Source organism: Gastrolobium bilobum, unplaced genomic scaffold (genome assembly GCF_033153095.1).
Source record: "Gastrolobium bilobum isolate Gb01-03AN ecotype WA unplaced genomic scaffold, APGP_CSIRO_Gbil_v1 utg739, whole genome shotgun sequence".
NCBI classification, from domain to species: domain Eukaryota; kingdom Viridiplantae; phylum Streptophyta; class Magnoliopsida; order Fabales; family Fabaceae; genus Gastrolobium; species Gastrolobium bilobum.
In genome coordinates this window covers 1,685-73,773 of record NW_026897966.1, presented here as the reverse complement: position 1 = coordinate 73,773, position 72,089 = coordinate 1,685, and the positions used below count along the sequence as shown (strand labels likewise).

Below are 72,089 nucleotides of genomic sequence, written 5' to 3'. Positions count from 1 at the left end.
GATGAAATATACCTCCAAAAATGTTGGATAAGTGAAAGTCTTACTGTACCTACCAAACAGTAAGGAAATACAAAATCTATCTACCTCTTTTGTTGTGATGATGCATTATTTAAAGAAAATGGCTAGGTAGGGTGTAAAACAACCATTTCATCTAAAAATTTAAGCTGGCAAGTGAAAGTCCCATCAATTTTTTTATATTATATTTTTGTAACACATTCTATTACGCAAGAGCTATTCGGTTTGAAGCATGGTTTTTGTACAAGTCCAAATTTTGATTGTACTTTGTGCTGCATAGGTCTGTATCTATGTTAACTTAATTCCACTAGAAAATAAGGGGCAGTGAGGATTAAACTTGTAATCCCATGATCACGTACCATGTAAAGGAACTATTTCAACCCAATAGCTCAAGTTGTTAAGTGAAAGCCCATCAACAAATTTTTTTTTATTTCTCTAACATACATTATTTGGGCTTGAAATATGGATATTGCACGTGTCATTTTTTTTATTCAACTTAATTCTTCTAAAAAGTGGAGTTGGTAAGAATTGAACTCATGATAACTGGGCCTCCTTGGCTCCTCCACTAGAAAGTGGGAGAGATGAGGATCGAACTCATAACCAGTGGTCATAGATCTCACAGTCTATCATGATAAGCAACTAGTTCACTCATAAGCTTAAGCTGTTAATTGAAGGTTCATTAACGTTAATTGAAGGTTCATTAATGATTTTTTTATATTTCTCTCATATAGGGGTTGATCAATTATGGAAAATAGTTTTCCCATTGTTTTGTATAAATTCTGAAACAGATATTCTTGCTTTGCGGGTAATTTCCTGTTTTGAAATCTTCCCTCGAACTCTTATTAAGGAATGCAACTGTGAATTTGATTTTGGGTAAAAATCACATGGATTGGAACATGAGAGAATTGCACAAATTAAAGGATGACCAACACTTTCCTTACTGTAAGGTTATTGTCTCCTTACTGTAAGGTTCATTGCATCCAAATATTTAAAGAAAATGGCTTTTATCATAAGTAAAAGTTTGATTGTTAGGACATTGGTCTAATTACTGGCATTTAGTCAGAAAAAATAGCATGAAATTCTTGTAGCAAAGAGTGCTTAATAATTAATATATGTATATATATTTTGGTAAATTGACTACTTTATTTATGTCAGCAATTACCAGAACCGTATCCCAAAATACATGATAACCTTTTGAATATCAGTCAAAGCTTCTTTTCGTGCAAGTTGAATGAAAATTGATGGAATGTCATTTTTATCCTTCTCATAGGCTCCTATTCAACTATCTATTGGAAACTCTCTCTCTCTAAAGATAAAGCAGAAAGATGTTTCTTTGAATTTAATATCACGTCACTAAACATATAATCAATCTGCTAATAAGAAACCACACTTTTTGCTCCTTTTTCTTTGGGGTTGCTTTTTTCTAAGCTAACTTGACCAGTCAAACTCAAAAGTGATCAAGTGCATGCAACCATAACAAAACATAAGAACATTTCAATTAGGCTCATGTTATGAAGTTAAGAACCATGTGAGGTTGTTATTAGAAAAATCAGAAACCAACTTCTAGGATCATGTGGTTGTTACTTGATTTTCCTTTTAAATTTGTATAAGCTTATAACTTATTTAAACATTTTGTCCTATGATGTACCATTTGTTGAAGAATAAAAGAAAATTTAAGCTCGGAATCTTATACATAACATCCAAAAAAAAGATGAGGTTCAAATACACAAAACATTGGAAGAAGTTATATTCATGCTATTTTACCACCTTTGTTGTAGTTCCTTCCTCTATTATCAGAAATCTTTATATTACATTGTATATCATGCAACCAAAATGATCAACGGGAAAAATAGGTGGGGTCATAAAAATTTTGTTCCTGTTGCTGAAAATGCATAAATAAACAATGCTTAAATTGAAATAACAGGATAGATTATGATTACGATTGAAGATTTTATGTCCCTTTTTGATTCAGGATAACCAGCCAAATTACTTGATTTAAAAAATCATCTTAGAAGTTGACAAAATAGCAAGCGGCAATTTCCTTGGAATTGAGTATTTAATTTACTTTCGGCATCGATCATTACACTTTGCTGAGCTTTGATTATGTCGTCAATTTTGTCCTTAACGATAAGGCTGCTCTATTTTCCTTCCATATTTATAAGCCATAAATACCTAATTACTACAACGAGCTTAGACCAACAATGATTGGGAACACGAGAAAATATCGTGTTTTTGTTAGAGAATAATATAAATTTTAATACTTTAAAATTTTGAGTTGAAATAGTTTTTTTATACGGTATCGGAGCTTTAGTGACAATAAAGTCACGAGTTCTATACTCACCGCCCTCACTTTCTGGTAGAATTAAATAAATAAGCATAAGGTAAACAAAAAATTAAGCCTGTATAATATCCAGGCTTCAATGCTAAAGGGCTATTATGTAAGGGGATGTGTTAGAGAATAATATAAACCATTAAAAAAATTCTCATTCCACACCTTAAAATTTTGGATTGGAGTGATTCTTTACGGTTTCAACAGTTCCACAATTGTTTAAGTCATTTCCATTCAAAGGATCAGCTTTAGTGCCCAACATAATTGTCTTGCTGCATGTACCCCTCCCTGGATCATTCAAGGGACACCAAATTGAAGAAAGGAACATTTCTCATATTATGAGATGTTATTTTAAAAGACTGATATACTGAAACAAATAAGGACTGACTGCTAACCATTAAAATGTTGAAATCATAATCAGCCTCAGCTAGATCCATAGAATACCAAATTCTCCAACTTGAATCTGTAGAACACATCATGCACTATATATGGATTCATATCCATGTTAGCTGTCATCAGTTAGTGAAATTCATTTAGACCCAAAAAAATAAAATAAAATGAATAATCACGATTTAAGGATGTTCCAACCAGAAACCATTTCTAACAATGCAGTAAATTTCTTTATGCTACTTTTTTTTTTTTCCCTACTATGTAAACATCTCTTTACTATGAGTGCAGATAAATCAGAAACATCCGAGTCAGTTTTTCCAGCACGCTATTGAACACATCCTTAACCATCTAGGGACCAAGCTTGTCACTGAGAAGGATGGGAATTACATGACAAGAAGAAATCTTTGTTTGTGAAATGGGGAACAAGGACTCTTCCACTAAATTCTATTGTAATCTTTGTTAGTGTTTGTTTTTTCATTAGCTGACGTGACCAGTCAAACTTCTTCCAAAATGTATGCAGCTGCAAGTGCTACAAATATTTTGCATTAGGTCCATGTATCTACATGAAATACTGAAATGGTCAATTTGAAAATATATAATTCAAGCAGCATCAGGGATCATGTGGTAAGTAATTGATTTGTCTTATTTAAGCTTACATAAGTTCTGTAATTTATTAATACAATTTAATTTGTCCTATTATCTTATTGAACATGAGTAAAAACTACATACCATGTTGATATGATCTTTCTTTATTCATTTGATTGTGCTCTTGTATCCATTCATTATAAACCAAAGCTGATTAGATAGATAACAATCACAGAAGTGGTTGTTGTGGCAGTGATTCCTCTCAAAAACAGATAATAAAAAATCCCCTTAAACATGAAGGGGATTTTTAGGGGACAAGAAGGGCGACCAAACTAAAATAACTTTAGGTATGTGATCACTGACTCTAATATATGTTCATGATCTAATGATTAAATGTTATGAGGATGATTGGAGAAGATTTTGTGTCCCCTTTGTTTGATTCTCCATTAAGATCATGGATTTGATAACAAACCAAACCCTTTAATCATACATACAACATTAAGAAAATACTAGAAGAGAAAAAAAACACTAAAACCTCAAGTGAACTTAAGTTGTTATTATCAAGCTGCAATAATGCCAATGATCTAGGAGACATCAATTGTCACCTAATCTTCTTCTGTAACTATGAGCATCTATGGCCTTGGAGTTGAGAATGCATGCTAGCTTGTTTTAGCTGCAAAGTCCCTGGTTGCCCCCAGGAACATGTCAAGTTCTCTATTGTCCATTGACATTAATAAGCCTGCACTTCAATACAATGAATTTAGACAAAAAAGTTATATCTCTTCTGTTTCATTGTTCATGTAAGGGGCAAGCCATGTTCACTAGTATCAATCTGTTAACATATAAAGAGACATTCATCCCCAAATTGGTGATGAATATATTTGCACAACAACGTTCAGAAAATGAGAGGCTCAATCTTACGTTAAATGGTAGCTTTAAGCATTTTCCTAGTTGATGCCCCACCATTCATAAATGGATTTTAATTACATCACCATTTGAAGTTACAAGACAGAGAAAACATGTAAATATTATATTAGATTGTGTTCCTTTTTTTTTTTAAAAAAAAGAAAAAAGTCTGCACCATCTTTTTGTAATATCAGTCAATAAATATGCAGAACCAGATTATTCTAGCTATTCTAATTAATTCTACATTATCTGTTTGTTTGTGGAGTCAAATATCACATGCCTCCATGTGAACAAAAGAACTAGTTTCTTCAAATTACACCACAAACCAATCACCCTAATCACATCTGAAAAATGTCAGAAGTTATTTTTGGGTATGTATCATTGATTTGGAGGTCAAAAAAAATGTTTTGACTATGAAACTGCAAATTCTTGTACAATTTTATCAATGTGCAAGTAACCAATAAAGAAATGGTCAAATTGAGCAAGAAGTACTACTTATTCATGTGCAACCATGTGTATGATTATATACATATTCTTACTCAGCTCAGTCTGACACAAAAACAGTCAAGAAAATTATTATTTATGTACAAAATATCAGTTTCAAACGCACTCTCTCAACTTGCTTTCTCTTCGTTTCCTGAAACAAAATGTGAAACCTCGGAATATTTTTCGCCTACTTTCTCTCAACGAAGCATTGATATTAATAAGTTCGTAATTGTTTATGTACAAAATATAAACTAACCAACGTGACCGGTGCGGATCCAGAAAATATTATTTATGTCAGTACATTTAGTTACAAGAATTCGGGGCGGCGCCCCCAAAATTTTTTGTTTAAATAAAATTTTAAATACATTAAAAATATATATATATATATATAAATAAATAAAAAAACTTTAACTTACCATAAAAAATTATTCCAACACCTTTTTTATTTTATCAAGCTGATTTGTTTATGGCATCATAAAATATCCAATAAAATATATGTCATCTCATTCCATTCCACCGTATTCCATTTATTTTCATTCCATCCTTCATTATATATCCAAGCAAAGCCTAATCTAACTAACATCATACTTTATTACTATACTTAAAAAAAAAAAATTCTGAAATTCATGTCCGCACTTGGACATGGGCTACCAAACAGGTCCGCTTCTGACGTGACAAGAGAAGCAGGCACGAGTACATTATCTTAAAAATGACAAATATTATGGTGCAGCAGTACTATCATATATGGGATTGAGTTAAATAAATGTCCTTAATATCATAAAAATCATCTATAATGTAATTATTCTATCATATATAGCATATAGGTCTTGATTCATGAAGCTTTTCTTGTTTGTTCTCTAAACATTCAATAAATGTCATTTAGTGATTTACAAAAATGATATATCATAGTTTTAGAAAACCACTAAATGAATGTTGTCGTAGATTGGCATTGGGTTTTTATTCTTTAATTTTTCTTAGGCTCATAGAGCAATAAAAAATAAACATATAACATAACGGGCTCTAAATAAGTCCGAATGGCAGTCTGTATTTATACAATTAAAATACAGCTCGGCCCAAATGGGGCCTAAATTTTTTACCTCGATTAGGCCTAACTAAGGTTGGGCCCAAAAACTTATTCCACTGTTTATGAAGCAAATACGGAAATTACAAACATGGCCCGGAAAATTACTAAAATATTGCGTTAGTGATTTATTCCTCCTCTAAAACATTTCAAATATATTTCAAAAGAGTTTAATGTTTCTTTTATAAGTTGAAGATAAATTATAAAAAGATTAGATATGCCAATACATGGGCTTTTGTTCCAATAATACATGGGCTTTTCAAACGAACTAAATCATTGATTGTGAAACTTAATATTAAAATATTACTCATTTTGCCCCATTAGTTTTTTTAGACAATATATACGTGACATAATTTAGGTGAATTGTTCAAATGCACCTAATATATTTATGCGAACTGCACCAATATAAATGGCGGGAAAAATATTTTTTCTTCTACGGTAGATAAAATTCTTTCATACAACTCAAAACAATATTATTTTTGGATTTGAAAAAAAAAAATTAAAGGGCATTTTAGTAAAAGTAAAATTTATAAAATATCCTTTAATATTTTTAAATCCCAAAACGAAGTTATTTTAGAGTTTACATGAGATAACTTTATATTCTGTAACAACAGAAGATAAAGAAATAAACTGCGTGGTCAGCACTCATGTATGTGCTAGTTTATTAGACAATAAAAATATAATTAAATAGTTTGTTTTAAATATTTTCTTGCCCTAAAAAAATATACTTTTAATTATTTCATATATATATATATATATATATATATATATATATATATATATATATTTATATATATATTTATCAATTTAATGCAAATAATTTTTTGTACAATAAGCAAAATTCTTTATCTTATAATTGCTTATATATAAGTTAACAGATTCAAATATAAATTATTTTTCACACATCTAATTTTCTTAAAAAAGATTATACACATAATCCATTTTTAACATTTTTTTTCATATCTAATTCAAGCACAGATAATTATAACGTTCCTCTAAACTCAAGAAGATTCTAAACATACATATAAGCTTGTAAGCTGTAATCACTATTGAATTAAAATTAATTAAATTTACGAGACACTATAATTTAAATTCTTCATTTCATTTAAAAAAATTATTTTGAATTTTTAGATAACTACTCACTTATAACGGTTTTGGCACCTTTAGATGTTTTCTCGTTTTAGTGAAAAAAATTTCACATATAATATATATTGCTAATATACCTATAGAAGTGTATTATTATTATTATTTTTATATTAATATACACTTTTCAAGATATATTTTTACCAAAAACCTCTAATTTTCAACGATTACTTGTTCCACCAACTGTGAGCATGTTGGTGACATTATATGGAAAAGCATTTTTCATGTTGCATGAGAATTGAATTCTTATGTTGAAATCTTTCGATTTGCGTGTAATTTTTTTTTCCCAATAAATTGAGGCCTACCACTAGTTGAGTCACAACATGATAATTCAATTCTTATGTAACATGATAAAATCAAACCCCTTATTATATATAATGTAACTAAGTATCTTTCTAAATAGTTATATTTTGTGGGTGAACTCTAAACAGTCTGTGTACATATTATAAAGTATCTTTTTCCTTATTCAAAAAAAAGTATGTTATACTTTTTCCTTGAACTCTCACATGTCTATTCTTCGGTCTTCTTCAACAGTTAAAGAAACCTCCGCAGCTCTTGTATCCTTGGGCCCTCCTCATCTCTCCTTATAATATGGGGTTGAATGGTTAATTGTCATTTTTGCATCGGACTCTCTCCCTCAAATGATCCTAACTGCTTCTCGAATTGTACCGTCAAGCACATGTGACATGGACACCATAATCTGGCTCCAATCTTATTCATGCCAATTGTCTTGTAGATAAAAATGGGTAGGAAATGAAAATCAGTATCACATAAATACCAGGATCAATGGTTAAGTAACTACATTAATAAGTAATTGGTAGTATTTGTTAGGAATTAGCGTGGGTGGTAAAGTCTCCCGTCGGGAAGAGATGGGTTAAGGAATTTGTAAGTTAAATGACTCCGATTTAAATTTTTGGGTTGAGATGTTGTGCCCAAACCCACTTATTGTACACGTTTAACACATTTGATGATAATTCTCTCCTACTATGGATTCTCTCAATTATCTAATATATAGTGGTATCAGATTTAAAGATTAATGACCATCTTATGCCAGCCATATGTAATTGGTAGGGCCAGGTATTTGGATATCGTAGTTTGTATTTGGGTTTGCCCTACGACCTATGTTGTAGAACAAAGACCTCTCCACTCTTGGTTTGTAACGCCACGAATACTTGGAGACGGTGGCAAAGCCAGAAGAAAAAACTAGCCAGTGCCAAAAGATACACCAGGTAGAATTCAGCCAGCGTCAATGTTGTATTATTTTTAAAAATTCAACAAGTACTAAGGTTGTATCATAATTTTTAAAGAAAATCTGTATCATTTTTAAAAATTAACTTGTGCCAAGGCATCAGCTGACATACAAGTTGCTCTGCCACTGCTTGGAGAAACAAACTTTTGCTTGAGGAATGAATGTGTTAAACAAAGAACATATAAGTGAAAGGATTTATAAACTTAATATCTTAAAGTTGAGTTGAAATATATTGTTCGAGTCCATTTATTATAATGAATTTGTCGCTTAGCTCATTTGATATGGAACACCGACCAAAATGACACTGTTCACCAAGTTTTTACCTAAATGCCACGCAAACAGTGTTATTTCCCAATCTGCCACGGGGGCAAGTTCGCTACCCAGTGTAGCGAACTCGGTTTGCTGACGTGTCACATTTCTAGTGGATAACAAGTACCAAATTAAAAAAAAAAATATGAAGGTCGCTACATTGGGTAGCGAACCAAGTTCGCTATCCCGTGTAGCGAACTTGGTGTCCACTAAAAACGTGACACGTCAGCAAACCGAGTTCGCTACACCGGGTAGCGAACTTTCTCCCGTGACAGATTGAGATATAACACTGTTCGCGTGGTATTTAGGTAAAAAACTTGATGAACAGTGACATTTTGGTCACTGTTCCATTTGATACTACCTCTACCTCTCCCTTACAATGGACTTTCAAGGTTATCCAGCTATATTTTATTTATAACTAAGTATACATTTGTTTTATATTTTAGTCATGTAGTTTGTGTTAACCTTATGGATAATATTTCTATTTATAAGAGTGCGGGTGTTCCATTGAGTAATTATGTATTTCATTTTTTCCTCCATGTCAACTTGTTGGTATATTAGGTAATTAAGTTCTTAATTCTTGTTGTAATTGGATTGTTGACAAGATTCCTGGGACCGCAGACTACGCTATTCAGAGGTTATAACCGGAGATTTCTACAATATTTACAGATACACTTACTTTTTTATACATCCCTCCAATCAAAATCAAACACCAATACTGACATATAATAAAGAAAAGTGGGATCTTAAATACATGTGTTAGATTTTGAATGAAAGTAGTATGTATTATTGATGTACTAAAAATAGCTCCTTATAACCTCTCTGGTGGCCCCCTCGATATTTTTTAAAAATAAAATAAAAATATAAACGATTCTTTTGGTTTAATGCCTTCTATATTTGCCACATGAGTAAGATGAAAGAAGAACTGGTAGTCGTTCTGTGTTCTTTTTCAGTTAAAAACTTGTAAAAGCCAGAGGAAATCTCTTGGTTTTTTGGCCAATTCACTTTTTTGACACACTTTTTCTTACATTGTTGATGATTGTTCCCTTCTGAAATCGGCCCCACTTAGTGAGTTAACGTCCAAGATATATGTATACACACATATTCAGATCACTAGCTAGGGAACCGCAGCAGACAAACTAATAAGACATTTTCTTAGATTCAAATCGCAGTGCAATTTACTGCCACTGGGAAGTGGTCAAATCAATTTGATCATTGATCACACTCAACAAAATGGTCAGGACTTAATTATGAATGTTTTCAAATATCAGAATATAAACCACAATCATATATATTGCGTTGCATGGCATCATCATCATCTATGCTTCATGCACGTGATCCGCAGTCACATTCTTACTATATATATATATACTTGCACTGCCTCGTCCTGTTTTTTCTGGTTGGCACTAATAAATTCAAAGCTTCAATGGAGAGGTAAAGAGGTTTTTCTTTGCACTCAATTAATTACTCCTAGGACAGTGGACTGAGAGAGAGAGAAAGGAAAATAATCTAAACGGCCTGGAAATGCATGCATGGTGGGTGGAGGGTCCTTTACCTTAAGGACAAGAGCCCCACACAAGGACGAGGTACAGTTAGTGTCTAACTCAAGTAGTAGTACCACACTACTACTCAGATTCCCCACTAGTAATTAAAATCCAACCTTTCACACTCCCTCGATGGGACCGATTTGATTTCTTTTGGCATGAACACGACTACCTAAAAATTCTTCATTATATAATTCAAACTGATCTAGCAGCCAGCCAGAGCTGACGCAGAGGCTACCCTGCTTTTGCTATTGGCCCATTCTTACAAACACATAAATCACCTGCTCCGACTACAAACTTAGATGTGGATAAATGGGTGTACGTGTACCCCCAATATATATATTCGGGTATTAATATGAGAAAGTTATATTTACATTAAGTTTTGTATTAAATTTTAGTCGTTGATTTTTGTGTATCTGACATTTATAATTTATTAGGTTATATTAATTAATTAATTAATTATTAATTCTCAATAAATTACCACCGTCAGTTACACAGAAATCAATATTTGATATAAATTTTATTATTCTTACATGATGATCCTACTCTCATATATATATATATATATATATATATATATATATATATATATATATATATATATGGGATATGATAAATTTGTATCGGTGTAAGACTAATAAATTTTACTCTTGATTTTATTTGTTGATTTTCGTTCATCAAACGACTGTAATTAATTACATTATCATCATTAATTAATTAATAATTCTCAATGAATTATAACCATTAGATATATAAAATCAACGATTAAGATTGAGTGTAAGATTTATTACTCTTACACCAGTGTAAAAAGATCCTATATCAAATCATAACCGTTAATTTCCGTCAATCAGTAGTTATCATATATATATATATATATATATATATATATATATATATATAGGGATAAGATCCTTTAACACCAGTATCAAACTTTGAAATTTGACACCAAATTATAACTGTTGATTTTCGCCAATCAACGATTATCATTTATTAGGAATTACTAATTAATAAATAAGTTTGATTTCCAATAATTAATAACCGTTGATTGACGGAAATAAACGGTTAGGATTTGATGTCAAATTTGAAAGTTTGACACCGGTGTCAAAGGATCCCGCCCCATATATATATAGAGGAAAGTTATCTTTGCAAACTCTTACAAATTATACTATGTACTACTTACAAAAAAAATAAAATTATACTATGTACTCGGAGTAGTACATTCCAACACAAAATGTACTAAAAAAAAAAAAACTTGTAAATATAACCCTCCCTCTATATATATATATATATATATATATATATATATATATATATATATATATATATATATATATATATATATATATATAGGCAAAATGATTTCTGCAGCTGCTGTACCTACAGCTAGGGGTGTAAATGGGCTGGGCTGGACTGGGCTTTGGCCATCCTGGCCCAAGCCTACGTCAAAAAAAATTCAGCGTATCTGGCCTACTGGCCTATTAAAGGCTTTATTTGTAGGCCAAGCCCGGCCCATTTTCAAAAATAAGAAAGCCTGACATGGCCTACAGGCCTTGTAGGCCTCCCACTATCTATACTAAGCAAAAAAAAAAAAAATTGTATAGAACAAAAAAAGTTTCATTCATGCATGCACTAGTACTTCTCATAAGAAAAAAATGACAAACAAGAAAGATTCAACATAATACCCCAGCTCTAGAATGTATATCATAGAGGAATAGAGTCAAAGAAATGGGAAAAATAAGAAAAATACAATTACTGGATGCTGAAATAAAGTCTACAAGAGAATGTCATTCATCTAAAAATCTTTAAACCACCATCAAGACAAGGGAAAAAAGAGTATTATTGAAAGATCTTCATCAGTAACATCATAATCCAGCAAGATGCCCATTGCTCCATGGTATTAAGTTGCAATAACATGTAAAATTTGGAGACATTAGACAAGTTTTCCTTTCATAAAATAAAATATTAGTATTTGGTACATTGTGTCTTTGTCACATAAAATAAATATTATTTTATTATTTTATTTTAATAAATTAAATAGGCCAGCCTACAAGGCTGTAGGCCGGGCTTGACAAAATTGGCCTATGGCCTATTTATTAAAAAAGCTTTTTTATAAGCCTAAGTCTACTCTACTTTTCTGAAAGGCCGGGCCTGGGCTAGGCTCAATGTAGGCCGGGCCGTAGGCTGGGCTGGGCCAGCCTGGCCCATTTACACCTCTACCTATAGCAAGCAAGGATCCGCGTCCGAATCCTAGGATACGGCAACGGATCCTGAGTTTTTTTTTTTTTAAAGTCGTCTGAGTTTTTTTTTTTTAAAAGTCGTGGGGCCCACTTTTCTGTGTCAGCTGTAAATAACACTATCTACGGTTACTGCAGAAATGTTAAGCCCATATATATATATATATATATATATATATATATATATATATATATATATATATATATATATATATCAAGTTAGATCATAAAAATTTAACAAAAGAACGGTATGAGTTACACTCTTTGAATCGCTTTGTTTACATAATTATAGCCAAGATAGCTAGCAGTTGTGTGTTTCTTCTTCTTCTTCTGTCTGCCGTTTGTTAGTTGCCTTTTTCTCTTAGCATTAATTCATTCATAGGCATGATGCATATATACTCTATTATTCCATATATAAAAGAGCAGATTACTTAATGTTATATATATAAAATATATAAGAGGCAGAATATTCTTATATCGGTGTAAAAATAAAAAATCTTATACTCAATCTTGATTATTGAACTACTCATATCCAATATTCAATAACTCACATATTTAAAAAATTAGAACAGTTATATAAATGGGATCAACGATAAAAATTATTAGTATAACTTATATACTGATATAAAATAATCTTTACCCATATAATAAATAAAGGATTTTTTTGCAATGAAGTTAGAGATGGCGTGTACAGGTATACATACAGGTAAATGGGAAGCTTATATAAGGGAATACGATGAGTAGGGGCCGACATTGAAGTTTTCCACTTGGAGTAAATTACAGATGCAATGCAAGTTAGGATATGATTTATTGTGTTTAGAGTGCAGACATCTCTGCATATGGTTCTGTTCAGCGAGATTTCTGGGCTACGTTTGATTCATCATTTCACATATATAGTTGTCTAGCCTAAGTGCTACGCCCAATGAAGTAGCTAGACTAGGGCTCACTCGCTGGTTCTTTTAAAAGCTTATGCTAATTATGTTACACATCACAAATAAAAGTCAAAAAGTTTACTGGTAGTTGAATCATATTACCCTGTTTTCTTTTTCCCCACAAATTCATATTTCGTCCAAGAGTTATGTAAAGGTGAGATAAAATAGTTTTTTTTTCTTTTATTTAATCCAAAGCTTACGAAATATATTATGTGGATAATTATATTCTGTCGCTCTAATATGTTTTCTCTCTTACAGTAATACTATTTACTTAATAGATAAGCTCTAGCCTGAATTGTATATATGTTTCTCTATATAAAAATGTATGAGTTTTGTTTAGGGGAATTTCACATATAATCCGTCTATTTTTGTCAATCATATATGATCTCATTCGTTGTGTCTGGAGCCCGGCACTTTACAGTCTGGCTTTTGTGTCAAATAGGTCGGCTTGCGAGAGCGTTAGTGGATAAATAATAAATCAAAAACAAATAGAGAAAGGGAAGAATAAAGAACATCAAAATTTTTAATTGAAGAACAAAAATCACGAGACAAAATTCAAAAAAACTTATATTATGAATATTGAGATTACACAAAGATTCATTCTGGGTCAATAATAAAAGGACATCACCTTTTAAAGGATGGATCTACATACAAGTGTTTCTCTTTGTAAAAAGAATATAAATCATACTCTATATGTTATTCTTCTTCTTTAGCAATAGTACTGGTTTTCTTCCTCATCAGAGAATCCATCTCTGGCTTGTACATTTCTCTTTCTTTTTCTCTGTCTCTTTTACGACAGCTAAACATATAAGCATATCTTATAAAGAAAATATTAGGACATCCATCAAATGGGTAAGTTCCATCATGAACTAGACCCAATATCCTGTAACATTAGTAAGAGGATAGCAAATAATACGTTGAAATTAAATAATTTAGGGGTGAAAGTACTATTAGGTAATTAAGCAGGTTATGAAAGTGTAATTTGTACATCTGTTTATATTTTTTTAATGACACGGAAAGAATCTATGAAATTGCAGTCACTTTGCACAAGCATATATTCTCGTACTTCGATATGTTATTGGCACCTTCTATACCTACACATAAGTTTTATAAAAATAAGACTTTAATTTTGATGCACACATAATATATAAAAGAAAAATAAAATATTGAAGGACCCTTTGGCTTTTTACAGTCACTTGAGTTGTGGCATATGATGATAGAGAAGACGATCTTTCTTATTAGCAATAATTTTCGAAAGCAAAATACAGTTTGACGTGACAGGCCAGTAAAAGGTTGTTTTGAGCAATTAAAGTAGGGTTTTATAATTCTCGGTGAGAATTGAATTTTTTTTACACATTCTTCGATTTTAGTGCTGACATGGATGTTACATATAATTTTTTTGACATATGAGTTTCATATGTTTTTTATTTTTATAACATAAAATTTCAATTCTCATTAAACATGATAATTATAAAATCCATTAAAGTAACGATAAAAAGAAATTACAATTTATTTACATGATTAATTCAAGATTTAATGGCAGACATACTTAGTACATATTTACGCACTCATGCTACAAAATATGGCTAACAATAAATTAACTCATTTGTCACTAAGCGCATTTCCTTATTAACAGTTTACTAGTCGATAAGTCCTTGGTTGTCTGCATTATCGGTGACTAGGTGCATTGTCAGCAACGACATATAATCATCATGAGTAATCAAGAGAGATTCTTGTCGCGATGTGCCTTAGACACAACTAATAACACATATTCATATTAAGACAAGCCTAGATATAAAGATAATTCAACTTTTACACAGTTCCTAATTCTAATTCATTTAACTATGTTACAAATGTTAAATTATATATGCCTATAGCAAAAAAGCATACAAATTACCGATCTATTTCTCAGTAAGCATTACCTTAGTCACTAGTAGCGAACTAATTAGGACTGCTGCAAATGCAAACTAATTATTGGATTAATTAGAAACACCATCTTGGTTGACAATTATCATCCATATTAACCCTTCATAACTTCCTTAATTTTCTATCGAAAACACATTTCATAATTTTTTCATATCTTTCACATACTTTTATTTCAATTATAATTCAAAATTTTAACATATCGACCAATAAAATAAGGAACTACATCGTTAATTATTAAATAAAAAATTATATAGGTCAAACCCAATTGACTTTAATTCAAATTACATCATCAACAAACTTTTCAAATATGCAATTATGCTAATTTTCAAATTATCGTATTCTCGCCAAGCTGTAAGTATTAAATTTTCAAAATCAATTAAATTTGGAAAAAAAATGTTTGTCATTTTAAAGGATGTAACTTTATGTCATTTTAGATCATAACCATTGATTTACAACAATTTATGATTATTATAAATTATTAATTAATTAATAAGTTTGACCCAATAAATTATAATCGTTGATTGAAGCAAATCAACAATTATAATCTAAAATGACACAAAATTATATCATTCAACAAGACAAACATTTTTTTCCAAAAATTTGCTAAGTAAATATTCAAATCAACACGTCGTGCTGGCAACACCATTACTAATAGATACACTATTTGATCTCCTTTATCATGAACCATTTATAACGAGATATGTCACCTATTTTCTCGAACGAACCTAAAATTTCAAAAAATTTATCTATCTCTTTTTTCGTTAACAATAATTGAATCATACCTATTTAATGCATGTGAAAAAAAATATAGACACAAAAAAATTCAAATGACCAGTGAATTTTTAATATGAGAATATCCCGATCAGTGTCGTCTCTTTTAAATCTTCATGTATTCTCTTTTCTTCTTGATGTCCTTATGTAGAAAGAGGTCTATTGGCAGTTGTGCAACGCTGCCCAGCATATATATCTTTCATTGAAAACATTGATGGGTCATTAATTCCAAAGCCTAGGAACCTAAATCGATACCCTCTTTGGGTTTAGGAGTTTTAATAAATTGAAATATCATTTACATTAAAGTATGTATACAAACATGCATCCACAAAATGTAGCAATGAATGGATTTGTCTACAGGAGATTCTAGCCCAGCAGTGCCTTTTATGACTTTATCAATAAATTTTCTGGGTGTGTCATTGGAATCGCCTCTTGTTTTTGCTTATTATTATGAGATTAATATTTGTAAGAGATAAAATTACTTTTCATATTCATTTTTTTCCGAATTTTTTTTTCACACAATCACATATGAGTTTCATATATTTTTATATGTAAGAGATAAAAATTATCTCATACAAGAAATATTAATTCCTATTGTTATATATTATCTTACACACGTCTTAATAAATTGAATAAAAAAATAACAAATGAGATACTAGGTTATTAGGGAGATCGAAAAGGTGATTCAAGAATTCAGAGTCAAAGGAATTGGTGAACCCCTCAAGGAATTGTTTAATATTTAAGTTTACAAAGAAGGCCGCACTTCAAGAAGTGAATCATTAATTTTAGATATAAAACGAGAGAAGCCGAGGTAGGTCGGAACCAAAAAATCTAATTACGTCTCATACTCTCGTCAATTGAAACATAACACATCAGTTGATATAATTTTTAAATAGATGTAAAAAAAATAATTTTAATAATATTATCAAAAATACATAATTGGATTTAAAAATATGTGATATTCATACAAGATCATAAAAAAAATATAAATCACATATATATATATATATTAATAATTTTATTTTCTACGTCATATGATATATTAAATTTTATATAATTTATAATTTTATTTTTAATAAAAATTATACCAAAAATATTCTACCAGGAGATTATTTTAGTGAAGAGAGCGTGGGAGAATAGGATCCACTTCTCCGTGTTCAACGCTTGTCTTTTTCTCTCTTTTCAATCCATATATCCGTACATATGCAGTCACATCAATGTCACATCGCACCCTCAAGGGTTACTTTACTGTTGCATGATTGTGATTGGCTACGAAAAATTGTGCGGCAGGAACATTCTGATTATCTGTCAATTTGACCTAAGGGCACATAACTGCACCCCCTTCGAGTTTGGACTCTTACCGTTGCCCACAGTTTTACCTTCTCATATCATCTAAAACGCAAGTTTTAACCGGCAGTTCTGCGAATCATTCCTTAAAAATGCTAATAATATTCATAATTGAAAACTTACGTGCTCTTTTTAAGGTTTTTTTTTTTTTTTTATCCATCCAATACAAAATCTCAAATATTTTATCGGTTTTATTCAAATTGCGCATACCGTCATGTGCAACTAGCAAGGTATGTTGATTTTTGCACAAACAATGGGTGGAGATGATGCGCCACTTAATATGCACACTTTTATACATACTTAATTCATATTAGATTATAAATAATTTACTAAAAAAAATTAAATAATTGAAGTATTTAAAATTTTGCATTGAATGGGTCAAATACCCTCTTTTTAAGCAGAAAATCCCTCAATTTTACCCTAGCTAGATATTTGGCTTCGGGTTCCACTCTTTTACTAGTAACAGTTCAATCAAGTCATGACTAATATATAGCTTTTTTAATAAAAAACTAATTAAGAAAAAGGAATACATTAGTAGTTTGCTATAAAATATTTTCTAATAATGCATTTTCAGAAAGAGAGCTGCTGTACAACTTGATACGCTGTCCCATAAAATGAGAAAAGGTAGAAGGTTGTGGAACCCAGTTGATTACTCAATACTACTTTCGGTGGGGTATATGCTTTATCCCACACGGCATTTTTCTTGATATAAATGAATACGCATAAGAGAGTTTTCATGAGTTCACGAACTCTTCACACACACGAGTACACAAGCACATTTGGCGTTAACATCCATATTTCAACGAGGAGTTTTCCAATTTGTTTATCTCTATAACGGCAATGAAACCTTTTAACTTCGCTCGGAAAAAACCAAAACGCACTAATAAGTAAGTTTTATTTCTTTTGTAAAAGAGGTTGAAAACTTAGAGCTCGTTTGGTAGACATGATAAGATAATGGTATGATATGACATGAGGCTGATAAGAGTAGGATATAATATGGAGCTGATAACCGTATATCATGTCCTGTGTTTGATGAGCACTTGATTAACAATCTGATAAGACTATGTAGAAGGACAAAGGAGAAAGGAGAAAGAAAAATAAAATATAATACAATAAATACAAATATATTGAGTAGTGTGGAGATATATTGGATAGGGATATATTGGATATATGTTTAAGCTTTTCTCGAGACTACTAAGCTACAATAAAAAATAATAGAATAAACTAAAGTATTCCCAACTTTACTTCGGGAGTTGCATTTCTTATATAATTAAAGGAAAATATTACTCTCTTTTCACATAAGATGATTAAAACAAATTCGATCGGTCGGACCGGTTTTATTGCTCAAACCAGTTTTGAAAAAAATAATTTCAAAGATGCAGTCGCTAGGATTCAAACTCTAGACTCATGAATATGCCTAACAACAATTTACCACTGTGCTAAGTTTGTTTGTTGGTTAATATGCACCATTTAATATATATATATATATACGGAAAACAGTTTCTCCTTTAATATAACTATTTAAAAAATACATCTAGCAGGAATCGAACCCTTGTTGTGAAGATATAAATTATAATATTTACCACTAAGCTACATTTGGTTCTTGGTTCACTTGCATCATTTAAAATATTTATTATATAATTAAGTATAAAATATAAATTTATATATATCCGGTTCATGCGGTTGAAACAGTGACCAACTGACCCGGTACCCCGACTGGGTCGATCACCGGTCCAGGTTTAATAACATTGATTATAATCGCAACTCTTGGAAAGGGTGAGAAACTCAAACTCAAAGTCAAAATCGGATTAGTCGGATCCATTAGGGTTTTGAACAGTGATTGGTATAATTTTTTTTTGAAAAACTATAAAAAAATTAATTGAACTTTACATTAAAAATCATTGTTATATACGTCACAAATTTAGAAATAAACTTGATTTTAATTTTTTAATCATATATATATATTCAAATTTAAAATAAAAATAATTTATTAGGGCAGTATCAATTTATAATAGTGTAAGAATAATAAGTCTTACAACAAATCTTAATATATATTCAAATTTAAAATAAAAATAATTAATTGGGGCAGTATCAATTTATAATAGTATAAGAATAATAAGTCAATTACCCAATGGGTGCAGCTCAGTTGGTAACTTGGCGCTGAGTTAGTGGGGTTGGATATGTGTTTGATTCCCGCTGAATGCATTCTTGGGGAGGGGGCTGAACCTTTAGCCATCACTGTTCCCCCGCACTCCGGTTTAGTCCCATAGCCGGCTCAAAGTGTCGAAGCTCGTGGGGATACCGGAGAGAGCCAACTCGTCTCAAAGAGATAATTAGGGTTGGGTAACTCCAAAAAAAAAAAGAATAATAAGTCAATTACAACAAATCTTAATCGTTGATTTTCGTATATCTAACAGTTGTAATTCTTTGGGTCATAATTATTAATCAATTATTAATATCCAAGAAATTACATCTTCTATATACACAGAAATCAATTATTAATATCCAATAAAATTTATCATTATTACACTGGTGTAAGTTGATCCTATTTCTATTTATTTACTAAATCAATTTAATTTTTAATAATTGTAAATAGTAAATGGTTTTTAATACAAAACTTTTGGAGGTGAAATTGTTATTTCATATTAAAGTTAAAACATCTCATTAGACATGAAAAATTGAGAACCTTTTATGGGAAATTTGACCTAGTATAATACTACTTGAAGTTAGCCAACAAAGGTGGGAACAGTTGGCTAAGGGTTTGGTCCAAACCCCTCAAGGGCGTGGGTTCAAACTCCGCTAGTCGATGTGAGAACTTTGTTGGTGGGTGATATGTAATCCCTCTCAGAAATCCCAAAAGAGGTTGGGAACTACAAGAAAAAATCTTATTAGTGTCAAAATTTTATGAAATTTCGTCACAAATTCTTGCGTCGCAAGTAAATTTCGTCACAAATTCCTGAGTCGCAAATTTAATTGTGACGAAATTTGATTAGTTGTGTCAAAAATTGTCATTTGTGACAAAATTTATGACGAAATTTTTTGCCACAAATAAACTTTTTTCTTGTATTGGATACCAGTGTCTAACCTCACTTAAACTTTTCTGTAATCCAAAAAAAGAAAAAGAAAATACTGCTTGAAGTTGATGGGATCCGAATTTAATAATACTTGAGAAGAAGTGAAAAATGACCCAAAACCCCGAAGTCTTACGCTAAACACCATAAACAGATTGCTTTTATAATTGAAAATTTCTGTTGAACAATGATTTGACCTAATGGATAAATCCACAAGGAAAATAATGAACTCGGAATATTTTAGTAGTAACTACTAACTAGTGCGACATTTCGTTGCGTATTCAAGTACTGGGAATTAACATAAAGGATTCCTTCAAGATATAAACTCCATTATAATATTTATAACGCTTTCTCATATCCAGCCTTTTTTTTTTTCTTAAAAATTTCGGCCGGCTAACTCATTTATTTGGATTGTCTCAATATTTGTTGTTGGTATTCGGGTTTGTAAGCCTTCGAAACTTATATTGTGGAGCTTGGATTTGATAACTGTAGCTAAGTCTAGGAATTCATTTGTGAATAATGAAGTTTTACATTGATTTAGAATGGATTAAGTAAAAATCATATAAATTGAATGTCATCAGGCTTTTGGTTGAGGTATGGATTTGGATTTTCTCGTGTTAAAAAAATGACATGGCCATGTAAGAAATCATAACTATATAAAGGTGGATCAATAGTAATATAGGAAAAGATAAAAAAATATTAAAATACGTAATTACAAAATTATAACTGTTGATTCACCTTAATATAATTGTGATATTTTCACATGATCATATAATTTTTTTTTCATATAAAAGAATCCATTTTTGGTTGAGGTATAGTGCCAAGCCCACTTATTATGATAAATTATTGCTTAATATTAATGGTAATTCTTCCCCTGACTGCCTTGCTCCATGGAGATTTTCCCCCACCAAAGTAGAAAACTCAAGTTTAAATGCCAATTCCTAGCCATACCTTAGTTAGAAAATCTATCTATGACTACATATATCAAAATTAATGAAAAATTATCTTTAGTAAGTAATGCTCTAGCTAGCTCTTCAACCAAAAAAGAAAAGAAAAGTAATGCTCTAGCTTTTTTTAATGTATTTATGGAAAAAATATTCTCTCCCCATATATATAAGATAAAATTATATCTTATAATCCTGAAATGATATCATTTTATGGTTTAGAAAAAAAAGTTATTTTAAAAATTTAACTTTTCTCTTATAACATCAGCTTTTTTAAAATTTCCTTTATTTTTTTTCACAAACCCTAAAACGATTTTGCTCTAAGTATGCATTAGATAACTTTTCCCTACATTTATTCATGATTAAATTTTCGAATATGTCTTTCGATTTACTTCCATCTTTTTAGTTTTGCTACACTGATTATTTTGTTCATTCTATACTTCATTGATGAATAATTTTTCATAAAAAAAATATATGTTAGAAATAATCAAGTGTGAGTAGTGGTAAAATCGAATATTAATTAATATAAGTGAAAAGACGCATAGACCTCCAACATTAAGATTTTGGATTGCGATATGATGTCAGTCCACTTATTACGCTTTGTCATTTGTCTCATTGGTGGAAGAATTCTTTGTAAAGATTTTTGGGCTCCCTCATTCCATTCTTAACAATGGTTTAGAACCAAAGGTTTGGCTGAGTTGAGTATTTGGAGATGATAATGTTTCAAGATTTTCGCAGAAGGCTAATGTGACTCCTCTACTTGAATAAAATAGACTTTAGAGAGGAGCATGATATTAGGTCTCACATTTGAGGAGAGAATGTCAGAAATATTCAAGTGTGAGAGATGGTGAAATCTCATGTCAATTTGAAAAGAACCAAGAAAAGATCATATAAGTGCAAAAGACCTATAGACTTACAGCCTTAAAGTTTTGGGTTGAGATGTGGTGACAGACCACTTATTATAGTTTGTTATTTAACTCATTGGTAGAAAAATGCTTTGGAAAGTTTTTGGGCTCCCCGTACACTTCTTAACAATATTTGCCTTATAACCTATGATACATCGACACTTCAAAAATTCTGATGTGTCGTGTCTGACACTTTTTGGCACTCATCGATACTCCGACATTCTTCGACACTCTAACACGCATTGTAGAGACTCAAAACAAGGTCCAAAATTTGCGGTGTGTTGCATTTTTAGTTCTAACTATTAAATTCGTTGAATTACGATTACCATTTTATTGAGTTTAATATAAATATTTGGGATATCTTGTGTTTCTTTACAAAATTGATGGGTATTATAAGTTTATCTTCATTTTTTTGTTAAATTTTTTAATATTAAATATTTCACTACATAAATTAAAAATATTATTTAATATCAAAACGTATCTTAACATATCAAAATCTAATATTTTTTAAAATTAACATATCGAAATATCGTATCGAGTTGTGTCTCGTATTTCGTGTCAATGTCGATATAATATAACTTATAACTATGCCGGAGACGAGTGAAATTTTTAATGAAAAGATTTTATTGTTGGGAAATTCGTTCCCTCAAACTCCAATGTCAAGCGAGTCCAGGAGAAGCCCGTGGCGGGGAACCACCACCAATGAGCTAAGGCTACACTAACCGTAGCAAGTGGTTCCGACACCATGTTTCAACCCAAAACCTTAAGGCATTGGGTTCATGGGTCCTTTCACTTATATATACTCTTCACTTAGCTCATTACCAACCAATGTGAGACTCATCACACTTGAATATCTCAACAATCTCCCCCTCAAGTGTGAAACCCACCATTGGTATGCTCCCCTTCAACCGAGTACCCGAAGCGCAAAGTAGCCCAACCAGGCTTTGATACCACTGTTGGGAAATTCGTTCCCTCAAACTCCAATGTCAAGCGGGTCCAGGAGAAGCCCGTGGCGGGGAACCACCACCAATGAGCTAAGGCTACACCAACCGTAGCAAGTGGATCCGACACCATGTCTCAACCCAAAACCTTAAGGCATTGGGTTCATGAGTCCTTTCACTTATATATACTTTTCACTTAGCTCATTACCAACCAATGTGGTACTCATCACACTTGAATATCTCAACATTTGTAGCCCTACTAAACATAAAGAAATTCAAAATCTCAAACAAAAGTACAGTAAAATATGATGGTAACATGTTTACATATTAGCTTTGTACAACCCCCGTTTCTCTTCCGATCTGTATTGACATCTTGACATCCGTGCATTATTGCATGCGTTCATTAAAGTTCAAGCGCTGTTAGATATTTATTTTTTCAATATCACTGGAGTCATGTATATATATAGTTTTAATTATTATTTATTTATTTTAATTATTATATTTTAAATATTTATTTTAAGTATTCTTGTTTTTACATATTTTTTCATCTTCACTAACTTAAAGCACAAAAAGTTTATATTATTATGCTTTTTTTATACATAATAAAAGAAATAGAATCATATATTTTATTATAAATATAAATGACTGTAAGTTACTGTTTCTTTCCATTTATAATTCATTAATTATCGTACTTCTTCCATTTTACTTCTTATTTTAAAATATTTTAATTTTACCAAAGCAAAAACTGTGTGCTTGGTGCTTACCATTAGTAACTATGAACATAAAAGTCATGTGAATGGTGCTACTTATAATTATTACCGTGACAAGGGATGTTGTAGTTTTTATTTTGTTTCGGGAACATCCGAGCATGGTTGGTGATGACAGAATACGATGTTACAGATATTGAATAATTTTTTCGTAATATATACTTTTTTATGTAGCATGTAACTATTCGGTGTCTAGTTTAAAAATTATCAAGAAAACAAGATACTAGAAATTATATAACCTTCTATATGATGGGATTCTTTGTATGTCTATCACTTTTGCATATGTCATACGAAAACAAAAGGATGTAATTAATATTATTTTGAGGGGGAGTGCTTTAAAACAAACATTGGCCTCCTCTTGCTACCCAAGTGCTGTGTTCTCAATAAAAGAATATTATGCTACGATTCAATTTAATTAAACGCATAACATTTATCTAGTTTCTTTTTTCAGCAAAATATTTATGCAGTTAATGCAGATAATTTATCTGCATTTACTTCCAAAACGACACCGTTTTGGAATTGAAAGATTAGAAAATTATAATTATAAAGACTATAATAACCCTAAAATGAATTAAAATTACAAAAATACAATGATTTTCGCTCCAAAACGACGTCGTATTGGGCTTACTGCAGATAACTTATATGCAATAACTGCAGAAAAAGCAAACCCTTCTTTTTTACAATGAAAATAACAAAAGTATATTCTAACTCTTGTAAACATACCAGATATACTTACTACCTATTTTTCTTGATAATGTTTTACAACAATTTTTTATTATTATATCAAAATCAAATCGAGATATAGAGAGAACAATTGGATGGCCATAAGCCTAAAGGGGAGAACTATTATATATCATAGCATTTGGCTTTAGAAGCTCAATTAGCCCATATATAACATGTAAATTATAAGATTGTGAACTTAGTTGGCAATTGAATGTCTCAAGGATTTACTTTGGATACGGGTTCAAATTTTGGCCAAAACAAATTCTTGGAATTTTTTGTGGGATAGGAGGAGGGGGCAGAGATTAGTCTCATCATTCCTCGGACTATAGAAGTCTAATGCACACTATGTTTCAACGAGGAACTAGTCTGGTACGAGGAGGATTTGTGGAGATATATACCAAAATAATAATAATTATAAGAGTGTGACAAAGGAAATTGGCCGTAAACAAACACAAGAGTGTGAACTGGATACGAATAACGAACAGCTTAGTAAGCCTAACCCAAATGGATATAATAATGAGAAAAACACAAGACAGTTAAGTGAAGATTGAACATTATATTAGTTGTTGAAGGCTAAGCCATAAGCCATGTGCTAGCCAGAGGAAAGACGGTGCGTGAGTGAATGATGTGAAAAGATACAGAGAGAGAGAGAGAGAGAGAGAGTCATTAAAAACGATTTTATTTAGGCTGTAGCAGATATCTGATAATGAAACTTAGAAGAGTCCAAAAGAGGCAAAATGAGGGATCAATCAAAAAACAAAAGTAAAGAAACCCTAAGGAAGGATGAGAGGGCACGTTCGTTCCCAGTTTCCAACCTTTGAAGTTTTGGCTATGCTAAGGGGTTAAGGGTCAAGATCAAGGTCAGGAGGCCCTGTCAATTCCGGCCCCCACTTTGAAAACGCTTGTAGAGGACGCAACACTTGCTCCATTCTTAAACGCCACCTCATTCCTTTACTGGGTATGTTTTCACTTTCCAAATCTCACAGATACCATCTATTATTCCCTTTCCATCTCTGGAAGAAGGACTTGGTCAGAGAGGTTTTAAGTTTTTGGTAAATTTGGTGCCTAAGATTACGATGTATAACTGTTGTGGGTTTTACACCCTCTCTCTTTCTCTCTCACTCTTGTGTGTGTGTGTTGGTGTGTGTCTCTATCTCACTCTCTCACTGACTGATCTTAAGCACCAACCAATCTCCTCCTTCATTTATTACTTATAAGCAAACACTTTCTCTCTCCCCCATCCCTAGTTGTTCACTCTCTCTATATATACACCTCTTAAACCTTTCTTCATTCTCAGTTATCTATCTACTTTCTCTTCAACCCTCCTTCTTGTTCTGATTTTGGAGTTTCTTGCTTTGCCTCATGATTTCTCTCTTGGCATTCTTGTTAGCCTTTCAACAGTTCTATGCTCTCTATACATTACTATAGATAGTACTTTGATACCCTTTTTTTTTTTTTTTGTGTGTATAGAGACTTATCAATCAATAATACTACTAAGTGGGTCATGTTTTTGTTTTGTTGGCCTACACATACACATGGGAATGGGAATAGGGGATTGAGTGTTTGAGGCCTTATATTACTTGTCCTTGCTTTCTTTGCCCCTATGCTTTACTTTTGCCTCAATGGATTGGATAAGATTTAGGGTTAGGGCTAGGTCTCCTTCTCCTTTATTTCCAACTCCTCTTTTTTGCTTTTTCACCTTCTTTTTGCATGGACCAGTCCTAAACTAAAGAAACCAGTCAGTGTTTGCCGGTGGAGCATCATCAAGATTCACATGCTTTGGGTGAATTAACTTTGTTTGAGGTGGTCCCTTATTGCTCCAAACCAATTAGCCCTTTGATATGGGAATCTTGATGATGCTGCAGCAGCAATAAATGACTAATTATACCAGGGTCTGCTTAAGGATCTCACTACACAATCGTACTATACCAGCTGGGAGCAAAAGAGGTGAACTCAATAACTATGTTAATTTGTTTGCTAAAATAGAGAAAATTAGATCATAATCCAGCTATTAAGCCACCTTTTGAATTACTTTTATCCTCTGTAGTAGCTGATAAATAAACTTCAACATGGTTCATGCGCCTTTTGAAAAATTTTAATCAAGTGCAACTAAACCTGCTTTGAATTTGATAGCATAGCTAATGATGCCATTGGTCTGTCTAGTAATGCATTGTAACCTTTCTTGTGCCATTTTGAGGTTTAATATTCAGTAATGATGGAGTTGAGTGCTTTCACTACCTTTCTGGCATTTGTACCTCTAACCCCTTCTACCCTGCAAAGCTCAGAAGGTATGTCTGTACGTTGGTGGAACTTTGTCTACTAACATACATCAATCAATGCTTTTACTTCGTGGATATTTGGGTTAACAGTATTTCTTTTTTATCCTATTCAGTTACCTCTATCTAAATTTTCATTTTCAGTTTAGTCCTTTGTAAAGCAAATATCTCTTTTCAGTTTTCAGGTCAGTTTGGGCATGACTAGCTTTTTACTTTTACACGGTGTTTTTGGAACATATTTTACATATATAAGTTGCACTTTCATTGGCTTTTTTAATTTTCTCAACGAAAAATGTAGATAATTATAGTTGCTCCTCAGAATATATGATATCATGTTTTAACTGTATGATGCTGTTTTGGTTTCTTCCTAACGTAGCATTTATATCAGCTGATTTGGCTTTTGTTTTATTTTTTTTACTCATGTTAAAACACTTTAGATTTCTTTCTTTGATTTATAGAACAGAATTGTATGTAAGTGTATATATATATGTTACCAAAAAATTGAACGCACAAACTGTTTTGAATAATAACACAGGCTTGACTTCTATGGTTTTGGTCATTGTCTCTGGCACTGTGATTTCACATCACCGACTAATTCGTTGTTGCTTTAAATGATCTAATTACACCTAATTAATTTATCTTTAGATTAGTGGTTCTTTGCTTTGACATTAGCTTCAATTCATAATTTGAAAATTGTAAGCTCTTCTTTTATTTCTAATCACTTTTTCTTGCAGTATGGCTCTCTTTTCAAGCAGAGTTGGCAGATAAGTTTATGTTAGGAATGTGGCTTCTATCTACATTTTAAACTGAGAAATAACTTTCATAATTAACATTTTCCTGTATTATTGTGAAAATTAGAGTTGTATTGAACTTCCCTCTGAAAGGCATGATTTTAAAAAATAGTAATAAAACACATTCTACTTATTTGTTATTTATGTAGGGTTGGTAGTTGCCAATTAGTATGTAATGGACAAAGCTTAAACTCCTTTCAGTTTTATAACTAAGCCTTAAATATAGCTAGAATCTACATACTAAACAAAATTTCATTGGTTAGCTGCAACATGAACACTGGCTATTTATCTTTCTTCTTTAGTTATGTTATCATCAAATTTTACATCTTCCATTTAGCTATAATTTAATGCTTTATGCTTGTGCAGAACTAATAATTTCAACAAATTTGCAGAATGCCAGTATTTTGATATTTTCAGAAAATGAGCAGAACAGTTTATCAAAACCATGCTGCTAATGAAAAGGCATAATAATATGAATGACATGTGGCACATGGGTTATGACATACAAGAGAGAATAACAATGTGTGTTTCATACTGATTCAGATACCATGCTATATCACATAATGGTAGGAGAAAACAAAAAAATAAAAATAAAGAAGAATCGAATCATCTTTTTGTATTCAATTCATCATTTCAGAACATTACTCTTCGGATTAACAATATCATCTTGTAACATATTCCTGGAACATTATACCTTGATGTAATAAGCGCTTAGAAGAAAAAAATAATAATATTTCAAAATTAAATGATGAGAAGCACTATAAAACTAATAAAATTACTATTCAATGTTATTCTTAAACAAGGAGAAATGATCCTCACTTTCCTTTTAGCAAGTTTATTATTCTTTCTGTTCTCTTTTAGTTTTTGATTGATTTATCTATATGCCATTTAAGCTAAAATATCAAGGACAATTGACTTTGATAATTATTTACCGCATCCTGCTTTTCTCATATGCATGCAGCTTCTCGTTGTCAATATCATCATCACTGCTATCTTCATCGCCTTTTTCTTTTTCTTTTTCATCATCAAATAGACCAACAGGCCTATGAACTTCCTCCTCTTTCATATGTTGAAGGCCAAACTCAGATAGATATAGACAGCTACCGACTTGATCAGTCCATTAGGGGGTACAAATGAACTTAAGAATACATACAAGTCAACCGCCTACAACAAAAAACACAAAACACCACACACAAACAACATTTTAACAAAACAAGATCTTGTTCCAAGCACTCAAATTAAATATTTCTCCTATTAAAAAACTTACCACATCAACTGCACATTAGACTTGAAACACGCACCTTAACATACCTCCAGTCCATGTTAACAACAGCAACCCTATGTGTTTCTTTCTCAATCTCCGGTACCTCTTCCTGTCCACATAAAAAATAATAATAATAATAATAATAATAATCCAGTAAAAGACCAATTCATGTTAAAAATAGCATCACACAAATTCAAAATTCACTCTTATCCTCCAAATTCTCATAAAGTTATATTCTTTCAGAGTTTATATCATTCTTTTCCCATACGAAAACCACATATCAAGCGAAAAAAAATACCTGCATTTCAGGTGTTTCTAGCTCAGAAACATCCTTATCTGTATCTCATGCACTTACAATTAACCCATTGCACATGGTCCAACCATTGATTCAGAAAGTCCAGAGTCAACTAGAATTGTGGCCCAATAAATATGGCTCAATTGTTAAAAGAAGCATTAATTTGAAATATAACAAGTTAACATTAAATCCAAGTCCAAATAAAGTAGCAAATATGATTGCGATTTGTTTGGTAAGAAAAAGAAAGAAACACATTTAGCATGATTTGAGATCTAAGGTTTGAGACATATTTTGAAAGATTAAATGTAATTATTTATTTATTTTTAGAAGACAACTATCCTTATATTTATTTTAGAAATTTTTCTTAATTTTAGGATTTTAGATTTTGAATTTTGATCAATTTGTAATTAGTCTATAAAAGGGTGCTTACGTCCCTAATTCTAGGAGTTGAATTTTGTTATTTTGTTAAATGAAATTGAGAACCAGAGGGGTTACTCTTTTGTGAAATCCTAACTAACTGTTAGCCACTTTTCTATAAGCTTTCGGCATCATTTGGTATTAGACCTCTGGTTGTCACATAAATGCCTGAACAGAACAATGGCAGTCGAGCTCAAGCTCGTGGAAAACGGGGTCAAGGCAATGGCGGCAGTAGAAGGCGTGGTAACACCCTTAACGGCGACGACGGACGACCACACATCTACGCCCGAGACGCCGTAAAGGCCTCTACAATGGTAGAACAAAATAGATGAATTCAGGAGCTCGAACAACTGCTTTCCCTAACACAGTTGGACGAGTCAGATGAAGGAAAGGAGTCTGAAAAATCATCTTATGTAGAGGAAAGGAGCGAAAACCCATTCTGGAACCAGGAGCGACAAGGACGAAGTTAACCTGGCGATAAATTCTTTTTTGCTAATATTGGGGGGAAGATTAAGATCCCGGAATTCGAGGGCACCACTCATCCAGATGAGTTTATCGACGGGTGTTAGGGTCTTTGACATCAGAGACTTGACAGAAGGCCAAAAGGTCCCGACTATGATGAATCCGATGAACAGCAAGATGATAAGAATCCAATTTTGGATGCTCCAGTTTATGACGAGTTCCCTATCTATGATAAGTATGATTGGGAGCAAGATGACGAGAATCCAGAGGTGGAAGAAATATCTTGTAGTGATTTCGATGGAAAGTCAGTTATTAGAAATTCTAATATCTCTAACAAATAGGAAGTTCTACCCAAAGATATCTTGCGAAATGATCCTTCATTCAAGAAGTCTTTAGTTTGCAAGCAGTATTATGAATTTGGGGACAACGAACATAACAACCTTATGCTCCATTGAGATAAAGATTTGGCTCTTGGTAGAAGTTTAATTGGAGATCGTCAGAGGCAATCGCACTTGTTGTTACATCAGACAGAATTTTTCTATGATGGATCACATATGCGATCATTGAACCAAACTGCAGGCAATAGTCCTTTTGCAATAGTTTATGGATTTTGTCCACTTAATCCCTCAGAACTCGCAGTATTTCTAGTTCCCAAGCAGTTTAATATGAATGCAGATGAATGTATCAAGCATAGTAAAGAATTGCATTCACAAGTTCTAATCTTAATTAGGGAATTTGGTCATATTATACAAGAATAGTTGTCACCTGGGTTACCACCTGAAGAAGTTGATATCAATGAAGACGAAGCAGATTCGAGAGCGAATCTTTTCCTAGCGGGGGAGGATGATTCGCCCAAGCTGACTGACTTGGATTGGGCTTCATTGTAATTTATTCCATAGTTTAGGGCTTTTCAATAATTGTTAATTATTTTCCTTTTTTCTATTTTGTTAATTGAAATTGAGAAACGGGGGGTTACTCTTTTGTGGAATCCTAACTTTCTGTTTAGCTACTTTTCTATGCGCTTTCGGCATTATTTGGTATCAAAGCACTAGGTTGCCTTCAACCAATGGCTGAACAGAATTGTAGAGATCATCGATGGCAGAGTCGTGAAGATAAAAGACGTGGATTCATTCCTAAAGGAGACAGACAACCGCGTCAGATAGACCCGCATGGCATAAAAAATGATGAGCTCGGAAGGCGGATCCGGGGTTTGAAGCACCAACTTGAACAAGCATTGGATAAGAAAATCCAAATTTTGGAGCGACTATTTGTGCGGGCGCAGAGAAAGAGAATTCAAAATTTTGAGCGACGACTCGTGCGGGTATGTATGAAAATCCAAATTTTGAAGTGAACTCTTGTGGAGGCGCAGAGCATAGAAATCCAATATTTGGAGAGACGACTTGCGTGGACATAGTTAAGCATTCAATTCGAAGAATGAATGGAATTAGAGGACACATCTGATGACGAAGAAGAGGACATCAATCCCTTGGGGATTCTAAACCAGGGACAGAATTTGGAAGTACGACCTGGAAATCAGTTCACTTTTCAAGATATCGAGATGTAAATGAGCATTCCTGACTTTGAAGTCTATAATCACAATCCAGTTTATGATGATTATCTGATCTCTAATTATAATCCTATTTATGTTGATTATCCAATTTACGATAATTATATGATTTATGATGATCTTCCTATTTATGATGATTATTTAGCTTCTGATAATCTAATAGGAAATTAGATGATAGGGTTTTAATCGAGGAAGAATTGTCATTCAGCTTCTACCTAAAGTGATTGAGATATGTGAAGATAAAGAAGATTCGAGGACGTATCTTTTCCTAGTAGGGGAGAATGATGTACTTACAGTTGACCCATTGCACATGACCCAACCATTGATTCAAGAAGCGCAGAGTCAACCAAAATTGTGGCACAATAAATAGGGCCCAATTGTTAAAAGAAGTAGTAATTTGAAATATAACAAATTACAATCAAATCCAAGTTCAAATAAAGTAACAAATATGATTGCGATTTGTTTGGTAAGAAAATGAAAGAAACACATTTGGCATGATTTGAAATCTAAGATTTGGGACGTATTTTGAATGATTAAATGTAATTATTTCTTTATTTTTAGAAGTCAATTATTCTTATATTTATTTTAGAAATTTTTCTTGATTTTAGGATTTTAGATTTTGAATTTTGAATTTTGTTCAATTTGTAAGTAGTTTATAAAAGGGTGCTTAAGACCCTTATTCTAGGAGTTGAATTTTGTTATTTTGTTAAATGAAATTGAGAACCAGAAGTTTACTCTTTTGTGAAATCCTAACTTTCCGTTTAGTCACTTTTCTATGCTCTTTCGACATCAGTATCTGTATCCACAGAAGATTCAAATTCATTGTTCTCTTCTGACTCGGCTCCCTCGTCATTCTTCGATTTCAAAAGATTGAATTTCACCAGTCCCTCTTCTTCTTCTTCGTCCTCTTCACTACTCTACTTGTTTTTCATCTTTTTCATCGATTTTATAGTAATGGCGCAGAGAATCGAGTTGCGAGGTTGGATTTATCTTGGGCTTACCTCTCTTGTCGACGGGAACAAAAAAGGGCAAGAACCTCTTGAGCAGTGTTTTAAAACTTGGAACAGTCATCGACTCGGTTGAGGTACTGGGTCACTGAGACAGTGGTTCAACCGGATTTCAAAACAATATATAATAAATATTAACTTATCCAAAGCATTTGGGCTGGGCAATCCATGCTTATGATTAATGATGGAGATCGAATCAAAAAGGGGCTGATCTATGGTGTCTGCTTGAAGTTGGAAGATTCTAGAAGGGGATAGTGTAATCATACACTTGATGTTCTGATTGGTTGGGAATCTGACTTCTGCATTCCTATTGGTAGGTGCAATAGGTGGAGCAGGTGCACTATTAGCTAGCAGACTGCGTCGCATTTTGGAGAAGTGGAATATCAGGCTCGAGACCCACTCCATGCGTCTTATCTCCAGAAAAAATCTCAAGTGTTGAATTTTCATTTCCACTTCCCCCTTATCTCCTCTGGTTCCTAAGCATCAGTCTATTCTTTTCTCCATTATTTTCTCCATTCGTATGAAATCCTTGGGCAATATTCCCAACACCAAAACGAAGCTCTTCTTGTGCATTGTCTGACCCAGTTCGGTTGGTGCTCCTCGCTGGAAGCACCGCGCATTGTCCTTAGTAGCTTCTGGTTGGAGGTGGAGTCGTTTGACCGCCATGGAAGCTTGCCGTCAAATTGTCGACCCGTTGGGTTTCATTTGACCCGCGAGTCACTGAGACTCAGTCTAGTCAATCGATCGAAACTAGTTCAACTCATGACTGATCTAATGGCCAACTCGAACCAGTACCCTCATCGGGTTACCGAAACCCGGGTCAACCCATCCGGTCCGATTCGGATTTTAAAACTCTGCTTGTGAGTGAGCATGTGGTCAAAGCGAAAGTTAATGGCCACGTTCAAAGAACTGAGGGTCCGTGATGAGTATCAAATATACTATATTTCTAGGATAAAAAATATATATTAAATAAAGAGAAGTATAATTAAGAACATAGTGTAAATTAATTAAATGCAAAAGAATTGAGGTTTTAATGTCTGGATGTGATTCTGACTTCTTTTTATATTGTTTTCTGGTTTAAAGTATTGAATTAAAGCTTTGATGGACCAATGAAGTAGAAAAAGTCAAGAATTAAGTCAAGACTCAAGAAAGACCAAGAAGAAGAGAAGTTCCAAGCCTAGTCCAAATTAAAAGCCCAAGGACGTTCACTTGTAAAAGACACACTTTATGGTTTTCTATTCATTTTTTTGGACAACGGAGCTCATGATGGCTGCGACTTGGGAGAAGGAAAAGCTCCATTCCGGACCTGAGGGGCGTTGGAATGGTCAAAGCTTCACCATGGAGACCAGATTTTATGTTTCCTTTATACTTTCCATTAGTTTCTTTCTTATTTTCTTTGTTTTCTTGAATATGTTAGGCTAGTTTTTTTATGTAGTTAGGGCGAGATGGAACCAATAGATTCCTGAACTCTGTTTTAATCTTGAGTATATACCTTTTTCGGTCCTCAGCAAATTTTACGATGTCCGCTTTAGTCCCTAGCAATTAAAAAGGCTATTCGTGGTCCCTAAGAAATTTAAAGTGAACCCATTTTATTCCTTTTGAGGGACTAATGTGGATCTTTTTTGAATTTGTGAGGGACCACAATTTTAACTAAATGAGTCCATTTTAAATTTCTTAGGGACCACAAATAGCCTTTTTATTTGCTAGGCACTAAAGCGGGCATCGTGAAATTTGCTGAGGACCAAAAAGCGTATTTACTCTTTAATCTTTCTTGTAATTTTATTTAGGTTTCAACTATGCAATTAATATGTTTTCCTATGATATGTTTTAGTTTTATTTATGAATTGATCACTCATGAATGAACATATAGAATCTTGCATGTCAATAGGAATATTGCTTTTTTGATTCTGATTGGTTAATTGCTAGGGTTTTAATATTTTAGGCATAGGCTTACAAATTCTATGACTTATGATTCTTGACCTTAATGTTTGCTCTATAAAAAGGTTCTAAGGGGTTAGGGCTTTGGAATAAAGTAAAGAACTAAAATCACCAAGGGATTGAGATTTAGTTAGTTTAGAAAGAATCATCGATAATTGATCTTAAATGTTGATTGCATGAAAGGTTAGACTTGTTAGAAAACCATTGAGGAAGTCGAATCCTTAGCTACGCTTGTCTTTAATTAATTTCAACCGTTTTTATTTGCGTTCTTCGTTCTTGAATATTGTCTTGGTTCTTAATCTTGAAAATCAAAAATATTAGTTTTAAATTTTTGTTTTTATTTAATCAACATAATATTCTCATAAACTTCCAAGATCGATCCAGCTTTGATTATATAAATAAGTTATTGCTTGATAAATCAATACTCGTGAGAACGACAATCCCACTCTTTTATACTATGTTACTTGTACGACCGGTGCATTTGCTGAAGTCGTAACAATTTTTTGGCGCTGTTATCGAGGATAGATTTTTATCAACATTAATTTTATTTATTAAATCATAGATTGGATCTTTTTTATTTTGTTTTATTTTTATTAGTTTAGTTTTTATTATTATTATTTTAGTTTTGTCTTGTTTCTCTTGTTTTTATTTTGCTTATTTTAATTTTAATCTTTTTTATTATTATTTTCTGTTAGTTTAGTGGCATCCGTTAGTTGGATCCGTTGTGTCTTATTTTCTTTGGTATAGGCAACTGCGAGACACTATTGACACCAGTGCCTTACAGTACAAACTAGAGTTAAGGAGAGTTAAAAAAAGATATAAAATCAAAAAGATTTGGTTCTTTAAGTGATACTGTCAACATCATGGTTGATCAGTTCGAAATTCCACTAGATTTGGAGGAAGAATTGCTCAACATTGAAAATGAAAAACTTTTTGGGGGTGAACATACGGAGGATCCTCATGATCTAATAGATCAATTTCTGAATTTCCGCAATGGCGTAAGGATAGAAGGAGCCATTGAAGACTCCATTAAGATCCATTTGTTCCCCTTCTTTTTGAAAGGTAGAGTTAAGACGTGGTTGAAGTTTCAACCTCGATGAAGCATCTCCACATGGCAGGACCTTAAATTCAAATATTTGAACAACTACTTCCCATCGTCTAAAGCCAAAAAGGCTAAAGAGAAGATTGATTCAGACATTTTCTACATAATTCTTTAAGTCCATTTATTCTCCTTCTTTCCGAAAGATAGAGCTAACACGTGGTTGAAGTCTCAACCTCGACAAAGCATCTCCACATAGGAGGACCTTAAATTCAAATTTTTGAACAAATATTTTGAGCTTAACTTGGCTCATTAGCTTGGTACGAGCTAAATTCTAGGCTTGGCTTGTTTATAAAAAAATTAAAGGCTTGACTTGACTCATTTATAATTATAAAATGTATTTTTTTCCAAACTCACATATGTCCAAGTGTTGAGACTATAAATGCATCAAATTCTGTATTCCTTCGTCAGAGAAAAAACAATCATATAACCCACTCAGTCAATATATATTTTAAGATTGAATAATTAGTTTCACAATTTCTTCTTAAACATTGATCCAGCTCATGAAATAGAGAATATGAGGGAAGAATATTTTAAGAATAGTATGTAATATAGACTAACCTTTAAGATTTTTCAGTAATGACACTTTGTAATATTAAAAAAAAAACAGATACTATGACTTTTATTAAAATAACCAAACAAACTCGACAAACAATTAAATCTCATCTCGTGTCACCATCATTCCCATTCTCAAATTGGAACAAAGATGTTAACAATTAATATTCACTAATAACACCTAACCAAAGAAAAAAAATACCTATTATCACTACTATCAGACCTCGTGCTACTCCAAGAAAACTTAACACTTACCCCAAAGTCCATCAGCACCTTCATATGAGCAATTTGATATATAAAACAGGGTTAATGATTTTGTGACGTAAAAATATATTATTAATTATAATAATAAATCAGGTTAGCTCACGGGCTTTTAAGCCAAGCCTCGTTAAATTAGGCTTGGACTTGTTTGCTAAACAAGCTTTTTTTAAAGCTTAAACCCGTTCTATTTATTAAATAAGTTAGGTCAAACCAAACATAAAGCAAGTCAAGCCGCCATTGATAAGACGCTCGCTTCATTTACTCCCCTAATGGAGATGCATCTCTACATATAGATAACTATTATTGAATTAATTTATTTAAAATTTAAATAAACTAATAAAAAATTTAAAAAAAAAAACTTTTTTAAAAAAATCAAATATTTACTACAGATAACAATGTACCAAATATACCATTAACATGATAAAAATTTGTTATAAATTAAAATGATATAAGCGTGAAAAGTTGAAAAACGATCTCACTTGCTTTCAATAACTACTGTGACTAATTGATTTAATTGTGTGTGTGAATTAGGATTAAGGATAGAGATGATCTCTACTTGAAGATAACTATGGTTGGATTAATTTATTTCAAATTAAAATAAATTGATAAAAAAAATTCAAAACCTTTTTAGAAAAATGATTATTTACTACAAATAAAAATGTACCAAATGAAATATTAATATGATAAAAATTTATTATAAATAAATTATTTTTACCACAGACGCATTGATGGACCCACAGTGGGGCAATTGTCTGCAAGTGCAGACATAAATTTTTTGAGGGAAAAAAAAATTTCACAGGTGTGCTGAAAACAATGTCCTCATGGGTCATCAAATTTTTTAAAAAGACCATGAGGCACCAAAGCAATGGGAGAAATGCTTGTAGGAACTTTGAAGGGAAACATGTCTGTTGTTATTCTATTTCCTACGATCGTTACTAGTACTTACACTGGTTGGGTTGAATGTGAGGTAAATCACCAAATTTTATGTCATTTATTATATTCAAGTTTCATTATCCACCATTTTATGTTATGCTTTCCAAGAAAGTGGTATTTAGAAATGTAAACACACAACCCAAATTTTTCTTGTCTTGAGAATTTTGGACAGAACCATAGACAACTTGATTCTTGCTTACTATAAAGGAAAATAAACATGCTTGCGGATCTTATGGCAGTTTTTGATGTGGTGAGTACATAAATAAATAAAAGACTCTCTTCTTAATTAGTATAGAAAGTGCCTATCCCTTTTACCATGCATTCACTTTCTTTAAAAATAAAATTCGAGCACGCTGCCCCGAATCTACGCCACTAAATGTATAGACATAAATAAAAAAATTTGGTTCTGGAACTGCACAGAGGTTAAGTTATATTTCAAAATTGGAAAAGCAAACAAAAAAAATATCATAAAATTATTTATGGATTTTTTTTTTTTTTTTATAACAATTATTTATGGATTTTACTCTTCTTATTATGTGAAACCTAAGTGTGAAAAGTTGAAAAATGAATTCACTTGCCTTCAATTATTATTGTGAATAAATGATTGATTTACATGTGATTTACGATTAAAGATAAGATGCATCTCTACCTAAAGATAGCTATCATTGAATTGATTTATTTAAAGTTAAAATAAATTTATAAAAGCTTTTTAGAAAACCTTTTTAGTAAAATAATTATTTATTACAAATGACAATGTACTAAATAAACTATTAATATGATAAAATTTTGTTATAAATAAATAGAGTTCAAAATTTATAAGTTATATTTCAAAATTGGAAAAACAACACACACAAAAGTATCACAAAATTCTTTATTTATTTACTTTTCTTATGATCTCAAATGATAAGTGTCAAAAGTTGAAAAAGATTTCACTTGCCTTCAATAATTATTGTAACTAAATGATTTCCATGTGAGCGAAGTAGGATTAAGGTTAAAATGTATCTCTACATAGAGATAACAATCATTGAATTAATTATTTCAAATTAAAATAAATTGACAAAAAAAATTACCAATTATTTTTAGAAAGTTATTATTTACTACAAGTAACATTAATGTACCAATGACTCGCTCCCTAACATTAATGTATCAAATATACTGTTAACATAAATAAAATGTAACACTTAGAGATTAAGCTATATTTAAAAATTGGAAAAACAAACTAAAAAAGTATCCTAAAATTACTTATTTATTTTACTCTTCTTATGATCATGATAAGTGTGGACAGTTGAAAAATAATTTCACATGCATTCAATAACTAGTGTGACTAACTGATTTACATGTGAGAGAATTATGATTAAGGATAGATATACACCTATACTTACAGATAACTATCATTAAATTAATTTATTTCCTATTAAAATAAATTGATAATTATTTTTTTTAAATATTATTAGAAAAATAATTATTTACTACAAATGACAATGTACCAAATATACTATTAATGTTATAAAATGTTATTATAGATAAATAAACTTAGAGGTTGAGTTATATTAAAAATTGGAAAAACCAACCAAAAAACGAATATCGTAAAATTAGATTTATTTTACTCTTCTTATAATCTAAAATGATTAGTGTGAAAAGTTGAAAAATAATTCCACTTGCCTTAAATAACTATTGCGACTAATTGATTTATATGTGAGTGAATTAGGATTCAGGATTGAGATACATCTCTACTTAGAGATAACTATCATTGAATTAATTTATTTTAAATTAAAATAATAGATTAAAACTTTTTTACAAAAACTTTTTAAAAAAATAATTATTTACTACAAATAACAATGTATCAAATATATGTATAAAAAACAATGTATCAAATATACTATTAATATGATAAAAAATTGTTATAAATAAAAAAATTAAAAACATAGAGGTTAATTTATATCCATAATTGGAAAAAGGAAGAAAAAAGTTATCATACGTTACTTATTCTTCTTATGATCTAAAATGAGGAAGTGTGAAGATGAAAAGTAATTCCATTTGCCTTCAATTACTTTTGTGACTAATTAATTTATAGTAATTACATGTGAGTGAATTAGGATTAAGAATAAAAATGCACATAAGTTAACTAATAACTATCATTGAATTAATTTATTTTAAATTAAAATAAATTAATAATTTTTTTTGACAGAATAATTTTAGAAAAATAATTTTTATTCCAACTAACTATTTATCATTAAAAAATATCCTATTAAACAAATAAGAGTAAAGTATCTTTTGAGTCCTCAACAAAAATCATGGAGTCCAATTTAATCTCTTAGGAGAAAAAAATCGACTTGTGATCTCTCTAAAATTCAAAATTGACCCATTTATCATTAATTATTATTTTTTCTCTAACGAATTAAATTTGGCCTCGACCAAATGATAGTAAGTTAACGCATACGAGCTGGGCAGGTAGAGGTTATGTTAAATTAAAATAAATTAATCAAAAAAAATTGACAAAATCTTTTTTGGAAAAAAATTTATTTGCTTTAAATAGTTATTTAGCAAAATCCAAAATTACTACAAATATGATCAATTATGTGATTTAATAAATAAGTTTAAAACTTGAGGTTAATTTATATTTCATAAATAGAAATTATTTCATTCTTATGAACGTATCCATATTTCTTGGGATCAAAGAATAACACTCGAGTCCAACTCCTTTTTTATGGGAAAATAATTTTTTTTTTTATAAATAGATGTTCAACTACATCTTTTATTTGAATTGAAAATATCTTTTTCTAAAGAAGTTTTAGTTATAAAAAATAGAAATTGAATTTTATCACACCCCTCATATTTATATATATTCAATGGAATTCTGTTGATCGAATGATGCCCATGGTGCAACCAAAAATTAGATGCAGGTTTAAAGACTATCATTAACTTAAACCGTATTAAGATTTCAATCGTCCAAAGTAAACTTGCACGGAGTTTGCAACAAGAAATGAATCAGCATTCTGTATTATATGGATTCCAATAGATAATAAGGTAACAATGGACCTCAAAACGTTCTTGAAAAAAGACAAAACCACCCGAACCTCTATTCATTCAATCCCAACCTTTTCTCTCCCATTTTTTTTTCTTTTTTATATTTCCACTAACTTTCCTTTTTAAGGTTGAGCACTACTCTTTCTTTCCCCCATACCTCAAAATTGCGTCTTTCCATCTTGCATTCGAGTGTGGATTGAACCATAAGGCTGAGAACTACTCTTTCTTTTTCCCCTTACCTTTAAATTGCAACTTTCCATCTTTCCTTGTCTTACCATCAGAGGGTAACAGAACTTGCTTTGATTTCATCTTAATCGATTTAACCAAAGATGATAATTCATATTGATCTTTCTTTGATTTCAAAACATCTAATCCTTCTTCCTCACCCTTCTTCATCATGCCAGAATCATCAGAGGACAACTGCATTCCTTTTGGAAGCTTCGATTGCTCCCTTTGCGCTGATAATTCCAAATGACCCTTCTGCTGCTTCTGTGCTAGCTGCCTGGCATATGCAGCACTCCTGCAAACAACCACAATTATATTTTGAAAATAATATATTAAAGATTGTTTGCTACATGAAAAACAACATATACAGGCTTCTTGAACCAAAGAAAGTTCAATTATGGAGATCAAGACTATCCAACTTGGCAATGATATGTTAAACATGTAAATATTACCTGGACAACCAATTAAGAACAAATGTCAGCCATAAAAACATGGTAACTTTCAACTTCCTATTTAGTTAATAAAAATCTGATTGCCAACTGCATGTAACTTTAACAGTTGAAAGAGATTTATGATTTATCATGCCAAGAAATATATTTTCAATATTGGGCAATAATATCCCATGTTTCCCCCCATAGTCATGATTAAAATCTCAAACATGGCCCTTGTATCACTGCTTCTCTGCTATCAACAATAAACTGCTTAGAACACAAAAGCACTGTATCACAGAAAATACCTTTTAAATTGTGGGTCGGTGGGATCAATTCCATAGTCAGGTGACAAAAGAGCTGCAAAACGTGGATCATCATATGCACTGCTTGGTATTTTCCCCTCATCAATAGCATTCTCCCTCTTTTTTCCTTTGCCTTTTTTGAATTTTAGATTATATCCCTTGTGACCAGTATCTGTCCCCTGGTCATCAGCAAGCAATAATTCAAGCTCTTCTTTGCTCGCTTTCTCTGCCCCATCCATAGCTTGGAGCTTATGCTCTTCATCATTTTTACTTTGTGCCTTCTTCCTCTTCTTAACAGTAGGCTCCTCAATGAAGAATTCATCTGCTTCTTCAGTTGCTTCTTGAACAGTATCATCGCTATCATCATCATCTGATGAATACTTTGATTTATGTTTCCTGGCCTTCTTTTTCTCTAGTCTTTTCCTCAAATATGCTTCCCAAACTGTTTCTGATTTTTTATCCTTCTTTTCCATAATATGTTTGCTTATATCCTCTAAACCTGTATTAAAGGTCACCTCCATATCCTGGACATCATCATGTTTGCCATCTTCATCTGAACCATTGCCAGATTGGAGCAAAGCACGATACTTGTCTCGTTTTTTAGCTTTCCTATCAGGCTGATCGCCTGTCTCATTGTTATCCTCATCATCATCACTTTCACTCTCATCGGAAGTCAAGAATTCCTTCAATTCTAACTGTGCTAGCTATTAAAGAGGGAGAAAGGGAAAAGAAGAAAAAGTCCCATTCAGCATGCAGCAAATTGCAATGAATAAATAAATAAAATCACTATATACTACTATAATAGAACATTCATGCATCTCAATTTCTTCTTCTGATATGCAGATACATAACAAAACAGACACATGTACAGAACAGGATACATAGATACTGCAAGTTATTGTGGCACAAAAGCATGCAAATTAATATGTAAAGATGAAGTTCGTGAGCATATATGTATGTGCATGACATGGATATATTTACAGGCATAAATCAATAGCTTGTGTATATCTCTTTTGCAATATGTATGACATGCATCTTTAAATAATAGTATAACTAAATAGCAGTAGAAGATGTGAATACTCAAGAGTCCCAAACCAACACTTTGCATGACTTTTTTGAAAGGAAAAAATAAAATTATGCACAACATTTAAAGAGGTTAGGACAAAGCAAGCTGACCTGCTCATCATTAAATTTCTGTTTCAAGGTCTTTGCACGAAGAGGTTCGTCCTCATCCCAAGTAAGATTAACGTTACTGTGCTGAAGTGCTTGTGAGTAGAAATCTTTACACTCATAGTTCACAGGTGCCTAAGCAGAGAAAGGAGTCAATATGTGCCAATTCTTGTTATACTGCTTAAATACAGCAAAACTAATGAGGGCTAATACAATCAAATGTTAAATACCTCTGTAGCAACATCACGAGCCGAGTGTTTGAATTCCATGTTGTCCGGAATAAACCTTAAATCAAGTGCATTAGATGACTGTTTAAACTCAAGACCATCACATTCTTTGTAAATGTAATATGCTGTGGTAATTGAGTCACATTCCACCACAGCATAGTAGTACCTGGGGAGCCAGAGAAAGAATCAAGATATAGAATGATAAATGAGAGAGAATCATATATCACATGACAAACATATTAATTAAAATATTGGACTCGGAATGCTGAAAAGGTTACTGAAGTTTTCTTAGTTATACGTTATGGGTACATGTATATATCAGCAGAACAGTTTATCAAACCCATGCTGCAAATGAAAAGGCATAATAATATGAATGACATGTAGCACATGGGTTATGGCATACAAGAGAGAATAACAATGTTTGCTTCATACTGATACTGATACCATGCTGTATCAGTATATCACACAAAGGTAGGAGAAAACAAAAAATAAAGAAGAATGGTCTTTTTGTGTTCAATTCATCACTTCTGAACATTACTCTTCGGATTAACAATATCAGCTTGTAACATATTCCTGGAATATTATCCCTTGATGTAATAAGGGCTTAAAAGAAAAAACAACAACAATTCAATATTAAATAATGAAAAGCACTATAAAACTGATAAAATTACTATTCAAAGTTATCATTAATCAAGGTGAAATGATCCTCTCTTTTTAACAAGTTTATTCTTCTTTCTGTTCTCTTTTAGTTTTTGACAGCTTTATCTATATGTCATTCAAGCCGATATATCAAGGACAGTTGACTTTGATAGTTATTTACCGCATCCTGCTCTTTTCATATGCACGCAGCTTCTCGTTGTCAAGATCATCATCACTGGTATCTTCATCGTCTTTTACATTTTCATCATCAAACAGACCAACAGGCCCATGAACTTCCTCCTCTTTCATACGTTGAAGGCCAAACTCAGACGGATAGACAGCTACCGACTTGATCAGTCCATTAGGGGGGACAAATGAACTTAATAATACATACAAGTCAACAGCCTACAACAAAAAAACACAAAAACACCACACACAAACAACATTTTAACAAAACAAGATCTCGTTCCAAGCACTCAAATTAAATATTTCTCATATTAAAAAAACTTATCACATCAACTGCACATTAGTCTTGAAACACGCACCTTAACATACCTCCAGTCCATGTTAACAACAGCAAGCCTGTGTGTTTCTTTCTCAATCTCCGGTACCTCTTCCTGTCCACACAACAATAATAATAATAATCCAATAAAAGACCAATTCATGTTGAAAATAGCATCACTCAAATTCAAAATTCACTCTTTTACAATAAGAAAACTCCAGATAAACCACAAAAGAATACCTGCATTTCAGGTGCTTCCAGCTCAGATACATCCTCATCTGTATCTGTATCTGTATCTGTATCTGTATCTGTATCTGTATCTGTATCCAGAGAAGATTTAGATTCACTGCTCTCTTCTGACTCGGTTTCTTCGTCAATCTCCAATTTCACACGATTGGATTTCACCAATCCCTCCTCCTTCTCTTCTTCTTCTTCTTCTTCCTCATCACTGCTCTGCTCTACTTGCTTTTCGTCGATTTTATAGTAATGGCGCAGAGAACCGAGTTGCGAGGTTGGGTTAATCTTGGGCTTACCTCTCTTGTCGACGGGAGCAGAAGAGGACAAGAAGCTCTTGTGAGTGAACATGTGGTCAAAGCGAGAGTCAATGGCCACCTTCATTTCGCGCTTTGGAGCCTCGCGGAACCGAGGGTCCGTGTGCACCCTCGAAAATCGAGGGTCACTGATAACCTTGTCATCACTGGCTGCTGAAGGACTTGAATTCAAATTATCTTTATCGTTCTTCTTCCTCTTGTTCTTGTTGTGGTTCTTCGCATTCTCCATTTTGGATCCCATGATGCTATGGTTCAAAGTTGCCGATAGTACAAAGTGAAGGCTAGGGGTTGCAATCCAACTCTTATTAGGGTTTACAATTCTTTAGAAATCACCTCTAAAGAAACATGATGCCAAGAAAAGCATTCTAAGTACCTGTTGAGGAAAGGGTTCCTCCGCAACCCTGTGGAAGATATAGAGACCCGCAAACGAAGCTGTTGCAGCCCCAGTGAACGACGCCAATCTCACAGCCCAGTGAAGAACGACGCTGTTGCAACAATCGAACGGCGAAGGACAATGAGATGAGATATGAGAGTGATTTTAGGTTTTTTTTTTGGGTGACACGTCGTTTATTTTATAACTCTCATTTAAAATAAAAAAACAATTTGATCGGTCCAAACCGGTTTGCCTGACCGAATTAATTGCCTAACCGGTTCGAAGGGCCGCTCGAACTAAAGAATCCATCGGGTCATTGAGACTTGGGTCAATTCGGTCTGTCTGATCTGTAGGGGTGGCAATTCGTGTTCATGGGTCGGGTTCGGGTCAACCTGTGTCTGACACGAACACGAATAGCCTCAACCCGAACACGACACGATTAACAAATCGTGTTATAAAATTCAACCCGTACACGACCCATGTATAAACGGGTTGACACGATATAACCCGAATTTGAGGGCAATCTGTATTTTACATGACACGACCTGACACGACACGACCCGACCCGACACGAGTAATGAAATAAAAGGCTATTCTTTACACTGACCTTACAGGCAAAGTGGAGATGGAATATATTCCTTGAAAAATAGCAATATTCATATTCAACAGTGATTTTTTTGCTACCTATTTGGTAATGGAAAAAGAGATGTTTCCCTCACTTTTTATTTCCCATTTTCTCAAGAAAGGGAAGGAAATATTGAATTTTATTATTTAAATTTCTTAGAAGCAATAAATTTTATTCAAATTAGAAGAAATAAATAGATAGGGATGAGTATGTAATACATAACATCCTTGTGAACAAGGAGACAAAAACAAAGATGAGAAAAGAAAGCAAGATTGTTAATACAACAATGCAAATCAAGCCCTCTGCATACTTATCAAAGAGACAGCTTGAAGGAGAAGCCATAAAAACAATCCTGTGCTAGAATTAATGTAATTAAAAAGATCCATGAAAACCAAGCATCTGCAAGAGATGGGTTTAACTTATGATCAGCCACGTGAAAACCAAGCCATAAAAACAATCCTGTGCATACTTCATCAGTCACGTAATGTAAGTCATGGAAATCTATGATCAATGCTAACCTTGTTTAAGGCAAGGCTAAGGCAGTTCTTTGCAGCAGATAAATCTCCTTTCTTCCAAATGCAGTTACCTAAACATAGCCAAGCATCTGCAAGAGATGGGTTTAACTTAACCTGGGGCACAGAAGATTCAATTATAAATCATTCGCTTAAATATCAGTATAAATACGCATTAAATCACAGAAACTAACAATTCAGTCTTGCTTACAGCTTTTGATAGATGATCCTCAGCTTCTTTCCTGTAGTCAGGAAACACATCCAACATCTTCCCTCGACCCGACACGAGTAAACAGAAAGTGATATTAATTCAAATCATATTAAAACTGTTCAATCTAATTCAAATCAAAATAACTTACTACATTGAACTCCATCAATCCAACATCAAAACATAATTAAATGCAACCTACAACAAATGTCTCATTCTTACAGCAACTTCTTCCACCGAAATACAAATTAAGATCACAAATTCAAGATCATTTAACTGATGAAAAATTTGAAATATAAAAGTCATTAAGCAACTGAATAATTTTGAGCGCCATGATCAGCTATTGAATGTAGATTCATGTCCATGATATCTTCTGTCAATTCTTCCAAAGCTATTGCTGATTGCTCTATAAAAATAAAAATCAAATGAGTTAATTAAAATCCTTAAAATAAACAGTTAATGAATAAGTGATTGATAATGTATATTACCTTGCTCTCCATATAACCAATCTCTAGTGCAAATCAATGCTTCAACTATGTCAGGTTTGAGTGAACTTCGGTATTGATCAAGTACTCTTCCTCTAACACTAAAAGCACTTTCCGAAGCAACACTAGAAATAGGTATCCCAAAAATATCTCTTGCCATTGCAGCAACTTCTGGATACCTAAATTGATTAGCCTTCCAATATGATAACACATCCAAGCTAATATTTCTTCTGTCAATCCTTGGATCCTCTAAATATAATTCAAGCTGAGTCTTTTGTGGCACAACCACTTCATGAAAAGTATCAAATTCCTAACAATATTATAAAATAAATAATATCAATAAATATACAAAAGAATATAAACAATTACAAGACAAATAATTATGTTAACTTACACTCAAAACATCTCTAGATGTAGTAGAAATTGAGGTTTCATCAATTGTCTCACTCCCACCATCTGTAGCCCTCCTTGTTGAAGAAATAGATGAATAGTTTCTGATTCCATCATTTGCATACTCATTAAACAAGGAAACCAATTTGTCTTTCACCTTTGTGGATTCGTTCACCCCATCATCACCATACAACTTATTGTAGCACCATTCAACAAAACTCATCTTATATCTAGGATCCAAAATGACAGCTATGGCTAAAATCATACTAAATTCAGACCAATATTTGTCAAATTTAGTGAATATCTTTTCAGCCATATTCACAATATAAGCATCATCACTTTTCAATCCTTTTTGTAATGTCAGATGTGCAGTAAAAACATAAGGAAAGTAAAGATTTGCAGTTGGATGCTTGGTTTTAGAGAAGACGCAAGTAATATCATAAAATACATGCAAGAACTCATTGATCTTTTCTATCCTATCCCATTCATCTCTAGATGGACAATATTTGTAGTTGGAATCACTTAACTCAAGGTGCATGAAGGCACGTTTATAGAAGAGTGCACTATCAAGCATGAGAAAAGTAGAATTCCATCTTGTTGGAACATCTTGCCTACAACCTCTTCTAGATGCAAGAGAACTTTGAGCAACACACTGCAAAAAATTTTGTTTCCTTGCTTGTGACCCCTTCACATACTTAACACTTTCCCTAACTTTCACAATAGATGCATCAACCTCTTCCAATCCTTCTTGAACTATCAAATTTAATATGTGAGCACAACATCTCACATGAAAAAACTCACCATTGCATAAAAGTCCACCTCCAATCAACAGTTGATCTCTCAAAAATTGAACACAAACATCATTTGCAGAAGCATTATCCAATGTAATTGAAAAAAATTTCCCATCTAACCCCCAATCCTTCAAAAAGGTGTGAATTTTTTCAGCCAATGAGATTCCAGTATGTGGAGGTGGCATAAACCCAAAATTTAGAACTCTTTTATGCAGATGCCAACTCTTGTCAACAAAATGTGCAGTCAAACATATAAATCCATCAGTGTTTAAAGAAGTCCATAAATCAGATGTTAAACTAACTCTATTGGTATTCTCCTTTAACATATTCAAGCATCTATCTTTCTCCCTTTTATGCAACTTAACACAATCAGCCTTCACTGTGTTTCTAGTTATAATATTCAAATTCGCACGCAAATATAGAAGAAGAACTCTAATGCCTTGCCATTCAGTAAATTGAAATGGCAAATCATGCATAATAATGGCAGCTATCAATAACTCCCTAAATTTCTCATGGTCAAATTTAGGCTCTAAACTGAAGGAGCTATTTTGAGTTGAAAGAATCATCTGTCCAACATCCCTAGTATCTCTTCTCACACATCCATCCAAATGTCGCTTTAAATTACCAGTGCCATATTTACTATCAGCCATGTATAATTGATCACAATACTTACATTTGGCTTGAATTTTACATCCATCCTTATTTATTGGAATGCGCTCGAAGTGTTGCCAAACCTTGGATACTAACTTTCTCGGTTTCTTTGTTGGCACCTTTGTGCCTGTTGACCCAGCTGTATTATCACCCTCAACATTTGCATCTTGAACATCAACCTCGTGATCCATCATATTCTCTCCACTGCTGTTGTGTGATTCAAAGTCCATCTACATGTAAAAAGGAGAAGTTAGAATATCTATTATATAAATGAGAAAGCAAAATTCAGAATTTACATATATTATATATGGATCACAAAGTTAAAAAGTTTCATGCACAAACTATTCCAATGCAGTTCCAAAGACTAGTGTAAGCAATAGCAACTTTAAAAATAGATGGCAATGCAATAGGAAATGTCCAAGTGCTAATGCAGATTGCCAAGTCTCTAAAAAAAAGACATGTTTGTATTTGTAAGAACTACTGCCAACTATAACAAGTAATTTATGGAACCAGGATTATGGAAACTTGCAGTGAAGACCAAAAAATTAAGAACTACTGACATGTTTGTAAGAAATTCCCATTCTTCCACTTCTATACTCTAATCAGTTTCTTATGCTTTCAAGACCAAAAGTTTTCTGCTTTAATTTCACTTCATTGATCACCTAATCGTGACCAAGCTGCTCAATGTAGACTACATTGACAAGCTCGGTTTATGCCATCAACAGGGGTCTAACATTGCTTATTTATCTCACATATTCCTCGTCCAAGTAATCAGATCACAGGACAACTAAAGTCTAAAGAAAAACTATTTTCATGCTCACTATAATTCGATCTTCACATTAAGAAGATATTTAGAATTTTCATAGTTCCTAAGCCACATTAATGTTCTGACTTAGATTAATACACCCTTTAGTCAACAGTGAGAATTTCAATTTCAAGAACACTTCTTTGAATTTGTGAGAGTTATGTCCAAATCGGTCTAAATGAGTAGAAGTAATGAAATAAGAGACAATAAGTTAACTTCTTGTTCTTGAGGCATACTTGGAAACCGAAACAGGGAGAGAGGAAACATAACAACTATCATTCCTAATCTCACATGCAACCGTACAGGGTAGGAGAACAAGAAAAAAAAAGAAAACTTCAGAAATCAACTGGTTACCTTCAGAAATCAACCGTACAGAGCTTGAATCCAATTGCATGCAAGAGGAAAGAGAAACTCTTCCACGGCTGGTCAGAACTCAGAAACGGGAAACCTGCAGTGGAATGAAAGAAAGACCCAAATTTAAGCACGATTGATCACAGAGGGGAACAAAACAGAAAAGGTAAACGTCTTACCCCTTTGTTTGCTGGTGCGCAGCTGAAAGAGGAAAGGAAACACGAGCGTATTTGTAGGTGCCTCACCTTCAAGGACCGAGTTAAACAACGCACACAAGAAGAAACCCCTGGAGGCGAGAGCAGACAGCGTAGAGAGGCGAGATAGAATAGAGCTGCGTTGTTAAATGGAAACCCTAAACTCTAAAGGGCTAAGGCGTATTTGATACCAGATTTTTTACGGGTCAAAGTGGGTTCACGGGTTGACCCGTGACCCGACACGATTTTTTCGTGTCACTATTTTCCAACCCTAACACGACCCATTTACTAAACGGGTTGACCCATACACGAAATTTTCATGTCGGGTCCGGGTCGGGTTCGCGGGTCGTGTCACAAATTGCCACCCCTACCGATCTGGTTTTCAAAATACTGATTTGGATAATATAATTTTATCTCCTATACATTTGAAAACCATATTTCTTTTTTCTTTTTTCTCTTCACGTGATTTAAACGGGTTTTATATACTTTTATATGTGTATAAAAAAATATCTCTTATCTATATATATATATATTCTAAAGTAAAATCATTTGTTGCAAGTTTGCTGATGTGTCATTTTCTAATGCATTTTGAGCTTTGTGTTCATACTACTTCAATTTAAAATTTTTCCTCTTTTAGAAACATTTTCAATTAAAATAAAATTATTTTAAATGAATTAAAATTAAAAGGGTTATTAATTCATTTTCGTGAAAAATAGTGCAGCTTTTATGGCAGTTCAAATTTTCAATGCAACTAAATCTCATTACCTTCTCCCTTGGAAAATGTTGGGCATATTCATTTTGTATAAACATAGAAGTTGTGTTTCTTTTTTTTTTTGGCTTGCCTCCGATTTCTTTCTTCATTTGTGTTTGTAGGGATTGTTGTATTAGTATTATTTTTTGTTTACTTTGGCTTGCCTCCGATTCGTTTCTTCGTTTGTGTTTGTAGAGGTTGTTGTATTCGTATTAATTTTTGGTTACTTTATAAACAAATGCTCTGAATTCGTTTTCATTTTTTGTATACTAATTCTCTTTTTTTCGTTTTCTACGGCGGAAGGTTTCATCGTATTTCATGTTGTGTAGTGCTTGCCTGCGTTTTTTTTTCGTTCGTATGTGTAGCGGATGTTGTATTATTATTATTTGTGTTTACTTTATAAACAAAATGCTATTAATTCGTTTTCATTTTTTGTATACTAATTCTCTTTTTTTCGTTTCTAGGGCGGAACAAGTATTCTATTCAAGGAGCAATTAATCATGTAAAGGGCAAATCTACTTAAATTGCACAAGCGTACGCATCAAGTAATATAGGGTCTGTTATGAGCCCCAGATTATTGTCCTCAGGGAACAATTCTAAAAGTGATGTTTAAAAGAAATGTAATTAAGAAAAAGAAAACAGAGAGCAAAAATAAGTAAATAGCAATTCGCTTCAAGGAGCCAATTTGTTCTCAAACCAAGGTTAGCCAATGAGCACTTGGCACCAGCTGGTTGAACAGAGTCAAAGAATCTGAGTGACTAAGAACTGGGTTTCTCCCTTAAATTTTATTGAACCTTGCCTTGTAGGAATTTGGAAAACATGGGAGTTGAGAGCAACAGTAATTGTGAGAATAGTGACAGAAACAGAGAGCAAAACAATAATTGTTTTGGGAATTTTTATATTTGTCAAACAAGTAACAAAAGAGAAATAAAATAACAAAGACTCAAAATTAAAAAGTCGTAGGCCTAGGTTGGTATTTTCACCATCTTGGTCGTTCTACAATGTCATAGGTTTTCAAAAATAAAATGTGCTCCCATCAACTATTCTGGGTATGGAGACAAATTTCTCTATCTACACGTCCTTTTCTCCCTAAGTGAACTAAATCAAACATGCATTACTTCCTCCAGATTACGTGAGGAGTCTTAGGTTGAAACTTAAGGGAGATCATATTTTCCTTCTCAGAAGAGCATGGCTGAAAGGATCGCTAGCAAAAACAATTTACATATGACAGTGCTTTTCCTTCCGGGTATTCCTCTGACTTAGAGCAAAATACTCTAAGACTTTTAATGTTGCTTCACACAGCCTTGTGAGGGTTTCATCGACCAAATGATCCTGGGAAGAGGTTGCAAACCAAGGGGTATCACAATATTAGAACATTAAACCAAGAAACACTCATTTTTTATTAGAGAAAACATATTTTCATTACAAGTTCATCCTAAAACAAAGACGAGTACTTCTACTTCACTCTTACCTACTAAAAATACTTAGCTCATACTAAGGAGCATAATGAAAACCTATTTACAAAAAGAAAATAAAAATAGAAGAAAATCCTAAGGAGGACAATGAGTCTTCTCTAAGGGGGCGTTTGGTACAGGAGAAATTTTTTTTATCAGGAAAATAAATCTGCTCCGAATATGATGGGAAGAATTTTTTGTCGAGTAAGTTAAAAAAAGTATTTGGTAGATCAAAATTTTTCTAGGAAAATTGGATGAATTTTAATGATGCTATGTGTAAAATTTTACCACCGCGGAGGGAATTTTTTTTTTATCTCATCCATGGCAAAATTTCACTGATGGTCCATGTGTAAAAAAAACTAGACAGGAAAAAAATTTCTCATACCCCTTTTAATTCTTCCTCCTACCAAACATGGCCACATATTTTTTCCTGCCGTCTTTTCCCAGACATTTTTTTCCTCCTACCAAACACCCCCTAAGAGTGCCAAAAGCTTCTGAAAGTAGTGATTTCTTCAGTATTTATAGGTGAAAGGTTCCTTAAAGGTGTTGTCTTGGCCATTGATCAATGGTGCAGATTTCATCAGTTGCTCCTGTTGAGTGACGCTGCTCCTACCAAGTCAGCCCTAAATTCCTTCTTCTAAGCTTCTTTTGCTGTATTTTGGTGTTGTGATGCTGCAAGGGCATTGTTCAATTCTCCACTCTGCTCTGCTAACGTGTCGACCAACCATAGGTTGTTGCTTTTTCTAAAAAAAAGATGTTGCCATAATGCTTTTTTTGCTCCTTCGTGCTTTATTTTCTCCCTTTTCTCTTTCTTATTCATTTCTCTAAGTTTGTTTTAATTCTGAATTGAGTCTCTTCTATGGGCATTGGGCCTCCTAGAAATGAGAAACAATTTTCAGAAATTGCACAAAACTGCGAGTTGCTCCCTGATTTTCAGAACTGTGAGTTGCTCTAGCCTTATTTAGTCATAAATTGCTCCTGAAGACAAACTTGGAATAAAACATTAAAACTTAATAGGAAAAAAGGAAAATTTAAGAACATATAAATAATGAATGGATCTCAATTTTCGAAGACCATCACCCAACACTTAGCAAAGTGCACAACGTTGGAAAATGGGGTGTTAATCTTATGATACATGAAACACCTTCTCTCCGACCATAGATACAACCATGTGATTAGGGTCACTCACTTATTTAAAAAAAGAGCAATACGAAATTTGATAGGTCTGTAGGAAAGAGAACTATTGTCTAACAAGAGTAGTTTTCCCCAAAATTTATAGTCGTGAACATCAATTGTGAGAATTGTATTGGTCTTTCTTGACAATACAGAAACAATGACTTTTCAGAATACGAAATAAGTGTGTAAATGTAAGTTTGTATAAAGTATCATCTTTTCATAACTTTTTGGTCAATATTTCGTAGTAGGGTGACTTGGGTCAGGCCCAAGTTTGGCCAGCCCAGATATAAAATTATTTAGTACGACTGAACGGGCCTATTCTTTTGACACCTCTAATATGTTTTATATAGGCATCATGGGCTGTCTGTCTTTTTTTTTTTTTTTTGATAACAAGGGCTGTCTGTCTTTATTATCTCATAAGCTGGTTAACTTTTTCTTTCCTTGTGGTGGTTCTTTATTTCCATGTTGGAATTGGAAGATTGTTGGAAATTTAAATATGATAGTTAAAAAATGAAAATATGTCAAGTAAAGATCATATAATTTATAAGGACTCATACTCAATATCCCAAAGTTTTGTCGCGGGTTAAGATACTGTATCAAACCTACTACTCCCACTTGCCCACCTAACATAAAATAATATTAACGTCGTCCGAATTAAGGGCTATTTACAAGTCTTGGGTGGAATGGCCATTTACCACTTTTCAATAGTTGTTGTCCAATCTTATAGCAAGTTGACAAATCAATAACTCATAATTATGATAACAGTAGTGTCAATGACCAAGGTCCAAGCCTGAATATGAAATCAGATAGTTACCCCTGTCATCAATTGAAGTATTATTTCCGTCCTCAATATGGAAACATGAGAAAAGATATAATATTTTGTCAAATGAAATTGATTTTGATGGGTTGAGGAGCATAGCACATACATGAGAAGACAAATTAAAGCTCTGCTTTACACTAGGAACTTCGAGTTGATAAATTTGTGTAATGATGTTCCTAGTTATTATATATAATTAAAGGGATAAATAAGAATAATGTTGTAGGAAAAAACTGGTGTCATGCAACCACTTGAGACAACACAAAGTCCTTGAAAAGAGTGCATCTTTCACTTTCTTTATTATTATCTAGTTTGTCTTTTCTTTGTAGAAAAAAAAAAATTATTCATGTAACATGACAAAACAAAAACCCATAATTAAAACGTGAAATATTGTGCTTATTGACCATTGGCTTAATTTTTTATTAAAAAAATTTAGAAATCAAAAGAAATAGTATCACGAAAGTAGAATTTTTTTTATAATATTACTTAGATTTACTACAGTTTAGGCGGCTAGACTTGTCAAAATGTTGCATACTCAGTGAACTTATGAGTTATGATCGAAATGAATGGGGTTCACCGGAGAAGGAAGATGTCGCTTACTTTCGTGAGCGTTTGGCACGGGAGAACTTTTTTTATCCGAAAATTTTAATTTTTAAAAATATGATAAAATTATTCAGTTTACGATAATATTCAAAAATAAAAATTTAAAAAAATTTAATTTTTCGAAAATCTTAAAAAAGATCGCCTACCAAACGTCTCATCCATATAAGTACTCCATCCAGCTCCACCATAGTGAGAAGAAGTCAAATACAAAACGACAGTCAGAGCATCTGTCATTCCTTTATTTTTTTTTGAGAATTTTTCTTATTTTTTTATGCCGAATTAATCAGTGCTTCTTTTTCAGATGAATTTATTGTGATTTATATTGCACCAATACTGACACGAGACACAGAATACGACATGACACGACACGGCGATACCTTAATTCTAAAAAATATCATATTTTAACATATTAGGACATGTTTTGATATTAAATAATATTTTTAATATATATAATATAATTTATATTTAATACATTTAATAATTCATAATAAGTCATATAAGTAATCAAATATTCAAATTTCATAACATAAATATAAACAAAAATAATTTTTTGTACCTTGTTAATTTTTTATGTCAAATTCTATAACAGAAAAAATTAATTTATATATTATTTTTCATGTTTAATTAATAAAATAAAATTAAAAAAAAAATATGTCGAATACGTGTCGGAGCATTGATCAAGTGTTGAACAAAGTTGATCGCGTGTCGAAAAAATATGTCGGGGCATTGACTATATATCCTCAAATATTGATCGCGTGTCGAAAAAATATGTCGGGCCATTGACTATATATCCTCAAATATTGATCGCGTGTCAAAATGTGTTGATATCTCACACATGTCTGAGACACATTTTTCAAAAAATTTAATGTGTTCGTGCTTTGTAGATCGTGATATGTTTGATGATGGAGGTTTATGGTACATTTAATGTGAATTAGAATTTTTCTTTTCACCATTTTGACCCTAAATATTTTTTGAGGTAAATCGGCTCCTCAAAAATTTTAAGAAATTTTAATTTTTTGAGTCGATTATAAAATAAATATTGACTTAAAATTTAATTACAGTTTGATTTAAATCGAATCCAAATTCCCTCTTATATCTAGCTGATCAGCATAAGTTGTCAACTAAGTGACTATTAAATTGCTATCTTAGACTCAGCTTTTTTTTTTTCAGCTTCCAATCTCTTTCTCAATTATCCATCCTAAACAATCTCGGACTTAAATTTTGCTTTAATGTAAGTATATCCTTCCCCTTAAAAATATGCTTTTGAGATGATTATTATTTGAGAAAATAAAATAAAATAAACTCATTTTTACTCAAATAAATTAAAATTCAAAATCAATGAGCAAAAACAAAATGAAAAGAAACAGCAGAAAATATTATTATATAATTAAGAATTTAACTTTTACTATTAATTGAAAAATAAATAAGAATTAGAGATTAAAATGATAAACAATCATGTATAATTAAGTAAAAAATACATAAATTAATAAATGTCATATAACCAATAACCCCAGCAACGAAATTGATTGGGTTGAGTGGTGGAAAAAAATGGCCAAAGAAAGAGATGGCAAAAGATTCAATGCAATTTAAGTACTCCAGCCTCTCCACCAGCGTAGGAAGAGGTCGAAAATAAAACGACAAACAGTAGCAATTGTCATTCATTTATTTCTTGACAACTTTTTCTTATTTTTGTACGTTAATTGGTGCTTTTTTTCTAATAGATTTGTCAACGTTTCGTAAGTTGGATATTCGATGTCTATGGTACATTTATTAAATTGCTATCATAAACTTGGCATTTTGTTAGCTTCCAAAACTGACTAATTCTTTAGTTGTCTCTTTTTCCATTATCCATCGCAAATCGCATGCATTCTCATAGTAGCACGTTAACTATATTGTCATTATTATTCATTGTAGGAATTGTTATCATTAAAAAAAAAAAAATCAAATTTAATAGTTGAGACAATGGTGAATTACTGAATTATAATAAAGAGCAATGGCGGACACACAGGTGACTAGGTGAGTATAAGTGTCTACACTTACAGACAAGAAAAAAGGAAAAAAGAAATAAAAAAATTAAAGAAAAAAGTTAAAAATATGTCCAATCCAACCAACTCCTACAATTAAAACATAGCCAATTGCTTTGTTTTTTTTTATATAAACCTTACTAGCTCCAAATCTTAATAAATATCAACATTTCTGAAATTCAATCTTCATCAAGTGGAGGAGAATCGCATGGGTTTTTCACGTTCTTTTTGAAACAAAAGTGGCCAACTCTAGATCAAATAGACATAGACAAAAGTGAATTTTTGATCGATTAACTTCTACAATTATATTATATTTTACAAATGTCTTTTTGTGGTGTTTAATTTTTTTAATTATCATTATCTATTATTTCCTTAAAACTTTGATTGATTCACCAAAACTTTACTTTTAAAGTGAAAGTAAAAATTGAATCATAATCTTTAAAATTAAAAATAAAAAAGTTGTGCAAACATAAAAAAAATTTCCCGGGTCCGCCACTGATAAAAGTGTAAAGAATCTGGCTTGTTTCCGTAATATAGATCTAGATCTTTCCTATTTATTTGATATATGTATTTTTTAAACCTTATCTAACTTTTTCAAAAATTCTATCTGCCTTGAAAGCTTATTCCAAGATTTACTTTATATTAAAGTTTATAAATTGAGTAACAAACCATCTTTCAATAAGGTAATAGACCTAAACCTGAAGACGAAGACTTAGCCTTTGAATAAGCTAATAAGTATTTAATTTTAAGATTACAAAAAAAAAAAAATTAATACAATAATAATATAATATATATTTTCTTAATAGATTAGTCTATTTTTGATAACCTAAAAAATGACCTTTTTCTAGCTAATTTGGCTTTTAAAAATTCTTAACTTATTTAATGTGAGGTTTAATGCAGGTTAGGTCATAGGTCTTTAATGAATCATCTGATTTGTTTCACCCCAAATTATAATTAACATGTCATATATTTAACAATAAATTATAATTGTACAATTTATATTCATAGCGTCAGATGCAAAATTTGTAATTTATTTATTGTAAATTGATGGTATGGATATCCTTAGTACAAAATATTATCATTTATTAAAATGGCATTTTCACATGAAAACATATGTACAAGTAGTGTTTATCTGTTTCTACTGAATACTAGCCAACCTATAATTCTCATGGAGACTTTTGAACATCTCACCAATAATATATATTTAAAAAATGCGATTAATTTATTTTCACCTTTGCTCTGTTAAGAAAGAGGAAAGCGAAAGACATAGGAAGTAATCTGCATATATAACTAAGTAAAAGAGAATACACATAAAAATTACATGATGTGAGACTTTAGCTTATATATTAGACTACTCTATATACAATAATTTCAACAGCTCCCTAATCTTCCAATAAATCTTGTTTCTTCCTTAGGCCATTTTATCTACCTGACGTCACCGAGATTGTTATCTCATTAATGGAACAACTTTTATGCCACTCTAGCTCCTCCATGGATGTGATGGTATAAAATGATGGCTGTTTTGGTGGAGGTAATTGGGCAATTTCATTTGAAAGAAAAGAAACAACCTCAAGCATAGTGGGCCTGTCCATTGCTTGATCTTGAGTGCATAAGAGACCTATATGAATGCACCGTAACACTTGGATGTGAGGGTATGACCCATCCAACACTGAATCAATTAGCTTTAGAGCTTCCCTTTCGTTCCATAATTGCCATGCCTGAAATAAATGCATTTTCTTAATTTTTAACCCAATCAATCAAATTTTTGTCGTACCTATTGCATGGTTTGAAGTAACTTACATATCCTATAAGATTGAGTGGATAATAACTACTATTTTTCTTTCCACTCACAATCTCCAAAAGCAGGATGCCAAAACTATATACATCAGTTTTAGTTGAGATGACACCCCTCATGGCATACTCTGGAGACATATAGCCACTGAAAAAATATCATTAATCCATCAAAAAATATTATAGTGCTTGGAAAAAAAAAATGATAAAGTAAAATTTTATCATATAGATACTTACAATGTCCCAACAATTCTGTTGGTTTTTTCTTCAGATTCTGTCAATCCAAATATTCTGGCCATCCCAAAATCTGATATTTTTGGATTCATCTCATTGTCCAGTAAAATGTTGCTAGCTTTCAAGTCTCTATGTATCACTTTTAATCTTGAATACTGATGTAAATATACAAGTCCTTGTGCAATACCTTCAATAATTCTGAATCGTGTCTTCCATTCTAACACGTTTCCTTTGTTGGAATCTACTTTGAAGAAAAGCTTAGTATATAATAATCTAAGGCATAAATGAAAAAATTGAGCAGAAGGCATAAACATATTTGACCAGGAAATCTACATACCAAAGAGATACAAATTCAAGCTTTTGTTGGGCATGTACTCATAAACTAATACTCTTTCTTCTCTGTCAATGCAGAAACCTAGAAGCCTCACTAGATTAGTGTGCTGGAGTTTTACAATTAGCATAGCTTCATTTTTGAACTCTACCAACCCTTGTCCCGAGCTTTTGGAAAGTCTCTTTATAGCTATTTCTTGACCGTTTGGCAGTTTCCCCTGAAAAAAGTTACATCTCATTATTTAGCTCTAAGTGCGTAATTAGTACATGCATACTGAATACTTTAATGAGGCTGAATAAGAAAATTGAACAATGAAAACGGTTATGGGAAGCCCATACTTTAAAAGGCGCAACATCAAAGGAAAGTCAAGCAAATAAGGAAGGGAATCTTTTATCAATAAGAATCCTATCCAGACAGCTGTACAATTGGACTCTAACCCCCACATAGGCCACCATACCGTTATCCATAGGTAAACTCTATAAATAAGAGGTAAAACTTAAAGTTATGAGACTAATCTCTTTCTTACTTATGTTGTTACTATGCACACAAATCACCCCTTTGACAAAAGCAGTTTCTATCCATGCATAGTAATCCGCAACCTTAAGAATATTTGCTTTATAGATACCTTAGAAAAAACACCAGATTCAAAAGTAACCCAGTAGTCTTCGACTAAATACTTCTCACAGTTAGACAGAACAAAAACAATTTTAACTTCGTTTATTTATGCCTGAACATTTGACTTCATTTGTTTTCCATATAAGAATTTGTTACCTTGTATACAGGTCCAAAGCCACCCTCCCCGATCTTATTTGTGAAAGAAAAATTGTCAGTTGCCTCAAGAATGGTTATAAAGTCGAATATGTGCATTTCATTACTTGTCCTCTCTTCTTTCCTCTGTTCTCTTCCTTCATTGTATGCATTGGAAATTACTATGTTTCCTCCAACTGCACATCATATGTGAAAACTTCAATACTACCTATGGTCAACAGTTATAAAAGATGGCTCCATCGGAATTCAGATGGTCCTATTAGTACTTAATGCAAAAATTGTGTTGATAAGATTATTGTATCTGATCTTCAACTTTATATGAATTCCCATACGAGATTACCTCTTTCTTTGAGTTTTCTCCGCAACACAAAGCACGTGATGCATGATATGATTAGGAAAAGAACTCCAACTGTTGCAGTTACGATCCAAATCCTCCTCTTGCCTCCTGCATGCGAAGAAGAATGTTAATATACTATATCTGCTTAAAAACTTATAATTTAACAAATATTATAAATAAGGATAATTACACTCTTCTAAGATATGCTTCTTTACCATCGTTAAGATGGGGAATTAAGTCCTCAATACCTTATATTTAAGGTATTATATATGACTAAATAAAATATGAACTCATCAATCGATGCTCCAAATCAACACACAAAGTCACATATGTATAGCTTAAGCATATTAGAATATACACATAATATGATCACACATAACAGAACCTCATGTTGTATGTAACTAGACTTGATTGTGTGAACTTACCTTTGGTTCCACTACGAAAGAAGAAAATTTGCCGCCCATCAGCAGTCACATTAGTCACAAGAAAATTTGCTGTGGCCCTGCTCCATATTTCGCAACCAGTTCCATCCTGATTTGCATAAGTGTAGGCCTCACAGGAACAGTTGTTCAAGCACTTCATCCAACAATCAGAAATGGTCAGGTTCTCATTTTCATCAAATGTGAACCCTCTCTTTGACATTACCCCAACACTATTCGAACTGGGCAAGTATAAACCATCTTCTTCCCTGCATTTGGGAGGCCCTGGCATTGTACAACCAGGGGGAGTCTCAGCATCAACACATGAATAAGTTACACCGCTTGCATCCACTTGACCCAATGGTCCCATTGTGATATAACCAGAAACTGAAGCATATTTAAGGTAGGTTAAGCTTTCGTTCGAAAAGTATGTGAAATTGAACTGCTTTTTGTAAACTGAGGAGTTCAAGTTGCTAAAACTTCCATTTCTCCATTTTCCACTACTCCAAATAATTTTCCCTCTCCACATGCTGACCAATTGGTTCGTTTTGGGGTCAAGGCTAAGAGAAAAAGACCCTGAAAAAAGAGATTTAGAACTTCTCCTTGCAGTTAAAGACCAATTATGGCCTGTGTGCTTGTCAAACCCAAGCTTCATCCCTGGTATAAGTGTGTCTGTAGGGTAATCAAAGCTCTGCCATAACACCCTCTTTTGAGACCCATCTGGGTTCAATTCATGAAGTACAAAGTTACCGGTATCCAGAAGAGTGGCACTAAAATTGTTGTTACTTGCAGCTTCAACTGAATATAGGATAATAGTGGTACTGGACAAAATTTTCATGTTACCATATTCATCTATTGTGAGAACTCCAGTGTCATCATGGATTGGCATGTCTCTGTTGGCAACCCAAAAATAGTTATCATTGGCTGATATTCCGAGGTATAATTTTCTGTTTTGTTCATCAGTGGCATCAAGCTGAAAGAAACTCAGCTTGAACAAACCTGAAGATGAAATCAGACGGTTGGTTGCTGTGAGCTGATGACCTTGGAGTAGTGTGTCTTCCTTCAAGTTTGAAGGCTTTGTCAGGTACAGGAAACAACTGAAAGTGATGAAGCATAGTATTCTTTGGCTGAAAGTCATTGTTGGTGAAACATGCAAAGAATGAGTTATGAGGCACTTTACACAATCTGAAGTCTTAGCCTATATATGAAGACAGGGTACCTAATACTGAAATAAATCTTCGGTGATACTATTGCACCAAAGATTAAGTGCATTCTATCAATGAAATAACATGTCAGCAAAAATTCTCTCTCCTCTGCCAAATTTTCTCTCTCTCCTCTGATGTGTAATCCTCTCAATAATGAGATACAGTGAATCTAGGTGTAACAGATGCACCTAAGATTTATTCTTTGGTGAGATAATTTCTAAATTTGAGTAGGGTCAATTTATATCGATGCAAAAATAAGAATTACATTTCTTATTCTATTGATATGTAATTGTTCAAGTATATTTTCATCTTTAATAAGTTAACACTGTTAAAGAATGGGTAAGAGTTTTTACTGTTACATTAATATAAGTTGATGTGTGTTATTACTTATAGCTGGTATAGAAATTCATATCTCTTCCCATCTTAATATATATTTAATTATAAGTGATCAAGTAATTAAATCATAGTAGCTATTGATTAATATTAAATGACTCATGTATAAACCCAACTCAAAAGTTGTTGATGTAGCGATGACACAGTTAGATTTTAGAATTTGACCTCCTTAAAAGATAATGGTTTGGATTCATGAGAATCATAACTTCTTGAAAGGATAAAGAGGCTCAAACTCAAAATCGAAATTAATTGGATCTATTAAGATTTCGTAAACCGGATTTGAATCTTAAAAAAGTAAGGTGTACAAGGATAGCTAAATTAAGCTCGCAGTAATAGCATTTGACCGAAGAAAACAAAGGATTGGGCAAAGAGTCCCGAGTTTGAACGCTGTTTAATCAACGGTGGTTCACCGTAAGAAAAGATGAAAAGGAAATGACACCAACACTAGGGAATTCCAAATTGCTGTGTTTTGAGTAAAAAATCCATGAAAATTTTGGCTTCTATAGGACTCTGTTTTCTAGCACAACCTTGTCTTTTAAAAATAAATACTAGTCTTCAAAACTAAATGGACTGAGAAAATTTGGTATTGGTCTTGTGGAAGATCCAATCTTTAGAACTACTTAGCATGCATTGTACTATTTTTAAAATTTAAGTAAAATTTTAAAATATAAATTGAAAAAAGTAGTTAAAAGAAATTTTGTTAAAAATTATATGAGACGAATGCATAAGTATTTTATGAATCTAAAATATTATATTAATCTAAAATTATTTAGTACATTAATGATATAGATCTAAAATTATTTAGTACATTAATGATATAGATAAAGATTAATGTTGTATATATTTTTGAAATATGAAAATAAGAACTGTTTGATTATATCTTTATTGTTATTTAATTTTGATAGGATTTCACACTAACAAACAAGATAATAAATAGTTACAATTCTAATCTCCATAAAATTTAATGATGTATATATAAGTGCATGTTAGGATGAGTTTTTTTTTTTTTTTTTTTTGGTTTCACAAGTTTTTTTTTATTAAAAGTAATTTTCACTATGTATTTAGATGCAACTTAAAACATCAAAAATCAATAAACATTTAAAATGATATTTTTTTAACCTTTCAAAAATTAAAATATTACTTTTCTTAAAAATGCTTTTTAAATACGGATCAAAACATTACTTTTAAAAAAAAATAATACATCAAAAGTTTTTCTAAATCCATTTACACGGATTCTAAATATTTACCGACTCCAATTAATTTGAGATAAAGGTAATGTTGATGTTGATGTTGATGTATTTAAAGGGTGTAGAGCACAACATTGGATTCTCAATTCTAAAAAACACCTAGCTTGCAGAATGTAGCATTAGTGCACAATATTGGAAAGCCTGGGTGTTGGATAGAATCTATAGTTATGCATATCAATTGTGAGAATTTTATTGGTCACCATGGATTGGAAAGTCATTCTTGACAATGCAAAAACAATGATTTTTTAGAATACGAAATAAGTGTGTAAATGTAAGTTTGTATAAGAATCATTCTTCATATTTTATTTTTTTTCAATATTTCATAGTAGTGTGACTTGGGTCAGGCCCAAGTTTGGCCAGGCCAAATCTAAAAATATTGGATACGGCTGAACGGGCTTAATTTTTGACACTTCTAATTTTTTTTATTTTCTTTTGGAGGTTCTAATATATTTTATATGCGTTTTATAATTCTTAAATTAAAATTTTCCTACACACCTTTTAATTTTCGTGCTGACATGGATCCTACGTATAATTTTTTCTAACACATAGGTCCTACATGTTTTTTATCTCTACAACATGAAATTTCAATTCTCATTCAACATGAGAATTATAAAACCTATTTTATATAGGGATCATGGAACCGTCTTCCTTAATTCACTGATAAGCTGGTTAATCTTTTATTTTCTTGTGGTAGTTCTTAAATTTTACGTCAGTGGAGATTGTTGAAAATTTTAGTGCGATGGAATTTCATATTGATTGAAAATATATCAATTGAATATCATATAATTGTGAGGAGCCATGTATTCAATGACTCAAAATTTCATCTCAGGTTAAAATATGATATCAGATTTAATTGATGATAATTCTCTCATCTCATTTACCACTTTTCAATAGCTGTCCAATCTTATAAGTTGGCAAATTAATAACTCATATTTATGAATAACAGTGTGCATGGCCAAGCCTGAATATGACATCAGATGGTTACCCCTGTAAGACCTTTGAAGTACTATTTAACATGAGAAAAGACGTAGTATTTTGACAATGAAATTGATTTTGATGGGTTGAGGAGCATAGTACATACATGAGAAGACAGATTAAATCTCTGCTTTACACTAGGAATTTCGAATTGATAAATTTGTGTAATGATGTGCCTAGTTACTGTATATAATTAACGGGGATTGTTTTTCTTATGTTGCATAAGCAAAAAACAATTTTCCTACACTCATAATACGAAGAAAGATAAGAGAGAATAAAGAGAGAGAAAATTTAAAATGGATCCCACATAAAATTTGTGTATGTAAGAAGATTATATTATTTTATATAACATAAAAGAAACAATCCCCATAATTAAAACGTAAAAGATTGTGTTTATTGACCATTGACTTAATTTCTTATTAAAAAAATTAGAAATAAAAAGAAATAGTATCACGAAAGTAGAAAACTTTGTATAATAGTACTTAGATGTACTACTGTTTAGGCGGCTAAACTTATCTAAATGTTGCATACTCAGTGAACTTATGATCGAAATGAATGCGGTTGACCGGAGAAAGAAGATATAGGTTTGTTTCAAAGACATTTAAGGACTCCAGCTCCACCATATCGTTAGAAGAGGTAAAAAACAAAACGACTACATTGCTATTTGGTATTCGCATAAGTTTTAATTTTTTGAGCTATTCTCAAATTGAGACTTAGTCACGGTTATAACTCTTAATCTCTCACCTAAAACATAATTGATAGAAATTGAAACCAAATTATTTCTTCAACTACTTAGCTTGTATTGTGAACCTAACTATATACATACATTGGGTCCAGTGGCGGACTCAGGAAAAAAAATTCATGTCCGCACATTAAGTGGCGGGGGTTCGGGGGCAGCGCCTTCGAAATTTTTTTTGATATAACTTTCACATAGAGGAGTTGACTTATCAATGTAGGAAAAATATATAGGATAAATAGCAATTCTAGGCAGATATAAATATAAATTAGTAAAAGATGATGTACAAATTAAGGGAAAAATATGTGTCATTTTAAAGGATATAAAATTGTATCATTTTAAGTGAGAGAAATAGATAGATCATGGGGAAGAGAGTGGACAAAAAAAAAGTGTGGGTACCACTTTTTGTGAGAGTGAAATGACATGAATTGTGTCATTTAAAAACACAAACACTTTTTCCATAAATTAAATGTTACTAGTGAAGCAAGTATGACACTGAAGTTATGTCCAATGATTGTTGAGTTGAGCGATTGAAGTGTGCAAACTCAGAAAATCAAGTCATCCTATCTCTTCAGTTACTACATGAAAACCAGTATTATGCCATAAAAATTAGTGACATTTAATCTCAACAAAAAGTATTTAACATCTGCATTGCAAAATTAACATTGATTAATATACATATTGAACAAGAGACACATAAGAACATATAACAAAAAAAAAAACCTAAAATCTAAATTTCATGTCGCAAGTGCGGACATGTGCCCTATGTGGGTCCGCCGTTGATTGGGTCGGCATTTTTTCACTAGTCGTGAATTGCTCGAAACCAAATTATTTCTTGAACTACTTAGCTTGTATTGTGAACCCAACTATATACATTGGGTCAGCATTTTTTCACTAGTCGTGAATCGCTAGTTGGGATTCGAACTCGAGTCTTATGAGGATGTTCAACAACAACTTATCATTGGGCTGAATTTATTTATTGATTAATATGCACCATTTAATATATATATATATATATATATATATATATATATATATATAATAGAATTATTTTAAAATTGCATCTAGTGGGGATCGAATCTTTGTTGTTCACAAGCTTATAATTATAATTATTTTTTTAAGATGAGTAGGCTCTCCGGGATATCTTCACAAACTTCGATTCTTTTAACTAGCTATAAGACTAATCCTGAGTATAGGGTGGGTCAAAAATTAGGATTTTATACTCTTTTTCAAAATGACATTAATAGGGATCGAACAAAAGTTCTTTCCCACTTAGTCAACTCTCTTGCACTAATTTAATTGTCATAATTGACTTTTAGCTGTGTATTTTAACGTTGAATCAGTAGAAACCCGCGGACTACTAACTACTGAAAAGAAGATTTATTTTTTTATTAATTTTTTAACCGATTTATTGATTATTCGATTTTCCTAATCAAATTAAATCAGATTCTCAAATCATATTACTTATTTCTTGTCCGTTCATACTAGCTTTTTGATCAATGGATTTTCAATTAAACGAATAGAAGTTAGCACATATTTGTAGGTATATCATCAGAAACGCGGAAGCGCATCGAACCGACACGACGAGGGAAAAGATTAACCTTCATCGTTTTGATTACCTGGAAGGGCGTAGTTGTGTGACCACGAACAATAGTTGTTCCCTCTATGATCGATCTTCCAGACTATCTCTCGAGGAGGATGAGATGGTTGTGTGGGCAACCGTTCAGATGATGAACGTCTGCCTCTTGGGTTTGTTTCTAATGATCTGTTCACCTTAGAGGCACAAGAGGAGAAAACTGTGAATATATACTTTAGGTCTTAGACATAACTCAACCCTAAGCCTCATGGGCTCAAGTGTCACTGAAGCCCAATAGGACTTTAGTGACCAAAAGAGCATATATCCAACAATCTCCCACTTGCTCTTTAATATACAAACTTGAGTTCGTAAACCCAAGACCATGTAGCCCATAAGCTATCATCATCTGATAATATACCTCATCCCTTGTCTCGAGCTAGCCTGGGGACCTACCATTTGTCATTGATCAAGGCTCCTGACAATCTTCACAAGATTATCTAATTCAGTGCTACTCCACTAAAAACCCGAACGTGAACTCCAAGAATAATGACATTTATAACATTAATATGCATTGCCCCTTTATAGAATGTCTATAATTCATTGATTAGTTTTCTGTAACTCAATCAATTATTTATTCCCTTGACTTTGATAATTTCTCTAATGGATTACATGCACTGGCCAGTGTCTTTAATATCCAAGTACCGAAATATATCAAGGGGACATTTCCTATAAATTCCTTGTTGTTTATCTCATAAATACTGATAATCAAACAATCTCACTCCCAAAACACCGAGTTATTGGCCGTCAAAAGATCAGACCTCACCCGTTGGTAAATCAAAGAATGAAGACTATTTAATTATTTATTTAAAATAAACACAGGATTAAGGGCAATTACATAACTATAGTTATCTGGAAATTTGATTCCTTATGACAGAAAGAACAACCTTAATCAAATCTCTCCTTGATCCCTTCAATGTAAGTATTAACTCACACCAATATTTTATAATGATTCGGACAAAATCATCTCATAAAACATTGCAGCCTAAATAAAGTGCCCAACTTAATTTAATAGCTGTGAACCTATTCATCAATTGTGAGAACTTATGACCATGTCCTCCATGAACGTATCCATATGGTCATATACTCCACAATTGATCAGGACCTTAGAGTTTGTAAATAGTGTGCCATACAAATGAAAAATACCTCATTTATAACATTCAGAAAAATAACAAAGCCATAATGTCTTGCTCGAAAAAGCACAAAATAACGAAGTGAAAAATTAACTCCTAAAGCTATAGCAAATCTGGAATCCTCCCAAGACCCATAGATGTAACATGCCTCTCGAACACACGTTCAGGCAAACTCTTAGTAAAAGGGTCAGCAAGGTTATCATCCGATGCTATCTTGGCAACCACTGTGTCTCCTCTCTCAATGATATCTCGGATCAAGTGGTACTTCCTCTCTATGTGCTTTTGCCTTTTGTGACACCTTGGTTCTTTGCACTGTGCTACTGCCCCACTGTTGTCACAGTAAAGTGTGATGGGACGACTAACACCTGGTATCACCTGAAGGTCCGTTAGGAACTTCTTTAACCATGCGGCTTCCTTTGCAGCCTCTGAAGCAGCTACATACTCAGCCTCTGTGGTAGAGTCAGCCACACATGATTGTTTGACACTCCTCCAACAAATGGCACCGCCATTAAGAGTGAACACATATCCTGAGGTGGACTTTCTTGAGTCAATATCTCCTTGGAAATCTGAGTCCGTATAACCAACGGTTTCAAGACTCCCACTAGAATAGACCAACATATAATCTCTCGTTCTCCGTAGGTACTTGAGTATATGTTTAACCGCTACCCAGTGTTCCTCTCCAGGATTGGATTGGTACCGGCTTACTACTCCCACTGCATAGCAGATATCTGGTCTGGTGCAAAGCATAGCATACATGAGACTACCTACTGCCGAAGCATAAGGTATTCTACCCATGCGTTCTCTCTGCTCAGGAGTTTTAGGAGATTGCTCCTTAGAGAGATGAATACCATGCCTGAAAGGTAAAATTCCCTTCTTGGAATTCTCCATGCTGAACCTGGCAAGTATTTTGTCGATGTAATTAACCTGGGATAATGCCAAAACCCTATTCTTCCGGTCTCGCAAGAGTTTAATACCAAGAATATAATTGGCTTCCCCCAGATCTTTCATATCAAAATGCTTGCTCAGCCAGGTCTTTATGCCTAACAATACCTCTGTATCATTTCCGATAAGGAGTATATCATCCACATAAAGTACCAGAAAAGATACTGCATTACCTTGAATCCTTTTATACACACATGGTTCATCAGGACTTTTCTCAAAACCATAAGACTTAATGGCTTGATCAAACCTGATGTTCCATGATCTGGATGCTTGCTTAAGTCCATAAATGGACCTTTGCAACTTGCATACCATTTCTTCTTGCCCTTTGGCTATAAACCCTTTTGGTTGCTGCATATAGATTTCCTCTTCTAAATTTCCATTTAGAAAAGCAGTTTTGACATCCATTTGCCAAATCTCATAATCAAGATTTGCTGCAACAGATAAGAGAATCCGGATAGACTTGAGCATGGCAACCGGCGAAAAGGTTTCTTCATAATCCAAACCTTCTATTTGGGTGTACCCTTTCGCCACCAATCTAGCTTTGAAGGTTTCAACCTTTCCGTCTAATCCTCTCTTTCTCTTGTAAATCCACTTACACCCAATGGGTCTTACCCCTTTTGGTGCATCTACAAGAGACCAAACTGAGTTAGAATACATAGAATCCATTTCACGACTCATAGCCTCAAGCCATTCCTGAGCATCAACATCTTCTAGTGCCTTGTCATAACTAGTGGGATCATCATCATTCTCAATGATGACATCCTGAGTCGATTCACCCAAGAAGAGATATCTTGTTGGTTTACGAATCAGTCTCCCACTACGACTGTGCTGCACTTGTTGCTGAGCATCTACAGGATGATTCAAGTCTGGTGGGTTAACAATTTGAGGAGGACCCTCATTTATTTCTGGATAAACCATTTCATGATTTTGTTCTTCTACAAGTGGTAACTCCACTTGTTGATTATCATGCTGAACTTCTGGTTCTGTCTCTGGTTCCTGCGTATGTTCAACTACAGGCATATTTTCCCCTCTTTGAACAAATACAGGAATAAAAGCTGGAACCCCTTGAGGTTGAGGCGAAACTTGATCCGAGTCTAGCTCATCAAGTATAACCGTACTCCTCGGCTTGTGATTTTCCATATAGTCCTCCTCTAAGAAAGTCGCATGTGTACTCACTAAAACCTTCTTTTCTTTCGGACTATAAAATAACCAGCCTCTGGTTCCTTTAGGATAGCCTATAAACATGCACACTTCTGTACGAGAGTCCATCTTATTTGGCTTCTGTTGTAAGACATGTGTCGGAGCGCCCCAAATCCGAATATGGTTCAAGCTGGGCTTACACCCTTTCCATAATTCTATTGGAGTCTTTAGAACAGATTTTGAGAGCCAAGTTCAAAAGGTACATAGCAGTTTCTAAGGCATATCCCCAGAATGAATCAGGCAAAGGTGAATAACTGAGCATCGATCTTGCCATCTCTAAAAGGGTTCTATTTCTCCTTTCAGCGACTCCATTCTGCTGGGGTGTCCCTGGAGAAGATAATTGTGAAACTATCCCCTCTTGGGTCAGGTAAGACCTGAACTCTCCAGATAGGTATTCACCCCCTCGATCAGACCGAAGAGTCTTAATTTGAACACCAAGATGTTTTTCTGCCTCAGCCTTGAACTCTTGGAATTTTCCAAAAGCTTCAGACTTATGACGCATCAGGTACACATGTCCAAATCTAGAGTAATCATCAGTGAATGTGATGAAATACTGATACCCGCCTCTGGCCTGGACATTTATTGGTCCACATACATCAGTATGCACCAATTCCAGCTGATGTATGGCACGATTTCCCTTGGCCTTGAAAGATCTCTTAGTCATTTTACCCTCTAAACAAGATTCACATACTGGTATTGGTTCAAAGTTCAGGGATTTTAATATCCCACTTTTAACCAAACCGTGTATCCTGTTTGAGTTAATGTGACCCAACCTCAAATGCCAAAGATAAGTTTCATTGGAAACTTTCCTTTTCTTTGATGAGTTGATATCCTCAACATCTCTTAATTCAACATGATAAACTTCACAGGGTACAGGACTAAGGAAATAAAGACCATTAAACATTACGCCAGAACAAATAAAAGAAGACGAACTCCTTATTGAAACTGAGGAATTAAACTGAACTGTTAAACCATGTTTAAACAAACAACTAACAGAAATTAAATTCCTCTTAAAATCCGGAATAAATAAACAGTCTTCTAAAACCAAAGTTCTGCAATTATTAAAAGATAAAATAACTTGTCCCACTGCTAGTGCAGACACAAGCTCCCCATTTCCAAGCTTCAAAACTCTTTGTCCTTCGCTTAAAGGCAAGCTATGTTTGAACCACTGCAAAGAGTAACAAACATGGTTAGTGGCTCCTGAATCAATGATCCATTTATCATTGTAATTCTCCACTAAACAAGCCTCAATGACATGTAAATTACCCATACCTGGCTGATTCATGCGTGGGCAATTTTTCTTCCAATGCCCCTTTTGTCCGCACTTGAAGCACTTACCTTTCGGTTGCTTCATTGCAACTGGTTTGGCAACTGGAATACCTGATTTCTTCTTTTTCTTGTTCTTGTTCTTCCCCTTGGGTTTCCCCTTAGGTTTCACAGAACTTTCACCAGCATAAAATGCACTGCCCTGCTTGACTAGAGACTGTTCAGCACTCTCAAGCTCGTGCATCAGTTGAGTAAGATTAAGATTCATCTTATTCATATTATAATTCATCTTGAATTGAGTGAAGTATTCAGGCAATGATTGCAAGAGAAGGTCAACTTTTACTTCTTGTTCAAACTTGACCCCATGATCCTCAGCCTTCTTGAAGTTTGCAATCATTGACAAACAATGATCCCGCACACTTCCTCCAGACATTACTGTCTTAGTGACAGCATTCAGCGCAATCTGCCTAGCAGAGCTGCTGGACGTAGCAAACATGCCATCAAGAGTCTGGAGCATAGCTGCTCCACTCTCAACCATGTTTACCTGCTCCTGAAGGTGATTGGCAAGACTGGCTAAAATGTAACAGCGAACTGCCACATTTGCCTTCTCCCATTTCTCCTTCTCCTGCTGAAATTGGGCCTTTGTTGCCTCAGGCGCATCTTCAGCAGGCTGCGCCGGTATAGGGGTGGTCAGAACAAAATTGAGCTTTTCATATTGAAGAACAATATCCA

At 32.8% G+C, this 72,089-nt stretch overlaps 1 protein-coding gene across 1 annotated transcript; it reads right to left on the bottom strand.

The window, feature by feature from the left end:
- Positions 1-40,431: 40,431 nt before the first annotated feature.
- Positions 40,432-44,997, bottom strand: LOC133311841 (pre-rRNA-processing protein esf1-like). The gene is made up of 7 exons (XM_061512951.1): positions 44,227-44,997; positions 44,030-44,101; positions 43,666-43,889; positions 42,849-43,011; positions 42,625-42,753; positions 41,452-42,152; positions 40,432-41,010 (listed from the first exon to the last, which is right to left on the bottom strand). The coding sequence occupies exons 1-7, from the start codon at positions 44,776-44,778 to the stop codon at positions 40,707-40,709; spliced, it is 2,145 nt and encodes a 714-aa protein (XP_061368935.1). The 5' UTR covers positions 44,779-44,997; the 3' UTR covers positions 40,432-40,706.
- Between the last annotated feature and the right edge of the window lie 27,092 nt (positions 44,998-72,089).

Excerpts from the sequence above, each read along its gene's own strand:
- LOC133311841 (XM_061512951.1), bottom strand. The coding sequence starts at position 44,778 with ATGGGATCCAAAATGGAGAATGCGAAGAACCACAACAAGAACAAGAGG. Across the intron at positions 44,102-44,226 it reads TGGAAGCACCTGAAATGCAG|GAAGAGGTACCGGAGATTGA; the intron begins GTATTCTTTTGT and ends TTGTGTGGACAG. Across the intron at positions 43,012-43,665 it reads TATGAAAAGAGCAGGATGCG|GTACTACTATGCTGTGGTGG; the intron begins GTAAATAACTAT and ends CTGGCTCCCCAG.